This window comes from Ylistrum balloti, unplaced genomic scaffold (genome assembly GCF_031769215.1).
Source record: "Ylistrum balloti isolate Yb309-2 unplaced genomic scaffold, AGI_CSIRO_Ybal_v1 Utg371890, whole genome shotgun sequence".
NCBI classification, from domain to species: Eukaryota; Metazoa; Mollusca; class Bivalvia; order Pectinida; family Pectinidae; genus Ylistrum; species Ylistrum balloti.
The window spans coordinates 410-72,498 of NW_026782932.1; the positions used below are offsets into that span (position 1 = coordinate 410).

The following is a 72,089-nucleotide window of genomic DNA, read 5'->3' on the forward strand; positions in this document are numbered from 1 at the left end:
TGTTTGATTAATGATATAGGTGTTTGTGATGAATGATACAAGTGTGTGTGATTGATGATACTGGTGTGTGTGATTAATGATACAGGTGTGTGTGTGATTAATGATACAAGTGTATGTAATTAAAAATACTGGTGTGTGTGTGTGATCAATGATACTGGTGTATGTGATTAATGATACAGGTGTGTGTGATACATAATACTGGTGTGTGATTAATGATACAGGTGTGGGTGATTTATGATGCAAGTGTGTGTGATTAATGATACAGGTGTGTGTGATTCATGATACAGGTGTGTGTGATACATAATACTGGTGTGTGATTAATGATACAGGTGTGGGTGATTTATGATGCAAGTGTGTGTGATTAATGATACAGGTGTGTGTGATTCATGATACAGTTGTGTATGATTAATGATACAGGTGTGTTTGTTTGATGATTGAGTGTGTGTGATTAATGATACAGGTGTGTGATTAATGATACTGGTGTGTGTGATTAAAGATACTGGTGTGTGATTAATGATACAGGTGTGTGTGATTAATGATACAGGTGTGTTTGATGAGTAAGTGTGTGTGATTAATGATACTGGTGTGTGAATGATTAATGATACAGGTGTGTGTGTGATTAATGATACAGTTGTGTGTGTGATTAGTGATACAGGTGTGTGTGATTAATGATACAGGTGTGTGTGTGATTGATGATACAGGTGTGTGTATGATTAATGATACAGGTGTGTGTGATTAATGATACAGGTGTGTTTGATGATAGAGTCTGTGTGATTAATGATACTGGTGTGTGTATGATTAATGATACAGGTGTGTGTGATTAATGATACAGGTGTTTGTGATTAATGATACAGGTGTGTGATTAATGATACAGGTGTGTGTAATTAATGATACAGGTGTGTGATTAATGATACAGGTGTATGTGATTAATGATACAAGTGTGTGTGATACATAATACTGGTGTGTGTGATTAATGATACAGGTGTGGATGATTAATGATACAGGTGTCTGTGATTAATGATACAGGTGTGTTTGTTTGATGATTGTGTGTGTGTTATTAATGATACAAGTGTGTGATTAATGATACAGGTGTGTGTTATTAATTATACTTATGTGTGTGATTAATAATACAGGTGTGTGTGATTGATGATAAATGTGTGTGTGATTAATGATGATACAGGTGTGTGATCAATGATACAAGTGTGTGTGATTAATGATACAGGTGTGTGATTAATGATATAGGTGTGTGTGTGTGTGATTAATGATACAGGTGTGTGTGTGATTAATGATACAGATGTGTTTGTTTGATGATTGAGTGTGTGTAATTAATGATGCAGGTGTGTGTGATTAAAAACATCCTCATCTGGGAGATATTGAAAAGAAATTGTGGTAATATACATGATATACAAGAATTATTAGATAAAGCTGTTTTGGTTTTTTGATTCAATGTATGTTCTGATATAATCCACAAGCTGACTTCACTTATATTGACTTACCTACAGTTATCATAAATTTTGGATTGAACCTGTACAGCCAAATAAGTGGAAATCCTGTCAAACTGTTAGTGATAGAGGAGATGACCTCTAACCTTCTAAATCCTGAATCCAATGTAACCAGTATGGTGAGTATTGTTGTATTTACAGTGTCATTTTTGTACAGAGATATGTTGGATGTCAGTTTGTTCTTATGCTCGGTTTATGTCCTTGTAACTAGCAAGCAAAGCTGAGAAATGGACTGCCATGGTAGTCTGTGCTGGCCTTGTTGTGTCACTTTTGTCTAATTGCTTTGGACAGCATGCAATGGGCCTCCCGTATGTTGTTCAGTGAGGTAACCACCAGCTAAAGTGACCCTGATTGTTCATGGGTGATAATTCCAGCAAACAAACATTCAAACAACAAAATTGAACCTCAAAGTGACAAATTCCATGGTACAAATTATGACCTGAAAACAAGCAAAAACATCTTGTTTTCATACAGCTTCTGATTATAAATTTACTCTCATCTTTTTTTTTGCTTAATACATCTACTTGGATATTGTCTGAGTAATTAAGTTTATCTTTTTTGTGTTGACAGAAGTGTGTTGACAATGGCCAGACAGACAGTGCTTGGGAACAGAGAGAGGAAAAAGAGGTAGACATCATCATTAGGCAAAAGTTTTGTGGTTCTAAATGTTGTTTCAGTTAAAAGGTTATAAATTATTGGGTGTGTAAATTCATCTAACAGAGTCCTATAATTTATGTCTTGTTTACTGGGAACACCACAAATTGTCTTCATTTTTATGCTAATTATAAAATTATTCTGTTTACAAAATTTCAGTTTTTTTTATTGGTCTGTGGCAATGGTAGAATATGTACCCGGTATGCATTTAATGCAGTAATGTAATGCTTCAACTTGTCAATTAAATCGATCAACTCCACAAATATAATTTTATCTGTTTTGATGTTATCAGGTACATGGTGTTGACACTATAGTGGAAAAGTCAGGTGCTGTCGGCTCCGATTCTGTTGAAAGTATACGTCTGAGAGAGCTTAAAAAGCAACAACAACACTCGACTGATGGTGATAAATATTTGTGAAGTGTTTAATCCTGGTGTTCAGAATAAGTTCTTTAAAGAAAGTGACTAATAAAATAATTGAAAAGTTTAGAAGTAATTGCTGATCACTGACACTAATTTGTATAAGATCAGGAATATTTATATATTCAAGACATATGTAGTACTTCTTTTTATCTAACTGATTGGATACCATGGTAACAAAGCTTATTTGAGATTTTTTTTTTTACAGGGAGCTGTTTTAAATGTGACACTTCCTTTTTATCAATACTTAAAAGAAGGGTAAGTTAAACTGTATGATGACTAATTTTTAGCTCACCTGGCCCAAAGGGCCCAAAGGGCCATGTGAGCTTATGCCATAGCACAGTGTCCGTCGTCTCTCCGTCAGCCGTCGAGCCGTCCGTCTGTCCGGCGTCCGTCAACTTTTCATTTAAGCAACTTCTTCCAAAATACCAGAAGGCCTAGAATCATGATATTTGGCTAGAAGGTTCCTTTGATGAAGCCAAACAAAGTTTGCATAAAAAAATAACCTTGACCCATATTCAAGGTCACAGAGGTCAAATGTGTTAAAACATTTAAACAACTTCTTCCAAAACACCGAGAGGCCTAGAATCATTATATATAGCTGGAGAGTTCCTTTGATGAATCCCAACAAAGTTTGCCAAAAGAAATAATCTTGGCCCATATTCAAGGTCACAGGAGTCAAATGTGTTAAAACATTTAAACAATTAATTCTGAAATATTGAAAAGCCTAGAATCATTATCTTTGGCCAGTATGTTCCTTTTATGAAGTCCAAGAAAGTAAAAGAAATGACCTTGTCCCAGAGTCAAGGTCACAGGGGTCAAATGTGTTAAACGTGGAACATATGCACGCATATAGTAATGTTGGTCATAAAGATCCAGGTGAGCGATATAGGCCCTCTGGGCCTCGTGTTAATTAATTTTTTAACCTTTTATTGTTGTTATGAATAAAATTGATTATGAATATTTCTATTTCATATCATTTTGAATGGATGATTTTCCAATAAAAAGAGGTAATCAATGGTCATCTGATAAATCTAATAAATGTTTTTATCAACATATGTTTACAGTTCTACTGCCGTCACTGTGGTAACAACTTCTGTACCAAGTGCTGTAACCAGAAGGTTCCAAAGTCCATGTTTGGGGCAACATGTGAGCAACTTAGGTCCATGTTTGGGGCAACATATGAGCAACTTAGGTCCATGTTTGGGGCAACATATGAGTAAATGAAGTCCATCTGTAGGGTGATGTGAATGAGTGAAGCCCTTTTTTGGGGCAATATATCAGTAATTTAAGTCCATGTTTTAGGCAACATATGATTAACAAAGATCCAATTTTGGGGTGACATGTATGACAGACCTAACAGCCCAGACAGAACTAATACTGTATTTGTATTGCAGCCCCAACGGCCATGAAAGAGACAGTCCTGGTGTGTAATGTCTGCTATGACCTTCTCATAAAGAAAAATAAAGACAAGGAGAAGAAAAGCTGATTGGTTGATACCAATAAATCACCATGGAAACCAAGAAGCATACTGTCAGCCTGTCACCATGGAAACCAAGAAGTATCTTGTCTATCAGCATATCTCCATTTTAAACCAATTGGTGCCCTGTGTGATATTTTGGTAGAGAGATAAGGAGGATATAGCAGTGACTGTATACTACCAGGAACAGTTTGTGACACTGTCATAAGTTATCATGCACAATGACTTACTAGGGACAGATTCTCTTCTTACTTAGGGTATACAAAGGTATAGAAAGTGGGTTTGTGATTATCCTTTGGATACAATAGCTCCTGTTATAAATTGAAAGTCTACCTTATAAAGGGTGCTTTGGCGTGAGCAGGTGAAACTGCTGGACTGATTAAACTTTTAAGATAAATGCCAAGTATAAATTGGGACCAAGGCTGGACTGCAGAATATTTGGCACGTAAAGTTTGAGGGATCCAACATCTGGTAAAAGGGATTTCGTGTAGAGTGGAATAATTTCAGACCACCTGAACTGTTTCAACTGGGTTACATGAATGCGGCCTTAATCTGGTTCAGATAAATGGGTGTGATAATGTAAAGAAAAGGAAAACTTTCTATTTATGAAAACTTTCAGAATAACAAAATTTCAAAAAAAAAAAAGAAAAAAAATGAAGAAAGTTTCTGTTTATATTATTTTGTTAGAAAGAAATAGGAGCCATGTTATCTAAAAATAGGCCATTACAACTCACAAAGTACAACAGTACATAACACTTACTATACCAAATTATTACACACTTTATTCTAATATAGAACTTTTACGTTAGATGAAGAGAAGGAAACATAATTAATTATTGGTAGTCCTATTAAATACCATTGAATAGGGACGGTCAGGTTAGTGTTTTTTTAAATTTGACTTTATTTTAAAGAAATTTTTTTGTTAAATTGTGAAACATCAGTGTCAGACAAAAATGTCCTCAGTATATATAAGATATATATATAAGAGATTGCTGGTAATGGATTTATTGTTCTACATCTTATAAAACTATTTAACATTTTGGAAAGTAATTTGTCGCTTGATTTGTACAGAGGGCAGGGTATACTACTTTTAGTAGAAGATTCTGTTTCACAACGTAGAATTATAATTTCATTTAGAAGATACTTCGAGAGTTATTGTGGACTTGAAGTAGCAATAACATTATGGGAGACAGAATTCATTCTTGCCAAATTTACTTTCGTAGAGTTTTGTTATATGTTGCTGATAAGATGATGGTGCCTGTAATATTGTTGTGTTAATTCTGTGAGATTTGTTAATCTTTTATTCTGTTGCCAAGAATTCACGTTCATGTTATATCCAGAAACCAAAACATTGTATCACTGATGATTCTCCAGTTTGTTTTATTTATATAGGTAGAGCCTATAACTCTCTTTTTATCTGTATTTGTTTTTATTATGGACGCATCTGTATTTGTGTTCTGTAGGTTAATATTTTCTGTGTAGTTTCATTTCCTATATATGGATTTAGAATAATTTGGGCAAGTGCAAAGTATAAAGACAAGATGTGACATTTTATGTATACTTAATAAACTAAATAATAATTGTTGTAACTTCATTTTAATAATATGACAGGTTTAACCATTTTTATATAAATATCAGATCATTTAACTTTTTGTCATTTTTACTTTATTGACAAGAATATTTTTACTGAAACCTTAAACCATTGAAATTAACAACATTGTACTGTTATTAATATAAATGTAACATTGGACTTATTAACCTGAATATTCTAGTGCATGTATAACTAATTAAGTGAAATCATCTATGAGGAAACCTTGTGTGCTCACTGTAGCTTTTATAATTTAATCATAAGTACCGGTAGGGTTTTCAGTGTGTAATATATAAGTTTTGAACTACCTCAAGCCATGTGGTATGTTCCAGTATCTTTTTACACTATTTTTTGTTTAAATATGAGTAATATTTTTTAGGTTTTTGTTTTAAAATCTGTTCCATCTCATGAATTTCGAAGGCATGTTTTTGTCGACAGTGTATTGTTATAGACTGATTCTATGAACTAAACTGGTTCTGTTCAAGCTAATTTAGATATTTGGTTGGTATCTCCGGTTGTGAAATTAAAAGATACTGGATGTTAATCTGAATAATTTTAATTTTTTTTTTTTCAGTTTTTTTTTTCCAATTTTTAAATAAACTATATATATGAATAGTTGAGAACATTTAATTTTGAACTAATGGATGGATTAGGATTAGGTAAGAATATTGATGTGTTAATATATTGTGTATGTTATTGTTTTTAATCAATATTGGTTTTAATCCTTATATTTGTTAAGTTTATTATCTACACATGCATGCAGTGTTTTTTTTTATGTATATTGTCCCAGATTAGTCACTAAGAACAGTATTAGACATTTACACCTAACAACAGGAAACAGTGTCACACCAGGTAGGGAGCCTTTATGTGTCCATCTGATAATATATTACACCAATTTTTGAAAGAGTAGGTTTGCATATAACTGCCATTTCATCAAATAGTTACATTCTGGAAAAAACTTTATTTAACAACCCAATTTAATCATTATATATATTTTTTTGTAACCAGAATGCTAACTTGTGTAAAGCATTGATAGAAAAAACTGCCCAACACATCATGTTATCAATTTGTCAGACAGATGTAGTAATCACTATATGATCGAATGCTTCTTTTGAAGTTTAAAGTTTGTTTCACTGGTAACTGGCAATTCTTATGGTCGAAATTTTCATAATTTTCTTTTAAAGCAAACAGATTATATTTTGAAGAATTAAAATTTCACAATGTATGTTTTAAATGACATCTAATGCACACGCCTAATCATTTCATAGACTGAATTTTTGTGTCACGTTCATGTACTGCAAAACAGTGAAAATATCAGCCTTGTAAAGATAACTGGTTATATGGTAATTTTTGTGTCATGTTCATGTACTGCAAAACAGTGAAAATATCAGCCTTGTAAAGATAACTGGTTATATGGTAATTTTTGTGTCATGTTCATGTACTGCAAAACAGTGAAAATATCAGCCTTGTAAAGATAACTGGTTATATGGTAATTTTTGTGTCATGTTCATGTACTGCAAAACAGTGAAAATATCAGCCTTGTAAAGATAACTGGTTATATGGTAATTTTTGTGTCATGTTCATGTACTGCAAAACAGTGAAAATATCAGCCTTGTAAAGATAACTGGTTATATGGTAATTTTTGTGTCATGTTCATGTACTGCAAAACAGTGAAAATATCAGCCTTGTAAAGATAACTGGTTATATGGTAATTTTTGTGTCATGTTCATGTACTGCAAAACAGTGAAAATATCAGCCTTGTAAAAATAACTGGTTATATGGTAATTTTTGTGTCATGTTCATGTACTGCAAAACAGTGAAAATATCAGCCTTGTAAAGATAACTGGTTATATGGTAATTTTTGTGTCATGTTCATGTACTGCAAAACAGTGAAAATATCAGCCTTGTAAAGATAACTGGTTATATGGTAATTTTTGTGTCATGTTCATGTACTGCAAAACAGTGAAAATATCAGCCTTGTAAAGATAACTGGTTATATGGTAATTTTTGTGTCATGTTCATGTACTGCAAAACAGTGAAAATATCAGCCTTGTAAAGATAACTGGTTATATGGTAATTTTTAGTGTGTGTAAGTTTTTCCTGAAAGATTTTTATATTCAGTAATTTTCATGTAAACAACTATACACTATACTCTGTAAGATGTTTTTGTAATATCTGGATATATTTGTTTACTACTACAATTGATGTGAGGTAAACATGTGCTTTTTTTCTGGCTAAAGGTAACTTTTAATGAGATCATTAAAGTTCAAAGTTCATTAAGTGGGAGAGGATTAAATCTCGTGATATATCAATATGTAGCTAAAGTTTGTCTATCAAAAACACTGGCCTTATTTGAATCTCATTTTATTAGCTCAGCAGTATTGAGTAGCAGTATATGAAATAATTTTACAAGCTCAAAGGTTATGGGTAGCTTTGAGCAAAGCTGTTCCTCTTGTGCTGAAATTGAGTCAGTGTCAGTATCCCACTTAAAACACTTTTGGGGTTGAGTTTTTAGAATGACTTCTTATTCAATAAGTCTATATCCCATTTTTCATTTGAGTTTCACCATTTTACTGAAGCTGCTGCGGGTGGGCTATCATTGAATGATAGTTTTTATATATTATCATTATTATATGGAGATTGACAACTAGATCATGCTACATACTATAATTATGATTTGTTCATATTTTATACAAGATACTTGAGTGTCCTCAGACTTGTTAAGTTCTAGTGTATTGCAGGAGATTGTATTTAATAACATTATTATGTATCCTTATATAAAAACATCTACATGATTTGTGAGTAGATATCAAGATTTTAGTACAAATTATCTCCTTTTGGGAACAAAGATGAAAAGATGACTTAATATCTCTTTTTTATGATAAGTCTGTACATCAGCATAGCAACTTAATATACAACTAAAAGATATGTCAGAGATGCATCATATGTCTTAACAAGTAACTGGTAGCTAAATATATTTACCAGTAAAGGTTATCGTGATTATGTAGTAAGGGCATGATAGCAAACTATAAACATGTACAGTGTATTGTGTATACTCATTAAGGATGATATGAACCAAAAATATCTGTACTATTGATGTAAAACAGCAAGTACCTGTTATAGATGTGTATACTGGTTTTTATCTGACAGCTAAGTGTTCTGGGGAAAAATATGAAATATGATTTGACAACACTTGTATGATTTAGAAGTATGCAGGTGAACCTGCTGAATTATATCAAAACTAACTGAACTGTGACCCCCACCAAATCAGTCTAACATTTACTGTTACAGAGATTATATCCAATCAAATGTACATAATTAGAGAAAATTTGTTTTTATTTTTCTGGTAAAGGGGCTTTGCTTTGAATTATCTGAATTTTTGTTTGTTAGTTTTCAGAATCTGTTGATATTGTTTGAATTGTCGTTATTTATTCAGTCAAGTCACACAGACTGCTTATAGTGCATTTTTAGAAGGCTGACTTAGAGACCAATTTCTTATTTTTGTTGGTGTTAGTGCAATGTAGTGGTGAAAGTAGAAAGGCATTTGTTGATCCCACCAACTTGAGTCTGTGGATATCCAATTCACCGACAATCTGTGGTCATTCTGTCTATCTACCCAACAATTCCATACATAAATTACGATGTACGTATATGTATGGATATACACATTTTTGGTTATCAATATTTGTCTGATTTTGTCTCTGGAGATGTTTTTTCTCGTAACTGTAACTCTCGGGATTTTTTTTGTCCTAGTTGTAGAACAACACTTGCATTTGTGAGCATGACAGCAGAATGTCTGCCTGATACCAATTGTGATGCTTATGGTGACAGGTTAACATGGAGAGTACTGTATGGTGCATTTTAAGGTTAAGGTCTAATATTGAAAGGTCAAAGTGTCAACAGAAAAATTATATAAGAATAGGGAAGTATTATGATATGGGGACTTATGTCATGGGTCTATAAGGTCAAGGTTATTTGGTGAAAGTTTAAGGTCAACACAACATGATATCATGCTGTAATGATATGTGTTCTTGGTGAAAGGACAAGGTCATATGGTTATTTACATGCATATTGTGTCCTTAAATTGTAAGGCAACATTCAGGCAGAAGAGATTTACCTAGGTGTTGGCTCATATGATATCAATGTCCTTGGGAAAGATCTTCTATGACCTCAGATGGTGAGGGCTATCTCTGAGACTGGGTTGGTTGGTTACAGGTTTTCTGTCTTTGTGACTAGGTGTTGTCCCTCAACAAAGGCAGGTGTTCAGGCAACATTCTGGAGATTGTTATTGTTAGTGTACTAGTCGAGTGTGTGTGATGTCTAGTCAACATGTCCTAACAGGTAGTTACGGAGAGGATAAGTGGGATTGTGTACTTATTTTTACAATTTTTATAGTGAGCTCCTAATCTAATGGTAATTTCTGTTTTATTTTTTTCATTTTAGATAACCTTTATGTCGAATTTTTAACTTCATTTATTCTCAATTTCCTTATTCATGCATGATACATATTTTTGATCATTTATTTCATTGTTCATGTCATGTCTTTTTAGGAGAAAGCAGGTCTTCAATAAAATAAACCTTTTTCAATATCAATTATACTATTGATTAAGCCTTACAGTGTGTGGTTCTCTTCTGTGATTCGAAAAGAGATTAACATGGAGAAAAAATTACTTGGTTATGACTGTTTTTAAATCAATTGGTGACATTGGAGTTGAATTGAAATTAAAGGATACATGTTTATGTAACACCTAATTATTATGGTATCTTAAGTTAAACATGATGTTGATAAAAATCACATTCAAGATGTGTAAAAAAGCAGATATCCTAACAAATTGCAAGTACAGTGTACATGTACAACACGAATTGTAAGTACAGTGTACATGTACAACACGAATTGTAAGTACAGTGTACATGTACAACACGAATTGTAAGTACAGTGTACATGTACAACACGAATTGTAAGTACAGTGTACATGTACAACACGAATTGTAAGTACAGTGTACATGTACAACACGAATTGTAAGTACAGTGTACATGTAAAACATACATCAGGCAGTGTGTTACAACACAAATTCTGTTTATGGTTTGTAATTATAAGGAAGTGCATGTACATTGTATGTACTCTTAACAGTTAAAGAAATCATAAATGGAAGTAAGCTTTAATGTTTTGCAGGAATTATAAGGGAGGTAACTTTAAACAAGGAGGGAGGGGTGGGGGGGGGGGGTTGGGAAGGGGGGAGGGGATGAAAAGTTCAACTGATTTGGGTTTAGTCTTGATTGATTTATCATCTTTATGACTCACTTAAATAGGTCTTTGTGAATTATCAACTATTGGTACATGTATACACAAGGATGTTCTGTACATAATCAATCTCTACCAGAGATATCCTTCCTTAGCAGTCACAATATACCTCATCCTTGATACTCCAGGGGTTATTACACTCTCTGCACCCCTGGCACATGTCATGACAAAACTGAAGATTCCATGTGTGACACCTTGAGGATAATGTGAGAAGACAAGTTTGATCCTTTGATGTTCATCAGTCGAATCTCGGGGTCGCATAACGGTATATTGTTATGGCTTTCAATTTGGTAGTTGCTCTTTTATAATCTTCATAAGGAGCATATCAGACTTTTTCTCCTGGAACCAATTAAATTACTTGAATTACTGAAAAATGATAAAATAACTTTTTATTTGACACAAATGCTTTTTCCAAGAATTTTGAAATGGCACGAGTTGTTTTCAGGGGTATTTTGTTGGGCACCACATTGCACTCTGGGAGAGGTTTGGTATGTACCACTAGTGTGTAGAGGGCTAACATCAACATGGCTTTGGTAGAGTTCTAATAGTAGATACATAGTGTATGTGTTGGGTTTAATAATCACCATTAGAAAAAGATAAGGAATTTATCAACATACCACTTCGAAGCTAGAAAACATACATGTACAAACAAAAGTGTTCTAAAGGTTTATGTGTTCAATATTAACTACTATCTATTATGTTGTGACTGATGGGTGTGAAATTAGAAAACTGAAACAGAGCCTTCACTGTCATAGTGATTTCTTTATCATGTATGAAGTTTTAGGAAACATTGTAATAATTTATTCATTGATAATATTTTGAAGTGAGTTGATTAAGTATATGTTTTTAACACCATATTAATTAACAGTTTTATAACTATTTTGTGAGTATATGTACTTATAAATCAGATAGGCAATTTTTTTATACTGGAGACAAAAAACACTGGAAAAAGTACTGGAGACGAATATCCTTATTTTGTGTTGGTGTAGCTTGTCATGTCCACTTGTGGAGTAAATGTTTTTAAAACTGAATTTGTCTTGCTGTCTTTTGCATGATTTTGACTTTAAACTTTTCACCAAGAGAACCAAAAAGTGCCTCAAGTGATCAACGTGTCTAGATATACAACTTTCCTCCTCCCCCATTGGCTGTCATTATGCCATCATCTATTTGTCATTTCATCAGTCTATCATTTTCTCACAATTTAGATTCATCTTTTACTCTTTAGATAGACAGAGGTAAATTATAATGATGTTCTGAAGTTAGTTCAGATGCATGTCAAAGTCTTATTTGTTACCTGTGTGCTGTTTTTATACTGCCCTAAAATTTTCAGGGGAGCATATAGTTTTATGTCTGTCAGTATCCAGGGCATAATGTTGCCCTCACAGAAGCAAGAATTATGAAATTTGGTATACACATGAGTCATAATTAAAGCAGCGTATCAAATTCATGGCCTGCAACCCCTAATTTCAGAGTTAGTGCCCTTTCTTAAAACATTGTGTCCAGGGCATTACTTTAGATTACTTGCATTTAAACTAGGATAATGAAAGGTGGTATATACAATGACCACACTAAGACAATAGGCAATACATCAAAGTTAAGGCCCATAACCTCTTTATTATAGAGTTATTGCTTGCTTTCATTTGAGTTAGGATAATGAAAATTTGGAGTATACATTTGTCATACTAAGAGGATATGCAGTATATGAAAGTCGGAGCCTGCAACCTCCTTAGTTACAGATATTTTGCCTTTTGTTAAAAGTTTGTTTCGAGGGGATTCTATGTTTGGCTTTGTTTTGGTCACCTGATCAGTGTTCAATGACCTTTTCTCATGTCTTTATGCGCAGTGACTTTAATTCGATTTAATTTCACATAGGAGGCCGCACGTTGTTAGGGTGTGTCGTGACTTCCTCAACCAAAACAATGTCCCAGTACTCGATTGGCCACCCTACAGCCCTGGCCCCACTTGTATAAAATATCTCAATTTAAGATTTCCTCAAGCCCATATTTTCCTCAGCTAATATCTCCATGAAAATATCTTGTAGGAAAATTCCTCAAGGAATTTCAGGACATCCTAGCCGATGACTTCCTCCTGTTCCTTGATAAAATTTTATACAAGCTGTTTTCGAGGAGATATCAGCTGAGGAAAATCTCGACTTGAGGAAATCTCAAGTTGAGATGTTTTATACAAGTGGGGCCAGATCTGTTCCAGATCGAGCATTTGTGAGACAAGCTGGACAGGAGGCTCAGGAAGCGCGTCAACGTCCCAAACAACATCGCTCAGCTCACGCAGGCCCTTCTTCAGGAGTGGAATAACATCCCACAAAGGACCATAAACAATTTGATGGGGTCAATGGCAAGGAGAGTTAGAGCAGCGACTGCAGCTTGAGGTGGGCATACCCGCTATTGATTTTGATCAGGAAATGGCGTAGGGTATCTACGTTTAAACGCTATCCATGCCAACGCCGCCTGTGTTAAGACAACAGAACTTATCAAATTTTAATCAGTAATGAGGAATTAATATAAACATCTTAACAATGATATAATCATCCATTAAACATTTGAAATATTTACCACCGGACAAAAACTTGCATTTCTTTTTCCTGTTAGTATATATAAAAATAATACTTTTGGGTAAACATGTTTTTTATCATTGAGAGTTTTCTTGATTAATGATATTTGTCATCAGATAGCAGTTTGCAATAACTATGATTATATTAGGACTTGGGTGACCACTAAAAGTCCATGGGCTTCTTGATTATCCAAAGTTATTGGCATTTAAACTCATTGTCTGAAAAGTCAGGAGTACAACTTTTACAAATCCCATAACTCTATAGAGCTCCTTACTCTGCATAATGGCTGTCGATGGGGGTATTTGTGTTGCACCAACACATGTTTGTTCATACTGTCATTTCCAGCCTGTTTGACTACTGTATACACATTTGGAAGCTGTCACATCATCTTCCACTATTTTTGTTTGTATGATTAAATCTGAAGACACATCAATGTACAAAGATACACAACAACACCTTGTTATGTGGACCTCCTGAGGTTTTTGACTATAAGTTGCTAACACACAATGCAAACAGCTGAGGTGTAATCTGCTTTGTCATGACTTACTTCTTTAGATTACAATGTTTTCCTCCTCCAGTCCTCTTCCTACTGACTGACAATCAAATACTAATATAAAAGGTTGATGCTCCACAATTAAGTGATGGTCTTTGCATATTTATAGCTTGTTAATAACATTTGGTACTTAAAATTGATCAGAAAAAAAATTATGTTTCTCAATACAGGAACCACTGGTAAGGCATTTTACCTCTATAGAGAGGTAATTGATCACATTTGATGTCTTGATGTAAAAAGTAATTGATTAGACATATTCCTTTATACGGAGTTCACTGAAAGGATAGTTACCACTATATAGTGGCCTCTGAATGGAGAGGTCACTAGTCAGACAGTGACAGTTGATATTTCTATACAGAGGTCAGTGGCTGGACAATTGATACTTTTGTATAGCAGTCACTGATCTTGCATTTGATATAGTTGAAAGCTGGTTACACTGTTAATACCTCTATATAGAGGTCAGTGATGAGACATTCCATACCACTATAGGCCACTGATTACAGTTGATATTTCTACATGGTCTCTATTGTAACAGTTGAAACCTCTGTATAGAGGTCACTTATTAGACTTGATACCTCTGTATAGAGGTCACTGATCAGACAGTTAACTCTAAATTATAGTAATTTCATACCTTTATATTTGGGTCTCTAATCATGCAGTTGTTTCATATATATTGAGGTTACTATTTAGACATTTGATACCTCTGTATAGAGGTCACAAATATGTAATTAGAACAAAGATTTTAGTGGCCTGTGATCACAATAATGATTGATTTTCTTTCTTTTTATTTTGCCAACAATGCTGATCATCCGACTTACTATCTACTAGTTGCAATTCTGCTGACTATGCATCAAGCTTTAATACGTGTATATGACCTCTGATCTACATTCGGAAGTCCAGGTAAATTTTGTTATTAATACCTAGAAAGGTGTACCGAATATCGAAGTGATGATTGCAGAAGCGTCAACACGCACACGCTGTCACAATACAACATGACAGCTGATTGCATCTCTCACCTGTCAAAGGTATATAATCCGCACGTGGATGGTATCCACCAGACTCGGAAGGAAAGGCATAACGAAGGTAACTTAAAATTTGCTTACATGTGTTCTATTTGATTGTGAGTCTAGCGCGGCTACTAATCCGGCGTCCAAACTTGTCTATTCCGATAAAACAACATCGAACAATAGACACTGGGTATTACTGAATTATATACACGTGGGGTATAATACGTACGGGCCGTCAGAAATCTGGACAATGTAGAGGTCTCATTATCGTATCGGAATTCAGAAAACACAATATATATTGTATATAAGTAATAAATGTAATTGTCATAACCGTACATTACACCTGCAGATGCGTTGTTCAGGTAAATCAGAGACAGCTAGCTGTCATGACTAGAAAATATTTTTCTGGTACAATGTACATGTATGTAATATGTATAAAGATACATACCTGCATATATATTTCCAATTGCATTTGTCTTATAATTATAACTTAAGTGTATTTTTAACCTGGTGGATAAAATCGACTACTATTACAATGGTTTATTTTATATCGGTTGTAATGTTACAGGCTCTGTTGAATCTACATAATCCCAATGCTGCAGTAACAATTAGTTAAAAACAATGTAGAAAAAAATACTACATATGTATACAAACATAGTATATACATTTACAATACATTTTGTAGTATGCGTTGATCCAGGCCAATAGGGATTATTAAACAACAATTAAATGAAACAAGAAGCTACATAAATAACTTCAGTGAACAATTATTATATGTATTGGTTAAAAATCATGTTACTACATATTCTTATGTCAAGATAATTGATTTCCCGAAGGAAATTACTAATGGTAAATAATTGATATGTAAATGAATGGATAAGTTGTATATGTTTAAGCGAAAATCCATAGATTGTCTGATTCATAATAGATAAGAGTGTATTGTGTATATAACCTGGTGAAGTGGGTATGTAGGATGTGGCTCGCACAAGCCCTGTAGTGTGTGTATATCTGGTAAAAATTCTACGGTTATACAAATAATGAGAAGAAAAAAAAAAGATTTTTTTTTTTTTTTTATGAATCCTTAGAATTGTTTGACCTTTGTGCTTACTTGAACACTTTAGAGGTCTGCACATGTATTATGTATGTATGTGACTCAAAGCAGAGGGAATGAAATTATTACTGGACTATCATATGGAACTCCAATAGATGTGGGTGGTTTTATTACCAAACATGGGCTTTGTGTCTGATAAATATGGTATGTACTATTCTCGGCTCAGCTTGATTTGATTTTCACCTAGAGCCAGGAATGAGTAAATGCATACATACCTCATTATACCAGGTATTGTACATAGAAATATTGGATTTAGGTATATAATTAGCTCATTGTACATTTCATTGACCAGTGATTGTGTTAATATTGCAAATATTTGTTCCAGATGTTTCTGCATTTGACAAAATGTCAGTCAGATGTCATCATGTTACAAAATTCAACAGAGGTTATTAGAAAATGTATGTAGAAGTCACAGATTTCAGTTGATACATCTGTATAAAGGTCACTGATCAGGTTGTTGATACCTCTCTATAAAGGTCATTGATCAGGCTGTTGATACCTCTGTATAAAGGTCACTGATCAGACAGTTGATACCTCTGTATAAAGGTCATTGATCATACAGTTGATGTCTTTGTATAAAGGTCACTGATCAGGCTGTTGATACCTCTGTATAAAGGTCACTGATCAGGCACTTGATACCTCTGTATAAAGGTCACTGATCATACAGTTGATACCTCTGTATGAAGGTCACTTATAAAGCAGTTGCTACCTCTAGACAGAAGTCACTGATCTAGCAGACAGTTGATACCTCTACATAGAGGTCACTGATTAGTTGATACCTCTATATAGAGGTCACTGATCTCAAATGATACCTCTTATAGAGGTCACTGATCTCAAATGATACCTCTTATAGAGGTCACTTATCTCAAATGATACCTATATATAAAGGTCACTGATATCAAATGATACCTCGATATAGAGGTCACTTATCTCAAATGATACCTCTATATAAAGGTCACTTATCACAACTATAGATGATGTAAGTACAGTTTGATATGAAGATGAGTGATCAATGGTTACTACAGTGTATAAATCTTATGTTTGATAATATTTCAGGTAATTATCATGGCTTGTGTGGAGGATGCTGTATCCATGGATATTGTTGTGGATATTCTTAGGTGTATGTGGCACTGTCCTGAGGATCATGCCATTAAGAAACTTCGGCAGCATCCAAAAGTCCTACATGAACAGTTTGGATTTGGTATGTATGAAATACTATTATGATTAACAACATTAAGCTATCTGATTGTTACAGAAGTCATTTTTCATATTCTTTCCACTGCTAGGATTGAGGCCCATGACCTTTGGCTTAATAGTCCTACTCTCAATGGCATGGCTAAGTATTATCCAGAGGTCTCACATACATGTATGTACCAAGGTAATAGATGTTCCTGATAAAAGAGTTCTCTCTTGCCGAGCAGTATGTTGCGGTTTGTATTGACCTGGGTTACATGATCAAAGCTGCCATTCTTTAAGAAACAGATCATGCTGCTGTCACTGAGAATATGTATTTCATGTATTTGATAAAATGCAGAAGGTTAACAGTATAATATTGTACTGGCTGAACCAGACCTCTGTTATTTGCAGGTGGAAATGTTTTAAGAATTCCTATTTTTTTTTCAAAAATGTAATGAAAAATTGTTCTTTTTTCAGAATATCTGAAGGATGACAAATTATGTGTGTGTCATCACATCCTAGAGAGACTACAACACAATGGTCACATCTTCCATGTGGATAAACTATGTGATTCCATCCTAGCAGGATCCTGTCCTCATGTCAGTGACAGGTCTCCTGTAGATCGTATCGGAAGAGCAGGAGCATACTTCATCACAGCAGCAGCTGCCCTGGGTAAAGAGGATGTTGTACGGTATCTTATGATCAAGGGTAGTAGTCTTAACACTGCTACCCAGGTCCTAAAGCTCACTCCAATACACCATGCTCTGCTGAAGAATGATTTAAATATGTTGTATTTCCTGTTGGCCCGGGAGGTGGAAGTAAATGTGTACTGTGAGTTTTCTGAAGGTCGCTTCTCCCCACTGATGTTGGCTGCTCGTGATGGGACAGAGGAATCTGTCAACCTCCTGCTTGATGTCCCAGACATTCGACTGGATTTTCTTAATCAGAGTGAGACTGGAGCTCTAACATGTGCATTACAAAATAGAAATTCAAACATTCTGGACATTTTGATCAGAGCTGGCGTTCAGGCATCAAAAACCACTTTAGAAAGAGCAGTCCAGATGAACAATGAAAGTATACTGGAAAAAATTTTAAAGACGAAACCATTGACCTATTTTGAAGATGTTTGGCAGGTTCAGGCTATTCACCAGGCAGTCAAGCAGGGTAAGTGTCATTCTATCAAGTAAACATTAAATAATGTATATTATATTTATAACATGAAATTGATTTGGAATTATTTACCATATGTACAATTTTCAGATTCATGTTGCATTTTCTCATATGATACATCATAGTTTCTGTTTAAAAAATAAAAATTGTACATTTTGGAATACTCAGGAATCTCTTTAGAAATTTTGATTATAGCCATAAAATTGATAACAAATATGAAATGTTTGCTCTCTGATCTGTGAACAATGTTTTTCGTTGTAGGTAGCAGTAAACTGCTGAAGGTCTTATTTGACAAGGGTTTCTCACTGAATCTGTCGTCGGACGTGGACGGGGCAGCCGTTGTGGACACCATGAATCGACACTACAGTCCACTTCATGTTGCTACCTTAAACAATGATTCAGAAATGGTGGGTATTCTGATAGATGGAGGGGTAAGCATTGACTCTCACAGGATACAGGACTACACTGCCTATGACCTAGCAATTGCTATGGGTTTTGACAAAGTGAAATCTATGATAGAAGTGAAGGCAGACAAGCCATTACACTCGTGTGTAAGATATCAGTATGGACCATATAATGCCTTGTTTCACCTGAAAGGCATTGACCGCCCAGGAATGATCCGAAAGTTGGCTGCCAAGGGTTATGACCTTGATGAAACTTACCAAGGTCATACAAAACCAATTTATTTTGCAATTCGTTGTGGAGATCACAATTCTCTGAAGACTCTTATCAAACTAGGGGCCAACCCTGATCCACATCTACGTAATAGTTCATCAGGAGTTATGGATTCTCCGTTAGCATGTGCTGTACGAATAGGGAATTTGGAAGCTGTAAAAATCTTGTTATGTGAAAATGTAAGAATTAGTGACCAGTCATTATTCTGCTGTAAGGATGCCAACATCTTTAGACTTTTAGTGGATGCTGGTGCAGATATCAGAAAGCATACCAAACACTGGAAGCGACTGTGTGAGCTAGCACATCTGTGGAAAGTGCCATCCATTCAAAAGTTCCTTGATCAGGATTTTGATGAGCCACTTAGCTTGACCTTACTGTGTAGAGATACACTACGATATCATTTTCACGGACAGGCACTTAACACATTTCTTGATCACCAGCATCTACCTGGCAGGATCAGGAGGATGCTAACACTAGAGGATGTTCTCAGTACATTTTCGCCATACTACTAGCAAAGTGCTTTACAAACCATTAGAAGCAACCGTGATGTCAAAATTTGTATTTATAATGTGATTGTTTGATATATGTTTAAATATTTTTGGTCTAGTATTTATTTCTTATGATATCTTAACAGTTTTGGAAATAGCTTTTTTTATATTTTTTCACTAAGGAATACATCTGAACTTTTTCAATGAATTTTTGTAATTCGTAAGATTGTTGGATTTTAATGTTATACAAGTATATCATTGATACACTGTTATTGTCTTGAAAAGCATGTCTCCTTATCAATTGCTCAGCTGTACTGACATGTGTTATTCTGTTTGTTGGACAAAGTTAAATGTAGTATTTAAAGGTTTATGCTACCTCAAACAAAAGCTATGTAATTTTGATAGAATTATCTCCCTTTTCTTGTTCAAAATCATCTTCATAAGGAATCTTTGACAATTAAAAGCAGATTGCAGTGTGGTAACCACACAGTTGATGGTACATGATGTTTTACACTCCTCGGTCATTATGTAAGTGAACTCCCTTTTTTACAATGGTAGCATGTCATGTAGCATTGATTTACAAGGCAAGGTTCAGTAATTAGATAAAGTATTGATTATAGAACTCAGATTAGGACATGGATATTTATAACCAAGCTTAAAAAACATATAGCACATGTTTATTTCCCACTTCAATATGTTGTCTGAAGTTACTTAGTACATAATGTATATGTCTTTTTTTGTATACGGAGCATAATGGTTGGTATCATATTAAAAGCATAATACTATCTTATATTGATTAAAGAAAGAATTTAGCATACAATAAATCACTGATGTTTTCTTTTTATGGCTCAAAATGTTGACAATTGTTTCTTAGTAAATAAATATACAATTATATTAAAAATTGCTCAATTTCAAATCACAATAGAACATTTTTAATATTTAATGTACTGTTTTTTTTTTTTTTGTTTTTTATGTTTACTTAATCATAGGTAACATTGACTGTTCCTCAGACAAATGAATATTAAATTGTGTCTAAAATCTGTGTGCCTTAGAGGTCATGTTTGAACAGTCAATGCAATCCCAGGTTTAATATCAGTTCAGTTCAATGTTCTGTGCATGATAATAAAATCAACATATCATTTTGAATAAAACATATTTACTGATTATTGTATAATTTCTTATCAATATGATGTGTTAATTACATTTTTGAATTTTTCATGATGACAAAATTGATTCTCTTAATTGTCTTTTTGAAGTATAGATATATTTTAGATAAATTTCAAGTTTTTTTTTACAAAAACAAATTATTTCAGTGATCTAAGGAAGAGGGTGGAGTCAACATTAGATGGAAATTGGAGGGTTAACTTAGTGTGGAACCCTTCTTTGCATATGGATACCTCAGAAGTACGCAGGGCAATTATAGAAAATAAACTAACTATAGAGAGGGAATAATAAGCTTAACATGCTCTAGTGTTACCAATTGGTTGAAACTTTACTAGTCTACTAATTTCAATGCTATCACAGGGTCTTCATCAGAAAGGAAACTACAGGACTCCAAATGGAAATAGTCCTGATGAAGACTAGTAAAGTTTCAACCAATTGGTAATGCTTGAGTATGTTGTGGTTATTATTCCCTGTCTTTAATTATTTCAGTGATGTAGAGACATTTAAGTTGCCTTTTAACTCGGAGGATTTTGTCTGTTGAAATGTGGATGCTGTTTATGACTGTAATGTTATGATGTAGATGTGTTGGTGCAATTAAGTTTTGTTTTGTTGATGTTGATATTTGACATTGGTCCAGTTGATTCTATTATTTAACTACATGTTGCCTTGCATGACTAATGTCTGGTATAATATCATTTGTATTTTTACTTGAAATTTTTCAGTGTCAAAATAAAGATTTGTTTTCATTGAAAATTAACACAAGTCTAATTCATTTTTGATAATAATGGAATTGATAAAGTGAAAAATCTATCCATCAGATGATCACATAAAAAAGTTATAACCAGAAAAAGTCAGGGAAATTCACAAACGGAAACATTTGTGAAGCATAGAGAAGAGAAAATGAGAATGCTATGTGTACAAGGAAAGGAGAGTTTGTTTGTGTTTTTGGTCCCGCTCCTCATGCCCCTGGGGGTGGGAACCATGTGATTTATAATTTTGGTTTACCTTTTGCCATGGAAGGTTTCTGCAAAATTTCACTGAATTCTGTTCAGTTTTCTTACAGATGCTTGACAAAAAGGGGTCACAATAGGCCACCATGACCCTTTGTGTCAGGTGACCTAAGAAGTCTAAATTTAAATCAAAGCTAGCTGGGTTCTGATTTTTTGTGCATTTTTGTGTTTGTTCAAGCCATTCATTTGTCTCATTGAAACATTTTAAACATAACAGGTTAGTGTCATTGTGACTGCTTCGTGATAATCAAATCCTTTTCATTTTCAAACTGTTTGGAAGAAAAGAGGCAAAATTGTGTTTAGAAAAATGGCACAACTGGAGAATTGTCAGTCCGATAATTGTGTGGTTTGGTATTATAGCTTTATAATATATCTATATACATGTAACATTGTACATATTTACATTTTGATGCCAAGATGCAACACTGTACAATGTGCCACACCTTGACAAATTAAATATAGAGCCAATAAATGAAGGGAAATAACTCAGTATATTCTACCTAGTCCTGTGTTTGGTAATCCTGTATACAGTGGGACCTGTACTTTCTTCCTAGTGCTATACTTGGTAACCATGTATACAGTTACCTGTATACAGCGGGACTTGTAAACACTTTCAGTCTCTTGCTTGGTAACCCTATATACAGTGGGACCTGTAAACACTTTCAGTCTCTTGCTTGGTAACCCTGTATACAGTTGGACCTGTATACACTTTCAGTCTCTTGCTTGGTAACCCTGTATACAGTGGGACCTGTATACACTTTCAGTGCTATGTTTGGTAACCCTGTATAAAGTGGGACCTGTATACACTTTCAGTCCCATGCTTAGTAACCCTGTATACAGTGGGACCTGTATACACTTTCAGTCCCATGCTTGGTAACCCTGTATACAGTGGGAACTGTAAACACTTTCAGTCTCTTGCTTGGTAACCCTGTATACAGTGGGACCTGTATACACTTTCAGTGCTATGTTTGGTAACCCTGTATACAGTGGGACCTGTAAACACTTTCAGTCCTTGGTAACCCTGTATACAGAGGTACCTTTATACACTTTCAGTCCTTGGTAACCCTGTATACAGAGGTACCTTTATACACTTTCAGTCCTTGGTAACCCTGTATACAGAGGTACCTTTATACACTTTCAGTCCTTGGTAACCCTGTATACAGAGGTATCTTTATACTCTTTCAGTCCCTCATTTGGTAACCCTGTATACAGTGGGACCTGTATACTCTTTCAGTGCTATGTTTGGTAACCCTGTATACAGTGGGAACTGTATACTGTTTCAGTCCCAAGCTTGGTAACCCTGTATACAGTGGGAACTGTATACACTTTCAGTCCCATGCTTGGTAACCCTGTATACATTGGGAACTGTATACACTTTCAGTCCCATGCTTGGTAACCCTGTATACAGTGGGAACAGTAAACACTTTCAGTCCCATGCTTAATAACTCTGTATACAGTGGGAACTGTATACTGTTTCAGTGCTATGTTTGGTAACCCTGTATAAAGTGGGACCTGTATACACTTTCAGTCCCATGCTTAGTAACCCTGTATACAGTGGGACCCGTATACACTTTCAGTCCCATGCTTGGTAACCCTGTATACAGTGGGAACTGTATACTGTTTCAGTGCTATGTTTGGTAACCCTGTATACAGTGGGACCTGTATACACTTTCAGTGCTATGTTTGGTAACCCTGTATACAGTGGGACCTGTATACACTTTCAGTGCTATGTTTGGTAACCCTGTATAAAGTGGGACCTGTATACACTTTCAGTCCCATGCTTAGTAACCCTGTATACAGTGGGAACTGTATACACTTTCAGTGCTATGTTTTGTAACCCTGTATACAGTGGGACCTGTAAACACTTTCAGTCCTTGGTAACCCTGTATACAGAGGGAACTGTAAACACTTTCAGTCCTTGGTAACCCTGTATACAGAGGTACCTTTATACACTTTCAGTCCTTGGTAACCCTGTATACAGAGGTACCTTTATACACTTTCAGTCCTTGGTAACCCTGTATACAGAGGTACCTTTATACACTTTCAGTCCTTGGTAACCCTGTATACAGAGGTACCTTTATACTCTTTCAGTCCCTCATTTGGTAACCCTGTATACAGTGGGACCTGTATACTCTTTCCGTGCTATGTTTGGTAACCCTGTATACAGTGGGAACTGTATACACTTTCAGTCCCATGCTTGGTAACCCTGTATACAGTGGGAACTGTATAATGTTTCAGTCCCATCCTTGGTAACCTTGTATACAGTGGGAACTGTATACTGTTTCAGTGCTATGTTTGGTAACCCTGTATAAAGTGGGACCTGTATACACTTTCAGTCCCATGCTTAGTAACCCTGTATACAGTGGGAACAGTAAACACTTTCAGTCCCATGCTTAGTAACCCTGTATACAGTGGGACCCGTATACACTTTCAGTCCCATGCTTGGTAACACTGTATACAGTGGGAACTGTATACTGTTTCAGTGCTATGTTTGGTAACCCTGTATACAGTGGGACCTGTATACACTTTCAGTGCTATGTTTGGTAACCCTGTATACAGTGGGACCTGTATACACTTTCAGTGCTATGTTTGGTAACCCTGTATAAAGTGGGACCTGTATACACTTTCAGTCCCATGCTTAATAACTCTGTATACAGTGGGATCTGTATACTGTTTCAGTGCTATGTTTGGTAGCCCTGTATACAGTGGGACCTGTATACTCTTTCAGTGCTATGTTTGGCAACCCTGTATACAGTGGTATCTGTACACTCTAAATAATCCTGTGCTAGGATGTTGACATTGTTGATGACACGTAGAAGATATATCCAAACGAATGTGATTAATTGTTAATGAAAGGTCATTACTTTACTTGGGCACATATGCAATATATGGAAGCAGTATACAACATTATAGGTGTAATACAATGAGATGTGTCTGATAAATGGACGCCTGGAGTACAGCCAGCGAAAGAATCAAATGTCCAACATATATATATGTGGGTATTTGTAGCATAGAATGTTTATTTCCCACAAAAATTACCACAGTTTATATGAAATGTTTGTTTCTCACATCAAGGAACCTAACTAGGCTTCAGGGAATGTTGATTTCTAGCTTGTCAGGAGAGAATGTTTATTTTCATGTTGGTCTGACCCGAGGTTGTCCATGGAAAATGTAAATTTCCAGAATCTATGGCCCAAAATTGTTCATGGGGAATGTTAATTTCCAGCATTTGTGACCCTAGATTGTCCATGGGGAATGTTAATTTCCAGCATCTATGACCCTAGATTGTCCATGGGGAATGTTAATTTCCAACATCTATGACCCTAGATTGTCCATGGGGAATGTTAATTTCCAACATCTATGACCCTAGATTGTCCATGGGGAGTGTTAATTTCCAGCATCTATGACCCTAGATTGTCCATGGGGAATGTTAATTTCCAGCATCTATGACCCTAGATTGTCCATGGGGAATGTTAATTTCCAACATCTATGACCCTAGATTGTCCATGGGGAATGTTAATTTCCAACATCTATGACCCTAGATTGTCCATGGGGAGTGTTAATTTCCAGAATCTATGGCCCAAAATTGTTCATGGGGAATGTTAATTTCCAGCATCTATGACCCTAGATTGTCCATGGGGAATGTTAATTTCCAGCATCTATGACCCTAGATTGTCCATGGGGAATGTTAATTTCCAGAATCTATGACCCTAGATTGTCCATGGGGAATGTTAATTTCCAACATCTATGACCCTAGATTGTCCATGGGGAATGTTAATTTCCAACATCTATGACCCTAGATTGTCCATGGGGAGTGTTAATTTCCAGAATCTATGGCCCAAAATTGTTCATGGGGAATGTTAATTTCCAGCATCTATGACCCTAGACTGTCCTTTGGGAATGTTAATTTCCAGCATTTGTGACCCTAGATTGTCCATGGGGAATGTTAATTTCCAACATCTATGACCCTAGATTGTCCATGGGGAGTGTTAATTTCCAGCATCTATGACCCTAGATTGTCCATGGGGAGTGTTAATTTCCAGCATCTATGACCCTAGATTGTCCATGGGGAATGTTAATTTCCAGCATCTATGACCCTAGATTGTCCATGGGAAATGTTAATTTCCAGAATCTATGACCCTAGATTGTCCATGGGGAATGTTAATTTCCAGCATCTATGACCCTAGATTGTCCATGGGGAATGTTAATTTCCAGCATCTATGACCCTAGATTGTCCATGGGGAGTGTTAATTTCCAGCATCTATGACCCTAGATTGTCCATGGGGAATGTTAATTTCCAGAATCTATGACCCTAGATTGTCCATGGGGAATGTTAATTTCCAGCATCTATGACCCTAGATTGTCCATGGGGAATGTTAATTTCCAGCATCTATGACCCTAGATTGTCTGCAGGGGATGTTTATTTGTTGTATTGAACCCATGAGCATGTCTTTGAAGAACATTTACCTCCCACAATGGTTAGCCCTTTACTGCTTCAGTGTGAGGATCCCTAAATCCAGAAAATTAATAATAAACAATAAATAGCATTATTATCATTGTTATTGTCATGTTCACATTCACAATCAATTATGCTTAATATGTATACAACTTAATAATAACTTTCAGACTAAGTTCTTACATATTTCAGATAGAATAACAGTATTTCAGATGTTTCTGGTTGTAATCTGTATCCTACAAAGAGTAAATTGTTACAACAGTTGTAATTCCCAAAGTTTAAAAAAAAAAGTTAAAAATAACTCCTTACACCTGGTAAGGTACATGGTAGTCTTTATACACAGTATATCAGTACATATTCATTCTAATGGAAGACAATTTTAGAAGCAGAATGTAGGTTACACATTTGAGGCCACTGTTCGCTGACCAGTTTATGGCTGGACATTATTGTGGAAGCTATGTTACAAGGGATCTGTCATCAGTATCTCCACATGTGAACCTATTACATCATTGGGTTTCATGAAGGTCTAAAATTTCTACTTAATACCAAATCTTTTTCTTGATGAATTTATATCAGTTAAGTTTTGATTACAGGTAAATAGTTTGTGTTAGTTTGGCTCTAACTGAATTTGAATTTTCACAGTAGATTGTAATTAAAAGTCTTTATAATCAGTTAGAGAAAAAGGTGAAAGTACATACCCCTGGTATGTACCTGAGACATTACAGAAGTCCTAAATTGCAAATTATCTGGTAATACACATTTGGCAAAGTAGAGGATTACATTACAACTATCAGTAAAATTTTCAAAGTCTTCAGACACGGTCAATTAAAGAGACACTGATAACCATATACGTGAGACACAAATAACTGACAGAAATTACAGATTACACAGGTTATTATTCCTACAGTGGACTGATGATCATCCAAGTAATAGACTCCCAGACAAACAGTTTGATGTAAACAGAATGGGACACTAGTAAAATCACTATTACTGTTATGATACCATTGAAAGAACCTACTTTCAGCATTTTATCTTAAGTATGGAACTGGAAATGTCAATCAATACTCACCCCTTGGTATAACAGATTGTTTACACCAGACAGACCTTTACTACATACAACATAGACCCATAATAATTTCCACCAAGTCTATTTTTGGATTGTTTACATTTTCTGTTACTAAGTGATTAAAACAGTAAATACAAATTTGATTAACTTTGTATATTTCAAATGAAGAAATACAAAATATGTGGTTTAACTAAGAAAGACAACAAATTGTAACTATTTGACTAATCATTTGTTATATAAACAACACAGAGAAACTTTAGCTAGCACAATCATATTTTAGTGTAATTCTTTCAGCACAGAAAGCTGTGAAATGAGATTATCGGCACAATATGTATGTTTCCAGTATAAAGCTTCAAAATGTTTGTTTAATTCTTTAAGATACACTTCACATACTGACCATACCCTGCTAGTTATTCAATGCCCATTGTTCACTTCATATCTTGATTTATAAATTCCTTAGTTACAGGAAATGAAAGTTATCATAGATTAAAGGAACATTATACAATTGTGAAAGAATAAACAGAAAGCAGGATGACATCAAAATAACTTTCAAAACAATGAAACATCATTTGTGTTATGATAAGAGGACTTGTTGAACATTCAGGGTATCAACAAAAGGTTTTTTCTATCTAGAATAACAGATCAGCATATCATGATCCAAAGTTTAATCCCCATATATTACCAATTCACATAAAAACCATGCTAACATAATCCAAGGTTTAACCGTGTCAAATGCTACTCAATTCCTTATGGTGATATTTTTCCATACACAGAGATTGCTAGCACACATCAAATGTTCATATAAAATTCATGTACATTTTTTTTTCAAAGACAAGAATCCTTAGCATGGCTTCTGTTGTTCTTTAGAACAAAAAAGCAAAGAACCGTATACCAGGAATTATATCTGTAATAGTACAACCAATCGCTTCCTATCATTTTTATACAAGTAGAATACATATTTTTGCTAGAAATGTTACTTTTCAGATTATTCCATAAACTTTTCTGAGAGACAGTTACAGCCAGATGATCTTTTTACATGTGACCAGTTTAATACCATACCTTGAATGATGACTATACGTGTTGGTTTCCTCTGTCAAATGTTTTTATTGTCATTTTCAAATAATTTCAACTTATTTTAACTAAATCTCTTATGTTCTGAAATTCTTAAAACAAAATCAGAAAAATAATTATGTACCAAATACAAATATCTAAAAAGCGAATATTCCACATCATGGTCTGTGTCCTGACTTAAGCCATAGTCTGTCATGTTAACACCATACATTTATGATCCAATAAATCAAAAGACAGCAGTTTTGAGTAAAAGTAATGTTAAAGATATTTTCCACTTAGTGTAGTTTCATTCCATTCAAAATGAAATTCAACATAAAAGTCAAGTAAATCTGAAACTGTTATTTGTCCTGTTTTATCAGAGTAGGAAAAAGTCCTCCTTCATCGATAGATAAAAATCACAGCTCCAATAACTGAAGTATGGTGATTTTCTCTGATCCTCACAATTCACCAATCTTTAGCAGAACAACAATTCATAATACAGTTGTTAAACTGTAGACTATTGAAATCCCATTGTCTATCTGTACCATCTGTCACACATGGGCCCGGACACAATCCAACATAATTCTCACAACCGGTATTGGCCAGATAGTCCCTCTCAGTCTCACACTCATGCCTCAGTAGTCGGTCACTCATTCCCTTGTTGCACCAATCAGTTATCACCTCTCTAGAAAATGGAAATAAATCACATAACACATTTTACTGGTCTCTACATGGGAGATGACACTCTGAAGCAGATAAGTCAACAGATGAAAGTGTAGAAGATTAAAACGTATTTTTTTCACAGAATTGATTAAACTTTCATACCTTTCTTTTCAAAAAGGTAAAGATTCCATTGACCATATCTTAGATTTTTTAACTGACTTACAAAATTACACATGTTGAAAATTTTGTAAAAGGCTTAATGTTATTGAGTAGAGTGTTCTGTTGATGTTATTTCTACTAAGAATGATGAAAATTTTCAGATTTTTACTGACATAACTTACCACAGTCATATCACAAGTGCTTTTCATCCTTACTCCATACTATTTGGTAAATCTACCATCATCATCATTTGTACGTTTCTTCCGTGTAGGACAGCTAAAAACGTAAAATTAGGAGAACGTTACAGAACTGATAATATAAGTATTGTTCAGTACTTTTACTAAATTCCTTTACTTCGATAAACAAAGTTGTCTTAATTTCAATTTGTATCTTCCTCATCTTTTTTCTTTTTTGAAAAGATCAATATGTCAGCATAAAAGCATTTAGTTCAAAATACAGAAAGTGACATAGTTTAGCTATATTAATTTAAACGCTGTACATGTTAACCTAAATCCTAACTAAAAAATTAAATGTTTTGTTTCCTTAAACTAATATGCTCACCTTGCATTTATCACCATACCTATAGGTAATTTATTTGAAAATTAAGCCTTCACTAAAGACTACAAAAAGACATATGAATCATGTGACATGGCTTTTTATCATATCAAAACAAATGTGGTAGTCCTCTCTTACAACGGTCTTCATTTTCTGGATTTTATGTCTCCTGGTTCATGCTGGCTTAAGAATTAAAATATCAAGCACCTGTGTAGGATATTGCATTGATATGGGAAAAAAATGGGTCACATGAAAATTTGTCATCAGTACACAGCACTATGTACTATGGTGTCAGTAAAAGGTTATCAGTACACAACAATACGTACTGTGATGTCAGTTATAGGTCATCAGTACACAACAATATGTACTTGATGTCAGTAATAGGTCATCAGTACACAGCACTATGTACTGTGATGTCAGTAATAGGTCATCAGTACACAACAATATGTACTGTGGTGTCAGTAAAGGTCATCAGTACACAGCACTATGTACTGTGATGTCAGTAAAAGGTCATCAGTACACAACAATATGTACTGTGATGTCAGTAATAGGTCATCAGTACACAGCACTATGTACTGTGATGTCAGTAAAGGTCATCAGTACACAGCACTATGTACTGTGATGTCAGTATAGGTCATCAGTACACAACAATATGTACTGTGATGTCAGTGAAAGGTCATCAGTACACAGCACTATGTACTGTGATGTCAGTAAAGGTCATCAGATCTTTATCAACAGTGTATAACAGAGAAGCGAAAGATTTGATTGTAATCACATCAGTTATAGATACCTATCAAAATCTGGAAGGACTTTTAATTCTCTCTGTATTTGTTGGGCCTCCTCAATGTAGCGGTCCAAATCAGTCACAGAAGTCTGGGGAAGTATACTTGGAATGAATTTTGCAAACAACTCAGGTTTCATCTTGGCATATTCTGATAAAAGAAAATGGAGCAAAAACATTTTATTGTAATGCAGAGAGATCATGTGAAGGATTTAAAAAGAAAGAATTTGTTTGACAATATTCTGTACATTGTGACATTAAATGTTCCATTTCAGATGTTTACATGAATCTTTTGGAATAGTTTGATCAAATATTTGTTGAAGAAAGAAAACAGATAGAATTAGTACATTGATAAAGAATCAGACGGAATCAGCTCTGACAAAAATTGATGTAATACAATTACTTTATCAGATCTATTTGTCACAATAGGATTTTTTCTTTATAAAATTGGGTATAACAGAGTCCTATTAGTTTCTTCTAATAATCATCCTGATGAAATAGCTGGCTTCACAATTTTCATCAATCCTACAGGAGCTTATAGAAGTGCATGTACTAGTGAGGATATCAGGAGGAATAATTTACTGTATTGATCTTTAATTACACAGAACTAAAACTTTGCATTACCTTGGGTTGGTGCTAAATCATACTGATTTAATTTTGCACTACTCTTTCTATTGATATCCATGTATACAAAGAATAGACATTTTCTGAGGTTTTTCACAGTATAAATATTTCCTGTGTATTTCAGTCTATCTATACAGACCCCAGTAAATAACAAGTCACAAATAGCCCAGTGTATTTCCGATCCTGTATCACTGTACACATATAATAAAGTCCTACCTGGGTTAATGGAGTGAATATTTTTGATAGTGTTGGCCATCACAGGAGGTGAAATTGTGAAAGGCTTTGCATTTGCTTCTTCTAATAATGCTGTAAAAGAAAAAAAAATATTGTAAGTATCAATCATAATTGAAACATTTCACTGAATGAATGAAAACCAATCCACCTCAAAGTCTTTAAGGTCAGAATGAGAAAATGGATTTTCAGAACACAGGGGACAAATTGAAGTTCAATTTTCATTTCAATGAATATGTGAAGCAAGGTGATTGCTGTATTATCTTTTACAGTATTGTTAGAGTGTGACATTTCACATTAAACTGTGATACAATGGTTCTGAAAAAAGTTGTATTACAAGCAGAAATATTAAACGATGTTACAAACAAAAGCACTGTTCTAACTATACATTGAAAATACAAAACTATGAAATATCCAATAATCTAATTCAGCTGAGTGAACGATCAAATCTATTGATCACTAATACAAACATCACACTAACAAATGCAGAATCAGCATGTCGTGTACAAATACATGGTGTGTTAAAGATACAATTCTATAGGTTTATTATAAAAAGGCAATGATATTTTATTACAGGCTTGTGTTTAGAATCCAATAACTTACTCAACAAAACACTAATATGATGGTCTAATATATGTAGTTTAAACAGTTTCTTCAGCTCTTCATTAAGATCAGTCTTCAATTTAGTTTCTACGTAAAAACGATTCTGAAAAAAAATAGACATGAAATATGAAGAATTTTTGTATACACCTTAAGCAAATGTAAACTTTCAATCTCATCTAAACTTAACAATAAAAGTCATCATTTTCTGTTTAATTTGAAAGAATTCAATCTTAACATGACTGAAACTTGAAGTCTGCAATGCAATGAAGTATCACAAAAAAGACATCTCCTGCCAATCACAGTTCTGGTGTCATTAATTGTAAACTCAAAAACATCTGACAGGTATTGTGACTGACAAAAGGGTTGCTACTGGAATTTTTTAAATATCACATACAATAAGGCTTCCAAACTTACCATATAGTTAAAGATTGGTACAATACCACCCAGAGCTAAGATATACTGATTAACCAAAAAGGAAAACTTCTCCAAGAAAGATTTCGAATTTTCCACATGCATCTGTAACAAAAAGTAAAAAAAATCAAAATTATTTATGCTATACCAACATCAATGATTACTCTAATACTGTTTCTTACTAGAAGTTTTTGTAACCATTATTCTAGTATCCAAAGTATATTTAATGCTGTACTCACACTAGACTGCAGTTGCTGGTTGAGATTTTTAAGGTGCTGTATCATATGGTTCATCAGGTCAGTGTAGAGGCGATCAGAAAACTGCTTACATACACATTTGTACACACAGCTGTAAATAGTAATTAAAACAGAAGCAAAAAATTTATCTGTATCTCATCAAAGATGTTTAAACTGGTGATAAGAGATTTTGATGTAACTTAAAATGTAGGATGTCTATGGAATTATGTACTGTTTATTTATCATCATCATGTATATTGATTCATGACTATTGAATCTAATTTGGATATTATTTGAAGCATATCTGTTCATAGGATTTCTATGCATATTTTTTTACAGCTAGATCTGAATAAATGTAGAATAAGTAAATGTCTTACAACCTTGTTAATCTATATGTATCTTTATCCAAATCTCTGACAACAGATATTCAAAAAAACATATATGTATATAATTATAGACTTAAAAGCCTTCCAAAAACTTATCCCAAAGACATTTAAGTGAGTTCTGATGTGAAATACTAGATCTAAAACATAAGACTTTTGCAAAAAAAAAAAAAAAAAACAGAAAAGAAAAAAGAATGGTATTGAATTGCTGTAAAATCACTCTTTGATATCTAATGATGATTGTATATACAAATAAGGGGGGGGGGGGGGGGGGGGGGATATGTGTTTTTGGACTTAGAAACCTTTCATTTAAAAACTTTAGTCCCATTTTCTATTCACACCTAATCTTTTCATCCTAATATCTAGCACACTGTGAACCTGTTTGCCCCACAATCTAGTTCACATTAATCTGTTTGTCCTGCTCGTAAGTCACTACTGATCTATCTGTTTGTCCCAATATGGAGCCTCCTCTAATATGTTTGCAGTTTGTACTTAGAGAGAGTGTAAAAGTTACCTGTACATCTGCTCATAGGAGATAGCCATGTATTGGCCGGGAGACATGGTCAGTAGCTGGTTGATTGCGCCTTCCAGCTTTGGCCAGTAAAGTGATTCATAATCTTCAGTTGTAATAGTCATCATCACTGTAATAATGTATGATATTTAACATCTAATCACACAAAAAGCAAAAGGCAAAAAAAAAAAAAAACAAAGTCTGCTGTTTCACTTTAATATTTAGAGTGATTTCACAGGTATTTCATGCTAAATACAATGCCAAAAACGTAACACTTTAAAGATCTTTGAGACTTCTGTTTTCATATAACATATATATATATAAATGAGTAAGCAGATGACAACAGGGATGAAACATCTTTAGAGTTATCTCCCCTGATTATGTATTTAATGAATATTTTTTCTACAATAACAGAAGTTTTACTAATATAATTCATCTGTATATATAGGTGTAGTAGACCATTTATATATTGTATTTATGTTTGATTTTTTCCGATGTATCAACTAGTAATGATATGTGGACATCAGAAAAAGTACACAATTCAATGTGTTACAACATAAAAAACACCATCCTCCATTATTCATTTAAAAAATATGTAGATAATTTTTTCTGAATCAATTACACTTAACAGTATTGTTATTTTCAGATCAGGTCATATAACATTCAAAGCAGTTTTTTTTATCTGTGGTTATCTTGATATCTGGATATTTGTCAGATGCCAAAACATTGAAAGTTTGAGGATATATAAAACAATTATGTTGTTTGGTATTTCGTACGAAGTATACTTATGTCATTCAAAAACAAGTGTTTAATCCATATCAGGTCATGTTACCATTAAGATCACTAAATGAGTGAAAAAAAATCTATGACCAAACAAAAAATATTTTCTGCTTCCAGTATAACTCTACCCTCGACTTTTTCAGTCAATTCTCATAGATGTTCTGTCAAAGTCAAGATCTTTTTCATATATGAACGATATAAAATTACTTTTCAAAATAAAAACAAAAATGCCTACCTATAACAACCCGAAATTCTCCCAATATGATATTGGAAACAAATATATATATTTTTTTGCTTGTATTTGGCCTTATTTAAAATTACAAACAATATTGACAAAATGTACACCTAGAAAATCATTACAATACACACAATTGAAAACTTGAAAAGTACAAATTTAACGCTGTTGTTCAGTGATTCAGTAATTTTATATTATATTGATCTAAAACTTGGCAACAGCTGAGCGTGATTCAGGAGGCCAATATACAACTCTTTCAGTGTTGTGATTGTTTCTTTGTTCATGCTAAAATTGTAAACTGGGAAAGTTTAATTTCTCTTTCACTATTAACACAACTTTCCACGTTTAAACTGGAATGGCACGATGCTATCTTTTGAATCCGCCCGAAAGCTTATACGTCGTTTTCAGCATGCTCTCTTGAAACGTTTTACAGTTTTATATCTTTATAATAGTGAATTTAATTTGGAAAAAAAATCTTTCAGATGAAGCGATCAAATTAAATAAGAGTAAGACAGTACAATATGTAGATTTTCTTATTGAAATTCTTAGCAATGGAACTCTGAAAGTATAAACTGAAAGCGTGAACGTTCATGCGATCGTTTCCTATCACTCTGGCTGATCTGACAGACTGTTTACCGTACCCATGTTTCCAGGGCGTAAAAGTGGGGTTTTGTTCGATTGGTCGTCTTTCTCGTCTGGATTCAAATCTGGCTGTGTTGAATCCGCCTCAGCCTCCATTGGTTCGTCCATCACGAAAGATCAGAACAGTAGACTAACACACTTTCTCCACAGGTCCACTCCAGTACTCTTCAGATCTTACACGAACGGCCATATTGATTTAACGAGGTTTGTCTATTTCCGGCACAGGACACGAATAATAAACACGTAGCGACAACAGCCGAGACAAATCAGCGGGTCCAACGCACCAGATTTTTGATAGGCACCAAGTGTAATTTGGGTGGCCAATACAAATAGACGATTTCTCAAGGCATTTAGAATACATGTACATTATTCCGTTTCGGATTTAGAATGTCTGTTTCCCAATTAATATTTTTTCAACACTGATGTTTTTTTAAAACTATTGATGGACGTTAAGAGACACACGCATTTTTGACACGTAACATTGCATCTCCGATAATGTATCATCTAGTAAGTCAGTTTAAGTCAGTATTACAAACAGTTCGTTGTAACATTATACATAAACATATTATACTACTTCTGCATCAATATACATTCATGTGTATCGAATTATTTTTCATTCTCTCTCGACTATTTTCGTATACGCCAGATTGGTATACAATACAACTGTAAGAATAGAATTGGTATCCGCTGTTTGATGTTATCGTTCACAAATTATTTGAAATACTTCATGAAGGATCGGTCAAATACGTCTAAATAAATATATCTCAAAGTTCAGACTGGATGCCACGGATAATATATAATGATCGTTAATGTTCCAATACCTGACACTGATGATCAATATGTGACATTTGCTTTGTTAAACGTAGCCTGTACAACGATAAATCGTTTTAGCGATAAGGCCGCCATTAATGTATTTTAAAGGACAACAAGCAACTTTTTGTGATCGTAGAAAAGTTTACGAATGGGCATGATTCTGAAAAAAATGAAAAGTACCAGAGAAATCATTTATATAAGGCAAGCAAATCTTCAGGAGTTGTAATACTGAGCGGCAAGACGCTACCTTAGAATATTCAAAGAAAACTAGTACTAAATAGTTCTGGATATACATTGTACATTTAGTTTTGTACACTAAACTAAAAAAAAAAACCCCAAAACATTCATGAACTTACAGAGATATAGCCTGAAAGCGCGACAGGTACCATCGTGTCTGTGTATGATATATCATTGGTAATACTGACTACAACTGTATTACTGGATATATGCTATTTCTCTGTGTCAAATGTTTGTGTATTTTTGTAAAGAGCTAAAATGAATGCAATGCTATAAAAATTGGAACTCCTCTTCAGTGCCAACGAGCCTCCAAACCAATTGCAAGGTTGATGACAAATTAACGCATTGTTAATGACTAATTGCCGCTTTACCATATGCTTCAGCTGGCACTGGCGACCCATTTCGTTAATTGTTCTTCGCAATTCGCACAGAAAAAAAACCAATTCCATTGTGTCCATTACAGCAAAATGTTTATAGAGATCCTCGTGTTTCACCAAGGTGAGGTTAACAGGTAGAATAACACAGTTATTAATTACTATGGTCAGTTCTCAAATTGTCTAATTGCCTGGTGTTTAAAAGACAGTCTAGCCACGGCCTTTACGGTATCCTACGTCACCCTGGAAAATGTTTGTGGTCTTCTATCCCTAATATTGCACTTTTTCATATTATAGAAATATTGGATAATGATATTAGCTAGTGACACATTTCTGTAAAAGCCTAGCGTAGTAAAATAGGTGTTTACTTGTTTGATGTAGAGTCTATACAGACTGATAAATTATATTTTTTATCACATTATTGGCATGTTGTGTTATGCAATACACTTTGTCTTAATCATAAAAAGACACGTGCAATAACGTCACGCAATTGTCTCGGTAGTGAAAACGTACCGCTCGCATAGAAATTTGTGAAATTTTCGCTTATTTTTCAGAAATACGGGTAATGCAATGAATAGAATCTTACATTCGCGCAAATGTTTTCATCAGACTCGTGAAATCATTTATATGTTAATCGTCTAAAGGCTCGTGCATTATTCAAATTATTGAATTCGTTTAATAAATACCTTATTAAGTCTACATCGACATTCATATATGATCCTCTTTATCGAACAATGATAAAATAAAAATATAACACATAAATATTTGAAGTATTAATATACGGCGTACTTATGCTTGTTTTAGATAAACGGAGTTAGAACACTATGTCACAAAGTAGCCTGTGTAGTATTTGATGTACCCGTCTGATCTTGTACGATAACACTCATATCGTTCTGCTCAACTAAAATCTCTTTTCAGTATTGTCAGCTTCCAATAGTGAATAGTTCCTTACAGGAACTCTTAAACACCAGAGTTTCATTCCATATAAACCAAATGTTTATTTGTTTATATGCCACCAACATCACTGATTAAGTTTTGTTCATATCAATGAGTTATGCTACAATATCAATAATTTTGAAAGGTCTACAGAAGAGTGCTGATACTTTAAGTGCTGTGCTTAGTCACTGATAAACGCTGGGTACAGTACATCACAGTCCTAATGGCGGATACCCACGCGGAGATGAGGATGAAGTATGTCTCTCTGGCATTCTACCTTGTGCTGAGTATGTATAATTTTGATATAGACTGTTTTCATGCATATTTACAGTCCAAAGCTAATTTTCTTAAGCGTCGACCTGGACAGAGTGGGCGAGATTAGTTTCCATTCGTTAACCGTATTCAATTAATCTGTTTCATTTCCGGCTTTAGTGAAATCTGAGAATTGCGATGTTGTCTTCCCTATTGTATCGGTGTCTTCCTATGCTGTTATTTCGATGTTCTGGCAATCCTGCATGCTTCTTAAGCTTTTGTCATTTCGTATGACTGATGTGCTAAACTTTGGCCGATACTGTCCTCGATTAACATTAGAATATATTCTTTCAAACTGCATTTTATATTTAAGGGTTTGTTTCAACTATAGATATTTCCTAATATATGTCGACAGCTAGCGACATAATTTTATAAAACAACATTAGTTGTGACTGGGGGCGCAGATTGATGGAGATTTACGTAATATTTGTGGTCACCATTATTGTCTCATTGAGTAATGGTTGGATGTGCTCGATGGTTTTGAGAGATGACAGGTTCATGGAGATTAATGTACCCTTTTTTGGTGACCATTATTGTCTCATTGGGAAATGATTACATATCTTCAATGTTATTTTTCATTTCTTTGATTGATCAATACGTTATTTAGATGAAGCAGAAGCTGTAAATATTTCCTCTCTTTTTGACATTGGGTTTTTATTACAATGCCATCGATCTTCCGTTTCTGTCCTTCATCATTTGAATAAAAAGGAACAGCTTTGTTTCGTACATTTTAACTTTCTAATGTCAGGTGCCACCAATGGATACAAATGCCCGGTGGGGAATTGGATTCAAATTCAAGGTAACTGTTACCTCTTCAGTTCGGATGGACTCACGTGGGACCAGGCAACAACGGACTGTCGCCAATTTGGCGCCACTCTGCTTCAGTTTAACGGAGCAGCCGACAGGGTAACGATCATGTCAAGTACATTTCTATCTGTCATTGTACTGGCAATCGGTGTTGGTAATCTGTCTATTTTGAGACGATAGTTTGGTATTGAAATTGCTTGGTATATTTTAAGGTCTTGAAAAGTAATCAAAATGTTTGTTTCTAATCGAATAACTTGTTAGAATATATGATAACAGTTGGTAGAGATATTTGAAGACAAAATTTTAACATAGAACACATGTATGATAATGGTAAGTTGAGTCTAGATTATAGAAATGTGATTTACCAAAGGAACATAATAATAATAGTTATATTGTCATCTTCTGTCATTCATTTACTTTTAAAACATGTCGTTTGTGATGATGAGATCCAATAGGAAAGCATGATTAAATCTAGAACTTATTTCTACCAACTGACGTACAGGTTACACGATATAAGTCTTTACGTATTTACAATTGTATGACATTGCTACGACGTAACCTTACCAAAGTCAGTTATGTATTGCCAGCTCTTGAACTGCCAAGAGCGTAGAGATATTGCAGTATTTCAAGTAATGGAAGCAAAATGAGATTGTCTTCCCTCATGATATGATGAAACTTGAAGCAATAACGTAAGCTTTGAACTGCTTTTAGTTTACATTGCCAGCAGGATAAGGGGAAATTCAAAGAGTCGTTCCATACGGATACGCATTTATCCAGTCGAAATTCATAGCGTATGAATGTCAGCTGAAAGCAGTTCAATGTTTAAATATCTCACAATTCTATCGCAATGTAAAAAGAAGAATGTACATTTGCTGTTTAAAAATGTAAAAAAAAATTAAATTAGATTCAAGCAAAGCGAAAATCTTGAGCTACAACAAACATAATAACTATTTTGACATTGAATATATTGTTGTTATTCACGGTCATATACTAGAAGTTAGGTACACGCCTGCATGCTCCACCTATCACTGGTGCTGCGTGACTTCTTCAAAGAAAGAACTGGCATTGAACATTTGATTATATTTCAATAGAGAAGACCTTACGTTGAGCAGAAAAGATAGATTAGCGTTTTACCTGTTTCTGTCAATAGCATAGATCCAGGTAATCGACAGGTGTGGAATGGTCTATATAGACGAACGCTATGGTTAATACCTTCTACACTGTCTAGAGATGTTCTACACTGACTGATTTAAAAAAAGGTCTCTGCCATACCGGTTATAATAAGGTCTTGTTAAAACTCCACCAATTAATCACTATTGGAAATAAAAACCAATCAACCGAGAGCAGGATTAGTTAGTTGTCATTAATGTATTAATTGTTGGTTAAAAATCGTTCCACTGACATGAACGCGTGTATCTACATAAAGATAATTCCACCTTATTCCATCCTGAACACATTTGTTTTTGCCCGAAAACTATCCACAAATATACATGTATGTTTGGAAAAGAAGGTCCTCATTACAGACATCTACAGAAACAAGTTACCAGAGTAGAAATGACCGGTAATATGAAAGATTTTTGTTTCCTTAAAATATCTGCTCAGGATTCATTATAAAAATTCCCTTTTTGGTGTTTTAGAAAGTCACAGCACTTGTACTACTTTAGATCTGTGAGGGGAAATACTACGGTTTAGCACATAGTAAACTTTACATTACAATCTGTAGACATTTCGGAATGAAATAAGAACAGAGAAGTCCAAGTTAACCTGAATTCAGAATTACTTCAATGATACAAAAACTACTTTTAAATTAGAAGGACAGGAAGGCACATATCCTGTATCGAATATCATTTTATATTTTATTTAGTCTGTATATTTTCTATATATTAGAAATTGTTCACGCTGTCTATTGCAAACATGACGTCAGAGAGATGGTGGACTAATCTGAATGATTATAATCACCCGGGAGGTTGGTCCTGGGGAAAAGACGACTCGGAAACATTGGCCGATCCTACTGCTGTGTGAGTTAGCTTTGTTAAGTACCCAGTGGTATCTCTGTCGCTCCTCTCAATTCATTCCAATGTGTTGACCTCTTTAACTTCAATATCTCTAAACTTGATGTCAGCCATTTCTTTACTATGGTGATATTTATATTTGTCGTCAGGGTTTGGAACGTTGAACCGGACGACCGTCACCATATCGAAAATTGTGGCGCCCTTAACATACAAGGCACACTCAGTGATCAAAAGTGTTCCGAAAGGCACGGCTATATATGTGAATATAACCCGAGAGGTGAGTTAATAGTGACGAGTGTCACTCATTAACACCAAATGATATGTTTTTATTAAGATACTACTTTGAGAAAATGTCGAGCTTACATCACAATAGCTAGTGTGACGATTATATATTTAAACTATGTTTTTCTAGATGGTCTACCAATTGGTTGATTACAGTATGTTGTGTAAAACGAAGAATTTGGGTACAATATTGTTTTTTTTCTCTCCAGGCAGTGGTTGTCCACTTCACTGGATTGTGACGACAACAAATTGTTACTACGTCAGTGATTTAACAGACGAGTATAACATCGTTACCTGGAGCGACGCCTCAAACATTTGTAAAACTCAACACCCGGGCAGTAACGCTAACCTACTGCGCCTGGAAACTGCCAATGAGCAGGTTTTGGAAATTTATTCATACTTTTTAAAAATCGTTTTTATTTTTAATGACCTCTGACAATTAATAAGTAAATTTGAATATAAATAATAATAATAAAAAAAAAAACAAAGAATGATAAATGACATTACGATGTCTGTTTCGTGTGATCGGATGTTTTAGTTTCATAACTTATGAGTTTGAACATTGCTATGGATTGAGGACAAAACTAAGATGCATGTATATATTTTAAATCGTTGCATTCGATCTAGGCCTACATCCGAGCACAGTTAGCCGAGATCCAGATGACGGACCAGTTGTACTGGGTTGGGATGACTGATCAGGCAAAGGAGGGCACCTGGACCTGGGACGACGGTTCACCAGTCAATCAGAGCAACATGTACATACGTAGACATACATGTTCTTCTATTAATTGATCACAAACATAGATCTGTCACCGTATAGGTTTTATTTACATGGAGTATTAATTGTTTTGTTTGAAATTTCGTGCTCCTTATAAGTATTTTGACAAATTAACGCAATAACAAATTTGCATATCGGAAATAATTACATAATTTAACAACAGAACCTGTAATAAGCGCATAGTGCTAAACTACGGTACTGCGAAAACATGTCTGTTTTTGTGTATATGTGTTGTCGAGGCAACAAATGATCTTTGATATAATTTATTTATCAGTGAATGGACAGTGGAACCAAATAATCTTGGAGGAACAGAACAGTGCGCATTGATTTATGACAATGGCAGATTCGCTGACGCTGATTGCTCAAGACTTGAGAAATATATATGTCAAACACCCAGAATAGGTGTGTATCATCCAAACCCAATATTACTTTCGTGAAATTGGTTCAATACTTTTGGTTTTATATTGGAAACGCCCTATCAACAGCTATGGTCTTCTAGGGTCGGCTTCCTTATGAATGCGTGGTGAATGTGTTTATGGAAGCTGCTGTACATGTAAGTCATATTGTGATAATGCTACATCATCGACGTTTATGATACATTGTATTTTGTGTGTTAAATCTAGTTTTGATAATGCCAGCAGTTGTGTTAAATGGGTATGATTATTTATTTCTATAAACAGTTTTTAACCATTTTTTCCTATTTCATCAATCATTACCCCGGTTCTATATTCTATCATTCAGACGACTCCAAATACACAAACAAAATGGGATGTCCGAACGGCTGGGTGAGGGCAGGACACAAGTGTTACTACTTCCACATCCAGCGACCACAGAATCACATGACAGCTGCCTCCACCTGTGTAGAGATGGGAGGTCGCCTCATCCAGATCGAGACCAAAGATGAGGAGGTATAAAGAAACTCTCAAGCGTCATTTCCTAACCATATAATTAATATCGATGGCTTCCTCGCAACGAACTAAAAGGCGGTATTACTTTCGTGATTTTTTGGACAACCCTTCCAAAAATCCAGACCCTTAAACACCACTAAATACTCAAGGAAGGGCCTGCTGTATAATGAAGTTCAATCCTTTGGCGGTGCTGTATCTAATTTTCAGTGCATATGTACGATCGCGATGAAAGGATTTGATAAATCATCATTGCGTTAATCATTTCCATTACATTTTTATCCTACAGGAAATATCACGATTTATCAGTGGTCTTATCGTTAACACGTAACTTGGAATGCAACTTAATACTAATATGTAACTTTTAGTTAGTGTCATTAAATGATAATATCAATTCGATTTTCGATGATGTCTGAGATCATTTCACGTCAACGACGTTCTGTAAACCTCCTTTTAAGGTGGACTTAATTTTCTACAGTAATATACATTCTCATGCCTATATAATTACAAGTCTGTCCTTCTGTAGGATTGGCTCCGTGTACAGACTCTTCGTTATGATTCCTACGCATTCTGGACCGGTTTGATGTACCAACCGAGTTCAGGGACCTGGATCTGGAACATGGATACCAAGGCTAATATGAGTCTAGTGTAAGTTTGTTATATAAGAGGTGTGCTGTAATTACTCCTGCAGATGACATGTTGTTTCTGTTGAAAGCCACGTATGATTTAAAGAGCTTTTTGTTTGTCTTTTGCGGATTTCTGAACGGGTTTAAAAATCTCCATTTGTTCATATGAAATCAGAAGTAAACAGTTTAAAGATAAATGATTACCATCTGCTAGTTAAAGCATGGGTCAAGGACATCCATGGTTGCGATTGATTATGTTAAACTATGCTATTTCAGCAGGAATGTGACTTAATCAGAAAATATCTTCCCATATCTGTTACAGCATCTGGAACCAGGAGCCAAATAATATGGGTAACGAAGACTGTGGTATGATCGCCAATGATGGAATCTTCAATGATTTATCATGTTATGCCAATCAAGGATTTATTTGTGAAGCTCAGACTGAAGGTACAACTGTTTGTTATACAATATGATAACCTGGAATACAAAGCAGTTTTACAAAAGACACAAATATTGCACTTTATCAGTAGATAATAACAGGACATTATACACTCGCTGATTAAATTGTAACATTACAGTGTTAATGGAGACCGTCGATGTGAGGTTCAAATGTTTGCAAACTTAATCATATGATAAAAAGAATAACAAATTCGTTTTCTTTTCACAGACAATTTATGTAACGTGTCACATCAAGATAATTATTTTATTTATCTCGTATGATCTCAAACGAGTCTGGTCCTGGTAGGTAGATATCTATATCCTGTATGTCTCAGACGAGTCTGGTCCTGGTAGGTAGATATCTATATCCTGTATGTCTCAGACGAGTCTGGTCCTGGTAGGTAGATATCTATATCCTGTATGTCTCAGACGAGTCTGGTCCTGGTAGGTAGATAACTATATCCTGTATGTCTCAGACGAGTCTGGTCCTGGTAGGAAGATGACTATATCCTGTATGTCTCAGACGAGTCTGGTCCTGGTAGGTAGATAACTATAATATGTATGTCTCAGACGAGTCTGGTCCTGGTAGGAAGATGACTATATCCTGTATGTCTCAGACGAGTCTGGTCCTGGTAGGAAGATGACTATATCCTGTATGTCTCAGACGAGTCTGGTCCTGGTAGGTAGATAACTATAATATGTATGTCTCGGATGATCGATGCAGTTACATCTGTTTTGTATGTCTCAACCTTGCCTTGCTATAACTGCAGGGTGAATGTACTTGGTATTCCTCATTGTTTTACCCTTGTGGGGAAATAAGTATGCTTTTGCATGTCTTGTCCTTTACTAAATGATCCATGCATTTGTATGTGTTAGACCAGCCTTGCCCGAATGGATGGATTACACGGACAGCCGGCGATATGCTGACGTGTTATTTAATAAGTAATATCACTGACGCTGACATGACCACGTGGCAGGGAGCACGTGACAAGTGTGCGCAAATAAGCGAGCCATTGGATGGTTATCTCCTGGCTATCAATACTAAAGATGAAGCGGTTAGTATGATTTAGATACATAATAATCAAATCCTATAGTTTTTTGTAAGTTACTTTTACTATTACCACTGCTGAAAATACACTTCAATAAAAATGAATATTGCAATTATTTAAACGTTTAAGTTATGTGACATGCATGAACTTACTTTTTACGTATATACGCTAATTAATAACTTCTTTCAGTTTGATCACGATAAACATTGTATATCAAAGATTGGACCACAGAAAGAGACGACTACTTCAATCGATTTCAGTAGTTTCATTTTTTCATTTAATTTTGCAGTTTTCAACTTTGTACACTTATTGCTTAACTGGTGCTATTGGTTCTCTTCAATGTCACCATTTACCAATCTATCCTCTTATGTGGCACGAAAAATAATGTCTCTAAATGTCTCAACAGGCATTTATTGCAAATGCACTGAAGAACACGTCCGTGACTCTCACCGGGTGGTGGACTGGTCTGAACGACAGAAAGGTGGAGGGATACTGGGAATATGATACGGCTTTCAACAACCCTGTAAAGAAAAATGTCATGTACGTATCACTGTAACGGGAGTGAAGGTCATTCTTTTGCTGCCTTTACGCCAGGCAGTTGTGGTAGGAAAATCCCCTCCTTATGGTATGCCAAGGACATTTCACTCTCGTCAAAATGTGGCTGGCAAGATAAGAAATGTTGATTTTGATATTAGTTGTTAGAGGCATCACAGTGATTCGTGTTCCTTTGTTTGATTTCAATTACCATTATTTCCCATTCGAAATGCTAATACTCATTAATACCTGTACTACAGTCCATGGGGCGGAGAACCTGATAATTCCGGCGGTACAGACTACTGCACGGTGCTATACAGTGGTAGATACAACGACGTCAACTGTAACAACGTTGCATTCTATCTATGTGAGAAAATGGCGGCAGGACTCCAATATACGTCTGCAGGTAAATTAGAACATTTACGTAGTATCCGGAACTGCACGATTATCTTTCTCCCAAGTATTTGATAACATGTATTCATGACTGCTGCTTCATTTGTCTAATAAAGAGTTAAAATAGCTGTAATTGTGGTTATCATGTCGTTGAAAACTATCTACATATAGCTGAATACAATATACATAAAGCAGATTACTAGATCCCTATAACAGAATACTAGATGTATGCAAATGAAAGCTAGATACCTATAGTCAAATATTAGCTACATATGGCTGAATTCTAGCTACATATGACTGAATACTAGATACATGTAGCTGAATACTAGATACATGTAGCTGAATACTAGCTGCATATAGATAAATACTCGCTACCTATAGCTGAATAGTAGCTACATGTAGCTGAATGGTAGGTATATGTAGCTGAATACTAGATACATGTAGCTGAATACTAGATATATGTAGCTAAATACTAGCTACCTATAGCTGAATTCTAGCTACATGTAGCTGAATATTAGATATATGTAGCCGAATACTAGATACATGTAGCTGAATACTACTAGGAACCGATTATAGATGATGATGATGATGATGATGATGATGATGATGATGAATAAAGCAAGATGATCAGCTAATGTGCGTACCCATTTTCGTCCATATGGAGATCTCTTATTCCATTTGATAAACATAATAGGCTGATGTTTAATCTCACATATTGACCACCTCCATTATGAAAAAGGAATTGATCAGCGAACATATAGGTACCCTTATAACCCAATAAGGAAAATGAGGAGGGGGAATGTTGAGTAAATTAAGTGGCCGGAAGACAAAGAAACATCGAGATACACAAAACAAAGTTTGTTGAGTTGTTTGTTTGGGGTTTCACAACCTAATATACACACCATAAATCTCAGATCATTCGGTTTATACTTGTAAGTTAAGACAAACTTCAGTATGGTACACTTGGTGTGGGTAAAAACATATCTCTTTGTGGCCTTGTTCTATTAACCTTTGTCTCCGAAATATTCTGAAACCTTCTTTTCTCTATTTTGAATTGATTTTCACAGACTTCCGTGTTACGTTTTTTTTTTTTTTTTATTTTATAACACTTCTTGTTTAGATTTTTTATGGTTGGTATATTACGATTATTCGTTGTGGAAAAATATTGACACACTGTATGTATGATCTATTTTACGCATCTTTTTATCCACATTTATTTACTTTATCGTTGTGGCCTTCCTTATCAACTGTCTACCGGTTTAAAGGTAGGATATTCATCTGTGAGTATTTTTATCTGTTGTGAGAAATGTAGTACTTGTTCTGTGTCATGTGTTATGCGGATGTCTTCGATAATTTTAGAGATATTTTATCTATCTAGAGAGAATCATTATCGATTCGTCTCTATCAAGTAATTATAACCAACATAGAAAATGAAATATTATTTCTGTTACAGGTTCATCGCTACACAGTGGAGTCTTTATGATGCTGCCGTTTCTTTATTCCCTTTTAAATAACTTTGGATTTATATGAAATATACTACAGTAGTGAAGTATAAACTTCTGTACAATTCGTTATATTTTTCATATCTGATCTGATACTGACTTGAAAAGAAACACAAAATGTTCGTCAGTAATGCGTATTATTTTGATATGTAATAAGATTTTAAAGGAAAATATTGTCAATCGCTGGGATACATTACATTGTAATTTTGTATATAACCATGTTATGGTTTGTTTTACGCGCATGTGTCAAGGGCAATATTTTTGCTTTGAGAACATGTTTAGATTTTGCGATATACAGTACTGTGTAATATTTGTAAAAGAAATAAATGCTTGACATGTTTTTCTGTTGTGGTATAACTCTACATTATATGTAGTATTTAACACGAAACATTGTTAAATCAATTTGCTTATTTACGTTAGAATGCCAAGATAATTATTTAAATTATGGAGAAAATAGTATACACGTCTTGTTTTGGAATAACAAGAAATGTGGTTTTCATAACATATGACGTGGATTTTCTACGCTTTTAAAAAATACCAACGTGTCAACATTATCATAATCTGAATTCGAGTTCAACTAATCTAGGGCAAAATATGAACAACAACAAAAATTACAAGGAGACATCTGAAAATGTACAAGGAGAGTAAGACCATGTGTTCCGAAAGAATAAGCATCTTTTGTTTTTTTGTCTGTCCAAGTAAATAATGTCACGTTCTCAAATGAGAATAAGGTATGCAACAACGGAACAAACAGGCAAACTAACGAGGATCAAACACGTCCAGCTTCAGATCACACACATGAATAGAAAATTTCTCAATGAAATCACAATGGCGACTAGAAATCTTCCCTGTAATTGTCATCAACCTGTATCTCTTGGATTGCCGTGTTACGGGTTTGTCCGGCAGTGGACGACTTCTTGCATAATGGGGACATGCTCTTGAATATCAAATCATCTGTTACAAGTTAGCACTATGGGTTGTGGATGTAGGGATGTTGCTATCCAGAAATGAAAAAAATACGTTAGGAAACTTGGATTCATCACGCTTATCATACAGCTTGTTGAAAAGGTTTCCGTGTTGGTTTCGATGTGGGAAATGATCGAGATAAGCGGCTGATGTAGAAAGAGTCTGTCGTGTTTTTTTTTTTTTTTTCATTTCCAATTCTGGTGAGTATATACGATGAACGAGGTCAATAATTTTCTAGATATTGGAAGGACAAGCTCTTCGATAAATTCAGCTTTGTATGGAAACAAATCGCCGAACTGAGGGACACCGTTTGTTCCCAAAGGTATGTCAATAATCTGCTGGAAGAGCTTACCACCGAACTCGATGAAGATGTTGTCAACCAGAAACGTGATCATTTTTATGATTTCGTTCTCCGTATATTTCATGTTTGATTTGGACATATTTTTCATGAAATACGCTTCAGTATAGTTCACAATAATACATACGTAATGCCGTTCCCTTTTATTGGAAAGAAAAGCTCTCAAGATGGTATCTGAAGAACCAAGATGGCTTTTCAGCAGTACTGCATTAGTTACCTGAGATGATGGTCCAAGATTGCTGTGCAGACATTTCTTTTTTCGTTGTTGTTGTAGATGGTGGTACATCTGACAGGATGTTGATTCTGAGAGAGTTGCACAAACGATTGGAACCAAATTGTTAGAGTTTTGGTACAAAATAGACAAGACCCCGCATCGAATGGTCTTAATTTTCCCTCATTTTCATCTACTTTTAATTATTTCAAAGACAGATAATTTTTTATTACAGTGAAAGATGACGCCTTCAATATGTGTTTAACATTTTTTATGAATTATGTATAGTCGTTACAAAGTCTCATCGTGGGATTAAATAATTGCTGGCTAATCACATTTCATTTGATGAAAGATATACAAGTTGATTAAAACATTTTACTGCAATGATAAAAACTTAAATAGAAAATGAAAAGATAATAAGTAAATCAACATTTCTCGATGTTCCAATTACCTGTAAATTAAAACTAAACTTTCCAGTCCCTTTTCATTACTTTTATAATACGTAGTTCCCGACCAAGCCTAGACCGGAAATATCGGATGAAATGCAGTTTCATATTTAATTAGTTTGTCAAGTTTTGACATAGTAACGGTTGAAGGCTTGACTTCATCCTCCCTTCGGTGTATTTATGATAGGTGTTTCATGAAGTCGCCTGTGTGTGTACACTCATTTGCATACATGGTGCTGTTTCACTTTAAATTCAGATAAACTTATAAAACCATCCTAACGAGGGGTGTTCATGTTTAAAATAACAAACAACGTAGCGATATTTGAAAATATGGTGAGATTTTTAAGCTATTTGGCTCTGGTGTAGCGGATCTGTTTAACATACGTCCAATATCCGCTGCCTATCTAGTGATACACAATGATATCATGTAAAAATAATTAAGTGATATTAGTTTCACGGAAGTGGGACAGAAATTTAATTCCACAATTTACAATATGTAATACCTACGAAAGCCTATTAGTGTCACTTTGAAAAACAAAAAAAAAACTTCTTTTCTCGTTAAAACGCGTTAATTATCTCGTTATAACGCGTTAGTTATCTCGTTAAAACGCGTTAGTTATCTCGTTAAAACAAGATAAAATGCGTTATTTATACAGTTATCTATCTGAGAGATGTGACGTTTACGGTCAGGCTTCGGAATGAATTCGCTTATTTCTTTCGTGAAGAAGCTATCGGATGAAGGGAGTCAGAAGATGGAGAAATTAACTTGTTAACTGATATGTTTGCTTCTCAAATGTAATAGCTAGTTTCTAGCCTAAAGACAGGACCAAAAAATAATTATCGCGTTTTAACGAGATAACTAACGCGTTTGAACGAGATAACCATCGCGTTTTAACGAGAAAACTAACGCGTTTTAACGAGATAATTAACGCGTTTTAACGAGATAATTAACGCGTTTTAACGAGATAACTAACTCGTTATAACCAGATAATTAACGTTTTTTAATGAGAAAAAAAGGTTTTTTTTCGCTTTTCAAAGTGACACTAATAGGCCTTCGTAAATACCCGACATTTGTTCACTATCTGATTTCGCTGGCATTCTTGAATAAGTGCATTTCGAAATGATTGAGTTTGAAAAAAAAATAAATAAACAAAAAGCCCCTCTTTGAATATATTCACCTTGTTCACCTCTCTTTACATCACATCAGTATATATTTGTGATGGCAGAGATTACCAAAAGAAGAAAAAGAATACATAAAAGTATTTTCTCTTCACTTATTAGTGAACTCATCAATTTATTATACGTCATTATAAGTTATTATGTCTTCTGTCCAGCATGGCGAAATATTTCTGACGTCAAAAGCAAAAATCAACACCCATAACTGCCAACTTTCTTAATGTGTAAAATAAGAGAGAAAGATTGTGATTGTCGTCAATAATACGTCTTTATTGAAAAGTACATATTCTCAGAAAGATGAAGAAAAATCTCCGGAAAATCAGATGATAGTCAAGTTACTTGTTTAAACTAAGCGACGGTCCGCCGTTCAGACTGATTCATCGGTTTTATTGAGGTTATTTAAGAAGAATTATGCAGATTTCTAATTGACACTTTCGGGTGAAAATTACAGGCAACGTACGCGTCATCTATTGAAATTAGTGTTCACTCAATCTGCCGGGCAAGCCAAGTTGTCATTTAAGATATTTAATTTATTCAATCTAATTTAGTATATCTAATACAGTTTACTTCAATATACAACTAATTTTTAAAATGTTTACTAAGCTGGATATCTTATAACAGGGGTTAAGCAAATGATCGACATTGCTTTATGACCAACATCAAACGTTCCGGATTTTTTTTCCTCTTCCTTCTACCATCTTCAGATTTTACCATACCACATCCGGGTGACTTCCCCAAGATGGCCGCGAAAATGGATATCAGCGTACCAAGGGCACCGAGTCCATTGATACGGGTTTGTTTTCTTCTTTTTGCCAATATAAACAACTATTTTGGAGAAATTGTGTTTTCTGAAATACTCCACTTTGTTTCAAGCTGGAAAGAATAGGTGCATACTAGTTTCGGTCGCTCAAAACAGAGTCGGCAAGAGTGTATTGCCGTGTGTTTGTCCTTGAAACACGAGGCCGATAACAACTGTCTTATAGGTTGAGTACACTCTCGAAATGTCGAGTCTGTCAATCTGACCTTTGCCAGAATTCTTTGTATCTTGCAGTTGAGTGATATTATAAAATGACAGTTTTTATTATAAGAAGTCATGTTTTATTGAATGTCACGCCTTTTTTCGTTATGACAAACATCTACCATATGATTGTCCCTACCTAGAAATACTATTATGTTAATATTCTGTAATGTAGAACTGTTTTTCATGGAAACTATAAGAGATAATTATAGTTTTAGGATAAAGATGAAAGCAATAATTTATATCATGAAAATGAATATAAACCAACATGGCAACATAGTCACAATTCAAACTCGAATTCTATAAAACTAGGGCAAAATATGAACAAATGAAAGATTTACATAGAGACTCCTGAAAAAGTACAAGGAGAATAAGACCAGGTGTTGCAGAAGAGTAAGCATCTTCTGCTACGTCCACAACACAAAATCTTTGATCAATCCAATTAAGTAATGTCACATTCTCAAGTGAGAACAAGATATGCAACAACGGAACCAATTTGCAAACTTACAAGCATCAAATACATCCAGCTTCATGTCACACAATTGAATAGAACATTTTTCAATGAAATCACTATGGCACCATAAAACTGTCTTATAATTTTCATCAACCTGCAACTTTTGAACCCTTGTGTTATGAGTTTGTCGGTCAGTTGACGACTTCTTACATGAAAATCATGGTAGGAAAAGAAGATAAGCAGCTGATGTAGAAGAGTCTGTTGTATCTAGGATTTTAAGTTCTTGTGGATCTATGCGATAGATGCAGTCAATTAATTTCCTGTTATTCAAATACGTCATCAATATATCTGAAGGTGAAATTAAATGAGTTTGCAAGGTCATTGTGACCTGTTTTGATAAGTTCTTCAATAATTTCAGCCTTGTATGAAAACAAAGTATGAAGTAAGCAGATCTGTTTGGACTTATTTTTCCAGTCATGATGCAAGTCTAGGGAAGTAGGATTTCGAGAGTCGGTTTTACAGGTTTTGTAGTTTGTAAGGGAGGTGATGCAAGCGTCTTTTCTGTCATGATAATGGTGTCAAACAGAGATCTATATTAGTGCATACGTTGTTGTGATATTTAACATCCTGACCAGACTTGCATCCTTTAGTCTGTCAGCGATGGACGTCAAAATGAGATCAAACATCATATCATGAACGCTTTAACTTTTACGATTAGGACTGCAACAGTTATCAAGACAATTGCTAGCATGTGTAGGTCATTGTTTTAAATTGTTTTTCATTGATTAAAGATTTCAGTAATTGTTAATTTTAAACCTGAAAATCATGTTGAGTGTAGGTCTGATCCATCAGTTACTGATGGCAACTTTTGTTACTTTATTAATTTGAAATAGACTTTAAAATCCAATGAAGTGAAACTGCTGTGGTGTATCCATCGTAAATATGTTCATGTAACATAATGCTTCTGAAATCGGTCATGTTGTGAACATAGAAATAAGCCTGACTGATGTTAACTTACCAGAAGACTGTGAAAGTAGGCCTTGTCAAAAAGAAGGGTAAATCTTTCATGGGTGTTCACTATCTTATTGAATTGCTATACAGAAATGATGAGGAGTCCTTGAGACTATTTTCATTATTTTAATATTTATTTTCCTGTATATTAATTACAATTTTTTATGGATTGTTGATAGCTTGTGACAGTGATTGATGTTGGGAATTGAACAATTGCAAAGAAAGTAAAGTTACAAATCAATTACAAAGTTGATCTTCAGATATGAAAATCACTAATCATTGCAGCCCACAATATGACACCTTGTCACCTGTTTGATACAAGCATGGCTGCCCAACACTGGACTATATCTTACTTATTCGTGTTTCCTTCTTGGTAGAGGTCCCACATATTCTACGGTTGGACACACCAATACTTTATAAGCATGTTCTTTCACAGGGTTTTGGTTACACTCTGACTTTGTCAGTATGTTCAAGGCAGTGACTGTGGAGCAAGTAGTTGTAATTAACAGGGATTTTTATCTTTAGTGATCAAAAGGATGCTACAGGATGTCACAGTGTGACATTCCATCTTCTACATCTTCCTAGTCTGTTTAAGATCTTTTTGCAAGATAGTATCATCATATTTAGTACAAAAAAGTGATAGTAAATAGTGGTGTTGTCAAAAATCTTTTGATGAAACTCTCGGAGACATGTCATTTAAGTAGTATGAAAATTATGTTGGTCTGAGGACCAATTCCTTGGGGACTCTTGATTCAACTGGTACATGTGAAGGTCAATATGAATCCTGTTCAATTTTTCTATTATCTTTCTGATAACATGAATAATACAATGCTGTGCCACACCTTGTATTGTTGTATACTTTCATGTATTTGATTTCCTTATTACAGGTATAATTACCTTTAAATAAACATGATTTGTTTGTTTGCAGGCTTCTAGATGGACAGCCTTCCTTATAGGTGTTGTTGCAGGTGGATACCAGTTAAGTGAGTATCAGGCATATATAAAAAGACATATCCATAGTAAAATATTTCATCTTTGTTCACTAGTCCAGAGTACTGATTATCTTAGGCTAGGTTGTGACATTATCCTCCAACATTTTCTTGGAAGTCCCAAGATTTTTAGGTCATGATAACCTATTGTCATTGTGCTTCGTCAGTTGCCATGCACCATGTGTAAACTTTGAACATTTCAAACTTCTTCTTATGTAACACCTGTAGGATTTAGCGTATACTTGCATTAAATGATCTTGAGATGGTCCTGACCAAACTTCTTTCCACTTCAGCAGGTGCTATTGAGTTAAATATTGGTGAGAATATTAAGGAAAGGTAGCCAACAAAGTGTTGATATTTTTCTACCTTCTCAAAACTTCAATAAGGCAGCCAGGGAGGCCATTTTGTAAAGTAATTGTGCAAACATGGCTTTCTTGTGCAGCTCCTATTTTAAACTTCTTCTCAAGTTTCACAGGTGGGATTGAGCTCCAACTTGTCTGAAATGATCATGAGATGGTCCTGATGTAGTGTTGTTATTTTTTGGGCATTTCTGAAATCCAAAATGGTTGACATCTTGTAAAAAAATCATTTAAACTTTTTCTCCAGTTCCACTGGTGTCATTAAGCTAAAAATTGGTGAGGATGTTAAGGAAAGGTAGTCAACGAAGTGTTGTTATTTTTTTACCTTGTCAAAACTTCGTTACTGCAGCTGGGGAGGCTTTTTTGTAACATGATTGCGCAATCAAGTCTTTCCTGTTTCAAACTACTTCTCAAGCTGTACCAATTGGATTGATCTCCAACTGTTGAAAATTAGGTTACACTTGTTAAAGTTACCTTCTTCTCACCAAAACTACCATTTGCATCATGGAAAACAGCTTCTTAGAAAGATTTCAAAGTATTCAAGATAACCCTTCTCCCTACTGTCAGTATTTGTATTCAGATGACCATTAAGATCTGTTGGCCTCTTGTATTAATAATATATCATATTTTGAAGCAAATTGATTTCAATTTTAGTGGAGTTACATGACTGACAGCTAAAGTTTAATTTCTTGTTTTAAATCTATAAGTTTACGACATGCAGACTTTGAATAAACAATGTATAATGTAATTTGAAAAATAATCTTTAATCTCTGTGGTTTCAAAACAAAATTAATGATGTTCTTACAGAAAAATACAAAAAGATTGAGGAAGAATTTGTGATACAACAAGCACCATTGAAAGTGAAATTAGCAGAGAAGAAGAAACGTGAAGGTTTCCTGCAATATAAAGGTAATTTTGGCTTTATAACATCTATATAAAAGGACTACTGTCTCCTGGGGTGTATAACACCTTAATTAAGACTTAAGAGCTGCCCTTCTTGAATACTACTGGGACTTTAGATATGTAGTTTACATGAACAATGCCAGTTTGCTTTGTTAAATTTTTTTCCATCAAATTTCTGTCTTTTATTTAAATTCATCTTAACCAAGTTAAATATTTTCAGTAAACCATGAAATTTCTCCAGTCTACTCCACTTAGGACTGAGTTCCAGTTTTTAGTCTTCCCTATATACTGTTATAGTACCTTAATTGAAAAACAGAAACAACAGTAGAAATTGATTCTTTTACAAATTACTTCTGACAAAATGAAACTGCTCGCATCCCATTGACATTGGGTTAAGATGTGTGCATAATATTTTTGTAGTAGCAATGCACAGGAATCACACACTGGTAACTTTGGTTTTCTTCACTGAATGCACATGCTTCATACATTCATCTGGAAGACAGTGTTATTTAGTCTAGGTCTCTGATCTCAGGTAGAAGTGAGCAGTTCATTTTGTTGTATGGATCATATTCCTAACTAAAAAAACATAAAAAACATGTTGGTGTAATGAAATTTTATATGTAATGTGAGACAAGGAACAAAAGCAATTTCATAAAAAGTACCCTAACTTTTGTGTCATCAAATACCATAGCATCAAAACTAAATAAACCAGGTTTGCTATTGATAGTCATCTTTCATTGAAATGTTTGTTTTGCATTTGATGGATTATATGTGTATCACACATTTAAAGTTACCGATATATATATCATCAACATGTTTAGCCATTCAGTAATTTCAATATTTAAATTGGTCCAAACACACTGATAACGATATCTACAAAGTATCCATACCATAATGGCATAAAAGTCAGGTGTCAGAAATTCATCTTGGTATTGAAAGTGAGATCCTATCTACCAAAGTTCACTTTCAGGTTTGGATTGGATTTAGGACAACATAATACATATATGTGCAGTGTTCCCCTTAATATTTCAATCCTGACAATGTATTTATATAGGAGAATGCTTAGAATAGAGGTCTTGAATTTCACCAATTTCGAGGGTTTTTTTTTACCCTCATTCAGAGGTAATGGGGGATGCAATAATGGACTCCGGAGAAGGTTCTAACCTTAATCATTACCCTTTCTTTTTCAGACGATATGAAGAATCTTTACAAGGAAGCATATGGAAAAGAAGCCTCTGCAGAACTTATGGCTACAATTCAGCCTGAATGAATGTTTGTTAGAAATGTGGTTGCTTGACTTTGTTTGTGAATGAACATAAAAAGTGAAAAAGTAGATTGATATTCACATATACCTTTCATTTTTATATACCTGCTCTGACTAAGTCAGCACTTGTACTGAAGTCAGAGGTATATAAAGATGAAGAAATTGCCTTGTGCGTTGATGGTGTATCCTGAGTAGGTTTCTGGAGAATATATCAGTCACATTTTGATGTACAGGCATAAAAACTGAATATAACATTAAAAAAAAGAAGAAATGTGTTGTTTACTGTTGTAAGGTTACTCAGACCTGTAATGTGCCATTGACACGGGCCATGAATACTGAAACACAGCAAAATACATGTTTCTAGATCTTGTCATCCCATATATTTCAATTCTATTATCAGCTTACCCTTTAGTTCTATATAAACCAGATGTTAGTATATCAAGCTATACACACCCATCTGATCATATGTATGATTACACATTTGATGATAAAAGTGGTCCACGAAACATAATCCTAGTAGATGTGATATTTACTTTGTGTTGCATTTTCCTGTATATCATAAGCATGCCAAATTGTAGTAGGACCATAGGTGACTGTATAAGTACAATTTAAAGTGATTCGTTGGTGTAGGAATGAATCTCTGTAAACAAAACTGGCCGCCTATCAGGCAACATTCTATCTATTGGTCACCCAAATTGCGTTCATATCAACTGTATATCATCCGGTAACAGTTCATTGTTAAAATTTTAGTCACGTCATACATCAAACAATAGATACAACACAGGGCCAAGTAAAGGTAATGTATAAGTGTGTCTAGTAAGGGAAAGCTCCACTAGTTTTTCTGTGACTAATACGTATTTCTCTTGAAAATCATAAAAAAAATCAGACTTCCATTATCAGGACATAAAATTCACAGCATCTTCTTGCTATTCATGAACAACAAATATGTCCCAGCTGTCACAAATACAGAGAGAAAGGGCTGTAGGCATAATCCAGACTGGAGACTTGCAGTGCATTCTGATCTCCCAGAATTACTTCCCTTTATTCCACTCTGTCAGTACTTCCGATGTATCCTGCCACTTTTTCTGGACCGAGTCGGACTGAGGCTCAATCGGGTGACCCCTCTTTGCAAATCGGTGCTTTACGTTACAACATGACAAATTTTCTCAGTTTAGAAGTAGGGATTGTTGAGATTTGACCAATCAGAGTTTACCTAAATTGCACTATTTGTTTTCAGATAAGGGCTAGGAACATTAAGTATAGTCTCTCCATTAACAATCTCCAGTTATATTGACAAGTATGTGTTTTCTAACCTCATCGGTTTCTGTATTATATCGATATTGGAAATATATCATTAATCATTCAAATACTTTCAAATATCAGCAGACAGCTGTTATGGAATACTATGACCTGATCAGGAAAGCAATTGGTTGATTTTATAATGATGTGATATATCAAGAAATAGTCCATCTATTAAGTCACTAAGAGTGTTTTTCGTTATTTTCATGTGCTTGCGCAGACTAAGATATGAATATATATCTATGTCTGGGATGCTTTTAATTAAGAAAATGCAAAAGGGCAAGCTTCTGTTTAGGATCTGTATTTGCACCGTAATACAGGTGACATCTGACTATCTAGCTGTCTTATCCAGGTAAATTCACAGTCCAGTTAACTAATAGTGTGGTAAAGTGATAAGCTCGACAGCCAATGGGGGCCGAGAATGGTCACTGCATCAAGTGGCACAAGTTTGGTTGCATTGTCATGACAGCTTACCAGCTGTTTAGTTGTTTAATAGAGTTATGAATGGTCTGCATCTGATTGGATAAGTACATTGGTTTAGCATCTAGTCCACAAATGGGTGAAAACCTATCAAATGAAAGCAAGGAATCTTTATACTGGACCTCTATTGTATCAATGTCAACGTAATAATAATTGTAACTTTACATGAATTCACAGTTTTCTGATGAGTCCCAATTTTGTATACATGTTGACAGAAGGTTCAGACTGTAGACAGCAAGGAGATAGTATAATGTTTTGCGGACTGATTTGCACAGTACGGTACTTGGGTGTAATGGTTTCAGGATGTATTTCGGAGGGGTAGGGTGTAACCTGGACGAGCGCGACTCGCATAGAATGGCACAAACCCATAATATACAATATATACAAGTTTAATACACTATATACACATTATAAATTGTACACACAAATGTAAATATGTACAACTCACTCACTCATTCAAAACACACACACTTTAATAATTACATATGAAACAGTATAGTCTGTCCTCAACGAATCTGGAAAAGAGGTCTGGAAACGTCTCTGGACCGACTAACAACCAGCAATATTCACAGCATCGAACAGTTGCCCATAGGAACGTCTGATGACAAATGTCCAACGGAATTCATAATTAGAGCACAACTGTCCACACAGCATAGCACCTGCCCACACAGGATATCAGAACATCTGTCCACACAGGACATCATAGCATCTGACCACACAGGATATTAGAACATCTGCACGACCATATAGGACATCATAGCATCTGCTCACACAGGACATCATAGCATCTGTCCACACAGGACATCATAGCATCTGTCCACACAGGACTGTAACTGGCGGCTGTCCTGGCCCACATATGACTGTATTCTATATATGTATGTATTCTGACTGTGTCACATTCGTTCCCGCCATCAACATGGGTAGAACGCAAACTGTATTTTGCGTTGGCTAACCCCATATAAGCAATAACTGACTGCCAAAATTTACACCGCTGTTCTCGCTTACATGTATATTTTCCTTCCGGCGAGACTAATTTCAAATATTCGAACTCGGATCCGGAGAATCCGCATTTATAGAATTTACAGCAAATAATTAAGAAAATAAAAGTACAATATTTAGACCAGATAATACCTGATTTCTTTCATCGAATACATGTACAAATAGTTCAGACATTGTTTGATATATACAAAAATGTAAAATATACAAAAGTATGGTTGGGACTGTGACATAGGGACAGAGTGGCACCAGACTTGTGGTAAATGACAATTTAACCATGATTAGATATCAACACTTAATTGTTAAGACAAGTGATTCTACCATCTTAAGATGCCATGGTGTGGGTACCTGAAAGTCTGCGGGTGACCTTTAACAATCCCCTTTTGTCCGGCGTGGTGCTTGTAAACTTTTAACATGTTAGACTTCTAGAAAACTCCTGAACTGATTTTTAATGAAATTTTACAAAAACCTTCCATGGCTAAATTAAAATCTTTTGGTCCCCAATCCCCAGGGGCCTGAAGGGCAGGGCCAAAAAGGGTCAAATTGATTGAAACTGCTAGAATCTTCTTCTCTAATCCTAGGTATGGTAGAATCAAATACTCTTCATGGATGGAAAGGCCTTCAGGCTTAACCAAAGTTGTAAATCTTATGACTACAGGTCTCACATTTCCCCTTGGGATAAGGGCTGTTTGACAATTGTCAATTTATCTTCTTAATATACATAAAGTCGAACCAAATACTCTTCATGGATAGATGTGTCTTACAGTGTTTTACCAAAACTGTATTTTCATGACCTCTTGGTCTCGCATTTCCCCTTGGGAAGGGGGTAAAATTTACTATAGTGTATATTGGAAAATTACATTTTTTTGTTTACTTTCTTTAAGAAATAGTTTAAACTTGGTTAGAAATATCAGTACAAGCTGACAGTTGAATGAGATGCACATATTGACCTCGGCAGACCCCAAGGAATCAAAATTGGGTCAAATTGTCTTATATTTCAAAGATGTTCTACTCTTTTCATTGATTGAAGGCTGTATAACGGAAAATTTAATTTTTGAGTTGAATTTCTTCTAATTCAAACTCGGTGAGAAGCCTTAGCCTGAAACAGCAGTCTAATCCTAGGTATGGTGGAATCAAATACTCTTCATGGATGGAAAGGCCTTCAGGCTTTGCTATGATGTGTACAGTGTAGTTAAAATTATCTTTTTTTCATAACAAAATTATTTCTAGGAAATATTACAATAAGCGTTGTAACTCTTGTAACCGTTTTGTTCAATAGGAAGAGATTCCATTCAACCAATCGCTTCGTAGAACTCTCATGTAGCTGATTAGCTAGGTGTAAGATTTGCAATTGAAATGTTTCGAACATTTGTTTTGTTCTGATCAGTCTTAAAATTGAACAAGCATAACTACACATGAACGAACGATTGCGTATATTGACTTTGTAGTTAAGGCGTTATACAATGGATTTCATTTGGAGCACTGCAACCCAGTGTGGAACCCACATTTCGTCCAACGGTGAAACCATGGAAAACACTAAAAGAAGGACGATAAAAATGCTACTAGGAATGTTCTCCAGAGAGACCAGATAGGAATTTTTAAAATCAGTAACATGTCGGGAAATATAAAATTGTATGAATCTTTTAAAAATAATGACAGAAAAAAAACGGGATCTTGAAGTCACATAATTTATTTCGCCTGAACATCGAAGGAAAAAAAAATATCATTAACATGATCTTTTAAACAGCCAACCAGAAAAAATAGTCATGGAAACAGTAGTTAGGTTTTAGATGTTTGATTATCGACATCATACATGAATAATAAAGCGAATTAAAACAAACATTTAATCACCGAAACGTGATATTCATCAGAATCTTGCTTTCTACAAACATGAGATATCTAGGTTTCGGTCCTCGCTGTTGGCTCCCCGAGCGCCGTTCTGCTGCCATATTTGCTTACCATTAAAGCGTTCATCTTGTATTTGTATAAAAGCAAGATACAATACTTATATTTCAGTTAAGTCGGGTGTTTTTAATATTTCAAACAAATACAAGTCGACAGTTACTAGAATTTGTGCAAGGCTAACAGATTGCATTCAAAATTATCGTCCGACATTTTAAATTGATGTATAATCAAACAGTATGTTCAGGCAAAAGACGATTATACAACACATTAAGATATATAAAACAACATGATTGAAATGTAATAATTGATTTTGTCAATTATCTTTGAATTCTTAATTTAAATTTTCCGACACCTCCGCGGAGGAATAATGTCCATATTCGCTTCGGTCTGGGCTGCAGGCATTTTGAAACTGTGATGGAGTGTGTTTTGTGACCTCTGTCGGTAATCAAGAAGCAATTCTATATCAAAATCGCTCTCAGGACGCTTGGTCTTGTGGAGATTTTAATGCGGTGGAATGTTAATACATTTTGTAGCAGACGACAACATTTCCAAGGTCTAAAGCAGCTATGGAAAACAAAATTGTTCTGAAAGGGATCAAATTGACTCAGATTTCAAAAATCTTCTTCTCAGAACCCAAATTTTATGGCCCCAGGCTCTCACATTTCCCCGTGGAGAGGGGGTAAAGTTTACTATAGGTTATAAAGGAAAAATAGATTTTTCAGCATAATTTGTTTAATTTCCAATGGAAATATTTCAAACTTAGTTAGAATTATGAGTGAAGGATGACGGCATATTGGTATGGCCATATTGATCCTAGCTGACTCCCAAGGGCTGATGGGCGGGTCCAAAAGGGGTCAAATTGATTTAAATTTCACTTTTCACTCAACACCCCGGTATGGTGGATTCAAATGCTCTATATGAATGGAAGCATCTTAAGGTGCTTTAATTACCAAATTAAGTCTCATATTTTTCCCTAGGGAAGAAGTTTACTATAATTTTTATAGAAAAAATTACATTTTTGAGCAGTACATTGGAAAATACTTTGGAAATAACTTTGTAAGAATGATAAATATAGGATGACAGTTTTGATGATATGCATGTATTGACATTGACTTACTATAGTCACAAATTCTTTTTCATGACACTTGAAAGTTACCCTCGAACCTTTATATTCAATATCGTTTATCTCAGGTGACCGTCAAGATCGCTTGGCCCTATGTTAATTCATATTCTGCAAATCTGGGATAAATTTGATTACTTTTATTTACAGTTATGCCGCAACATATATGTGTTTGTCTCAGGTGACCGTCAAGATCGCTTGGCCTAATGTTAATTCATATTCTGCAAATCTGGGATAAATTTGATAACTTTTATTTACAGCTATGCCGCAACATGCATGCGTTTATCTCAGGTGACCGTCAAGATCGCTTGGCCTAATGTTAATTCATATACTGCAAATCTGGGATAAATTTGATTACTTTTATTTACAGCTATGTCGCAACATACATGTGTTTGTCTCAGGTGACCGTCAAGATCGCTTGGCCTAATGTTAATTCATATTCTGCAAATCTGGGATAAATTTGATTACTTTTATTTACAGCTATGCCGCAACATACATGTGTTTGTCTCAGGTGACCGTCAAGATCGCTTGGCCTAATGTTAATTCATATTCTGCAAATCTGGGATTTGACAACTTTTAAACAACATAATGATCCTTAACAACATTAACAAGATCATCAAGATGTAAACTTTTGTTGAAACATCTATTCGATAAATATAATGTTTGATTAGAATTCAGATTTCCTTATCAACTGAACTGGCATGTGTTGATATGATTCCAAATAGAAATGATTCTTTATTGGAAGAGAATACAATAAATAGAATATAAAGAAGATTTTCAAATTCCTGAAATAACCCTTGCGCATTCTAGATTACCATAAGCAGTGAATTAATGTTTCTGGTTCATTATTACAAAAGCTACATAGTGAATTAGAAGAGATTTTCCTCTTAAAAAGAAAGGCATTTGATATGATGTATAATTCTCACCTGAAACCACTGCAACCTTGAACGTTATGAGGTTTTTGAGACTGTAAAGGGAATTTCAAAAATCTTTTCCCATTTAACTTAATCAAAGAATATAAAGATTTTCTCAATTTTTGACTTAAATAATCTTCGAACTCATTCAAGTTTCAGAGATTCCATGAAAGTTTGAAAATCAATAATTTTAAAACCCCCATCCAAATCATGTTGAATAACATCTCTTTTTATCTTATATGGTCCTTAATTCTAAAGAAAATAAAAAATGAGATAACTCAATTTTCTTATACATCACTCTGTAGGGTTTGGTAGAGTAATAAACAGGTAGTTGAGCTGAAATATCAACAAAGATCTTATGACACGTGTAAGACTCTCCACTGACCGCTACTCCTCTTGTTTACATATTGGTTAACAGCTTTGAGAGCCAGTGGTGAAAGGTCAAAATCTAGAACGTGGGCAAAGAGGTCATCGGTCAATGTTGGCGGGGCGCTGTACATTATGCCACGTTGTACTGAAAGAGGATCATCCCGATATACCTGGTGAGTAATTCGTTATTCCTATTCTGAAATGACCACTTCTTGGTAGTATACCGATACCAATGCTACTGTAAATATATATACACAAACCCTTTCGTTTATAACAATGTAATTAATATCGATGTAGGTGAAACAATCGAGCAACTGGTAAGAATGGATGACAAAACGATGCAAGGCTGGCTTAACTGTTGGGAGAAAAAAACTATTCCCTGGCACCACACTGACGTCCACGAAACTATAGAGAAGTATTATGAAATATTGGCAGCGTCACCAACAGCCAAGAACAAAATCTTCATACCACTGTGTGGGAAGACTGTAGATATCAAATATCTGGTAGACCGCGGGAACGAGGTTGTGGGACTGGAAGCTTCCGAAATAGCAGTGAGAGATTTCTTTACAGAACAAAATATCGAATACACCTCGGAGGACGTCCCTGCCGTGAAAGGAAAATTATACCGGTCAAGTGACAAAATGATAAAGATATACTGCTGTGACCTGTTTTTATTTTCTGCTGAAGTAGAATCTGGATTCAGTGGTATCTGGGATCGAGGCTCTATGGTTGCTCTATCACCTGAAGCCCGGAAAAGATATTTCGAGATAATGAAAACACTAACATATCCAGGGATAGGTTACTTGCTCGAAATGCCAGATCGGGATCCCAAAAATGGACCTCCATTTTTTGTTCCGTTTGACGACCTCGAACGAGGATTTGAGCAAAAGTGTAGGGTAACAAAGCTCTTTGCCACGGAAAAATTGCCACCGGGACTGGATGGTGAAAAAATGCCGGACCTGAAAGGCATGGTTGTTTTCCGTCTTGCTTTTCAATAAGAATAACATGTATTTTTACCAGAACATTTATATTCATTTGAGTCGTCTGATGTTTTAAATTCATTTCAATGTTATTTATTTCCATAGCGTATGTTATGTACAATATATGGTAACACAACGCAGTGTTGATAACATTTCATCAACAAAGTCTCGCAGATTTGATTCAAAGAAAATAAAATGAAGAGTCAATCTTTTTTTTAAGTATTGTATAGTGGAGCGGGTTGAAAAATGTGTTCTATTTCTCTGGCATGTCTTACAAACTTTTCGTCGTTGACACCAGTACATAAAAGAAAGTGAATAGTACACTTTAATGCAAATTTATCACCATCATATAAGTAATTCGTCCTGCTACAACTCGTCAGTGATGCTGAGGACCGAAATTGTTTGGCCTATGAAGCGACGGAGAAAAATCCAAATTGATCGAAACATACGTAACAAATTAAATGAAGAGATGGGCTAGTCCCGATACGCAACCTATTTAGTAATTTTCTGTATTGAATGATATCAAAGAACGTTGAGCACATCATGGACCGTGCCGCTATTCGAACGAATTAAATCGTGTAATGCAGGCTACGGACACGATGAGGACAAAAAAATCCACCAGCATTGTCTCTCCTCATCTGTAATATAGAAGACTGTATATAAGAAACACACGTGAATAGAATTTGTAGGGGATAGAAATTAAGAATTAGAATTGGATGTTACGCCACCGACATACTTGCAGGTAAACACAGAGAAGCATTGGTCATGAAAAAGGTGAACGACAACCAAAGGAACTGGATCTTTACATAATATTGATTGCTAACGTGTATTATTGACATTGCATTGTCGTAGGAAGTTGTCAAAATCTTGCGGAGTGAGGTTTGGGTTTGGTTTCTTCGAGAATCCTTAAAAAGTAGAGAATCCTGTAATATTTACGCGAAATTAGTCAGTTACACGCACCAGTCTTCATTTCAATGTATCCATTGTATGCATGGTGTACCATTACAGAATTTGCCAGGTACCATGTAGTACGAAAGTCTGAACGAACCTGACAATGAATGACGCGAATTTCCAAGAAGTTTTGAACATTTGTAATTTGGCCTAATTCGCTGGATGATTGTAATACAGATAACGTTCACTGGAACTACACGGAAATTTCTGTTGGATTTATTTAGATTCTTATTTATTTCTATTCTATACTTGTGTTGTTGGTAGTCACGTCTGCTAAAACGATTCAATGTGTAAATCTAGTTTCTAAACAGAGTGACGTGCTTATTCACCAGACAAATGTGTTGTTCTTTTTACTCAAAGTGCCAGACTCGCTCCGTTATAAATATTTTTTTTCATATTTTATTGACTGGAAATGTTGTTGTATGCTAATAGATAATATATAAATAAAGACTTGTATAAAGTTTCGAACTTGAAATTGAAAGGGTACCGGAGATATCGGTGCCGGAATTAATCTCATTAATCAACACCAGGATATGAATATTGATGAGGAAAAGTCATGCGATACGTTCAGACGCGATCAGAACCAAAACAAAAATGGAGGAAGAGGTGAGTAGTACGTCCATGTGGTATCGCTTGTAAAGAGATTTTACCGATAAATGCAATCAATACTCTATATATCCTGTATGGAAATCATCTAACGTATGTATTGATCACATCTTTCAATGCTTAGATATGATTACGAGATTACGAGAAAAACTACGTCAAAACACGTTTTCTTTCCCGCTTCCCTCGCACGCTTTCTGCCATGGTGGAAGACGGCGGATTTATTTACAGTTCTTTGCGCATGCGTCAGAGGGCAGGACTTCCCGTTTAATTATGAATTAGCACCGAGTCGTTTCGAATTATTTTTTAAAACTATTTATTACGTTAGATTGGTAGCGATTTACTTTAAAATTGCGGTATTACAGGGTTAGTCAGAACTTTTGCTACCCGAGAAAAATAGAAAATCATGATTTTTTTAAAATATAAACTAATATCGGTTGAGGCAGGTCTGGCTCTTTAAATAATTCCAGACAACAAAACAGCCCCATTCCTTGCTATGCAACTTTTGTTTAGAATAAAAGAGGAGTTCAAAATCTGGAACGTGATTTGTTGCGTTATATAGGTCAGACAGGACTCCGTTCACAGGTTCGATTTGTTTGGACTCAGTAACAGCGATTACTCTGACAGCTTAATCAACTCAAGGTACGTAATTTCGAATGACCCATCGTTAAGTTGTTTTGTTTTTCACTTTTATCTCTATACTTCAATATAGTTCATCAAATAATATCGCACCGGCAGAAACCGCGTAATACATTAGAAGTCCCTACCACAGGATAAGTTAACTGCATGTATACGTTTCGTAGTGTTAAACTACTGAGAAAAGTATTTCGTAGCATAGACATTTGTGAATAACCAAACTCTTTCAGTTATTGACAAATATATTAATTGGTTCTGGCAGCCGACTTGAAGCCTTCATAATTCTTCTCCAAATTCAAGCGGTTAATTTACAAAACATTGTAGAATGGAGACAACTCTTGTTTCTCATATAAATCATATAAATATAAATGTAGAACAGATGAAGTGAGTATTCACCAAAATACAACATATACAGTAGATATTATCAAATATACAACATATACAGTAGATATCACCAAAATACAACATATACAGTAGATATTATCAAATATACAACATATACAGTAGATATCACCAAAATACAACATATACAGTAGATATTATCAAATATACAACATATACAGTAGTATTCACCAAAATACAACATATACAGTAGATATTATCAAATATACAACATATACAGTAGATATCACCAAAATACAACATATACAGTAGATATCATCAAATATACAACATATACAGTAGATATTATCAAATATACAACATATACAGTAGATATCACCAAAATACAACATATACAGTAGATATCACCAAAATACAACATATACAGTAGATATTATCAAATATACAACATATACAGTAGATATCACCAAAATACAACATATACAGTAGATATTATCAAATATACAACATATACAGTAGTATTCACCAAAATATAACATATACAGTAGATATCACCAAAATACAACATATACAGTAGATATCACCAAAATACAACATATACAGTAGATATTATCAAATATACAACATATACAGTAGATATCACCAAAATACAACATATACAGTAGATATTATCAAATATACAACATATACAGTAGATATCACCAAAATACAACATATACAGTAGATATTATCAAATATACAACATATACAGTAGATATCATCAAATATACAACATATACAGTAGATATCACCAAAATACAACATATACAGTAGATATTATCAAATATACAACATATACAGTAGATATCACCAAAATACAACATATACAGTAGATATTATCAAATATACAACATATACAGTAGATATTATCAAATATACAACATATACAGTAGATATCATCAAATATACAACATATACAGTAGATATTATCAAATATACAACATATACAGTAGATATCACCAAAATACAACATATACAGTAGATATTATCAAATATACAACATATACAGTAGATATCACCAAAATACAACATATACAGTAGATATTATCAAACATACAACATATACAGTAGATATCATCAAATATACAACATATACAGTAGATATCATCAAATATACAACATATACAGTAGATATCATCAAATATACAACATATACAGTAGATATTATCAAATATACAACATATACAGTAGATATCATCAAATATACAACATATACAGTAGATATTATCAAATATACAACATATACAGTAGATATCACCAAAATACAACATATACAGTAGATATCATCAAATATACAACATATACAGTAGATATCATCAAATATACAACATATACAGTAGATATTATCAAATATACAACATATACAGTAGATATCACCAAAATACAACATATACAGTAGATATTATCAAATATACAACATATACAGTAGATATCACCAAAATACAACATATACAGTAGATATCATCAAATATACAACATATACAGTAGATATCATCAAATATACAACATATACAGTAGATATTATCAAATATACAACATATACAGTAGATATCACCAAAATACAACATATACAGTAGATATCATCAAATATAACACAAACACGGTGACTATCATCAAATATAACACTAGTACAGTGAATATCATTCAATATAACACTTATACAGTGAATATCATCCAATATAACACTTATACAGTGAATATCATCAATTAAGCAACAGATACGGTGAATATCATTCAATATAACACAAATACAGTGAATATCATCCAATATAACACAAATACAGTGAATATCAACAGAAGTACAACATATATATGTATGTTAAAGAGAGACTAGCTGTTTGATGATGTACGAGATTCACGAATTATCATATCATTGAATGAAATCATTTTGTCAAAAAAAATTGATTTTAACCATGTCATACTTTCTCGATATATATATGTGTGTGTGTATTTAAGTACCTGGCCTTATTTGCCATGTACTTTCTCAAGTAAAATAGTTCTTTTGTTCATATTTTGCTCTGGTTTCATTGAATTTAAGTTGGCGGACAATTATGTTGACATGTCGATATTTTTTTAGTTTTCGAAAAAGAGCATTAATTCATTAAGCCTTTCAACCTGATCAATTTTACATCTTGGCGCTCTATCGGCGTTAGAACTAGTATTAATGAAAACCAATGCTACTGTAAATATACATACACAAACCCTTTCGTTTATAACAATGTAATTAATATCGATGTAGGTGAAACAATCGAGCAACTGGTAAAAATGGATGACAAAACGATGCAAGGCTGGCTTAACTGTTGGGAGAGAAAAACTATTCCCTGGCACCACACTGACGTCCACGAAGCTATAGAGAAGTATTATGAAATATTGGCAGCGTCACCAACAGCCAAGAACAAAATATTCATACCTCTGTGTGGGAAGACTGTAGATATCAAATATCTGGTAGACCGCGGGAGCGAGGTCGTGGGACTGGAAGCTTCCGAAATAGCAGTGAGAGATTTCTTTACAGAACAAAATATCGAATACACCTCGGAGGACGTCCCTGCCGTGAAAGGAAAATTATACCGGTCAAGTGACAAAATGATCAAGATATACTGCTGTGACCTGTTTTTATTTTCTGCTGAAGTAGAATCTGGATTTAGTGGTATCTGGGATCGAGGTGCTTTGGGTGCCTTTTCATCTGAAGATCGCAGAAGATATATTGAGATAATGAAAACACTAACACATCCAGGGATAGGTTACTTGCTCGAAGTGGCGGATAGGGATCCAGAGAAAGGACCTCCATTTTTTGTTTCGTTTGACGAACTCGAACAAGGATTTGGGCAAGGGTGTGGAGTAAGTAACCTCTGTACTGTGGAAAAAACACCACCTGGGATGATGGATTTGCCCGTAAATTACGCGGACCTGAAAGGCATGAAAGTTTATCGTCTTACTTTTCAATAAGTTTATCAACAAATACAAAAACTGTAACTTGTTCAAATATATTTATGTTTACCTAAAACTGCATTTAACAAGATTAGAACTTAGTGATAATATAACTAAACGCCATTTACAGATGATAAAATTTCAAAATGTGATCTTTGTTTCAAATATTGTACACGTCATTTGTTATTCCCCACGTTAACCTTATTTTGACAAGGTACCCAAGTAAAACTGTACACGAAATCATAGTGTGACCAAGATGTATGATAAACGAGTTTTAATTCTTGATAGCAGTCACTGCATCGCCAATCTATGGTGTAAATATGTCGTAGTTGATTCAAGTGCCTATTCCCTTTATCTGGATTTTCGTGCAAGAAGTCGATGACTGACTGACAAACTCGCAACACATTATTTCAGAAGATAAAAGTTGATTGAAGTTATCGAAAGGGAAGTTATACTGTCGTTAAAGTGCTCTCATTGAGAAACTTTGTATTTCAATGTGCGATGTGAGCTGGACATGTTTGATACTGTTTGACTGTTGGTTCCGTTGTTGTATACCTTTTTCTCATATGAGAACCTTTCGTTGCTCAATCGGATTGACTATGATTTACATGGCAGATGTCGTCGATGAAGCAGCAGACGCCTATTCTTCCGGAACACCTGGTAATATTCTCTTTGTATTTTAGTAGTCTTCTTGTACATGTTTCTTTTGTTGAATTTGAGTTTGGATTAAAATTATGTTGACATGTTGGATTTTTCTCCTTGTTTCTTGTCTAGCTTGTTGACTTTGAGGTCCTGGATAACTCAGTCGGTGGGGTTATGGCAAACATAACCTCAAATGAAGACAGCAGGTACGATCACAACCCGTAATTGGTTGTGTTTCTCAGGAAGCCGAGACATAGTTGTGTCCTTCACATGCTGCTCTAACTGCCAAGGAATGCATCCGACGAGCATAGCGTATGTTTTTCACTGAAGTAGTCACTGGTAGCTACTACAAACATACCCCTGTCGAAGTGTCAATTAGGAATGAGTGTTTTTGTGGTTGATTAACAACGATACAATATATTACAAACTTAATTAAGACACAAACAAGGCGTTCAAATGCTTTTTCATGTTTCGTACGCAAGTGATGCCATTGGATGAAAGGATATAGCAAATGCTGTCTTGAAGAAAAATATGTATGTTACATTTCTGTTTTATTATTTGTTATTATATCATGAAAATCATCTCTCATTGAATGAGAAGAAGGTATATTTCTTACCTATATCGATATGGTTTGTAAAAGTGAATTAACATTCTTCAGTAGCACAGACACTGAAATCTTAGAGCTAAAACAAGAATTAGACTGCCCTAAACAGCTTTTACTCGTTAGTGATGCCAGAGACATATATAACACATGTGATATATACGTCTCTGGTGATGCTACGTGCCTAAATTGTCAAAACATATGATACGATTAAGGAGGATCCAAATTAGTCGAAACAAATGCCATTAACCAATATGGCGGTGCACTATCCCACAAATTATATAAATTTTGTAACTTTAAATGTTTCATTGTTGACAACCTGATGGTTGTTGTCGGTTCACGCGGGTTTGTGTGTTATTTAGTATACCTATAGTTTGGGTCACTAATCATACAGGTGGTATTCCGGGGTGATCAGCTCGTTCTGCACTATTGTATCTTTACAGCAAGACTAGACTAGGTGGGTATCGTGTAAGCACCTATTTCGAGCAAGTAAGATATAAATATAACTGCGAGACAGAATGAGCTTTCACTGTTCTAGATTAATCACTCCTACATCATGTTAAAGTCAACATGAGGTTGTGTGTTGGTGAGTGTGTAGGGAAGAATTATAATGGTGGTTTTGGCAATCTCGCCCTCTCCCCCAACTTTCCAAGTCAAACGTCGTGTGTTCGTAGTCTATCCTTAATCGTGAAATTATTACAGCGTGCATGCATATTTTACTATTAGGTTAACGTCATACATATTCTGAATAATACAAACTAGTACCATAACTAAAATTTCGTTTTGCAAGGCTGTGTTGAAATGTTTGGAAAATCTTTATTTATGACTAAATCTACTACTGGTGTTAAAAATGTGTGTCTCGCTGCAGTTTTTATGC

General features: G+C 34.6%; 6 protein-coding genes and 1 pseudogene across 7 annotated transcripts in view; 6 read left to right on the top strand and 1 right to left on the bottom strand.

The window, feature by feature from the left end:
- Window positions 1-1,517: 1,517 nt before the first annotated feature.
- On the top strand, window positions 1,518-5,920 carry LOC132563872 (protrudin-like). Its single transcript, XM_060228633.1, has 6 exons — window positions 1,518-1,621; window positions 2,073-2,129; window positions 2,449-2,557; window positions 2,783-2,832; window positions 3,642-3,723; window positions 3,972-5,920. The coding sequence occupies exons 1-6, from the start codon at window positions 1,577-1,579 to the stop codon at window positions 4,061-4,063; spliced, it is 435 nt and encodes a 144-aa protein (XP_060084616.1). The 5' UTR covers window positions 1,518-1,576; the 3' UTR covers window positions 4,064-5,920.
- Window positions 5,921-13,119: 7,199 nt separating this feature from the next.
- On the top strand, window positions 13,120-18,481 carry LOC132563875 (uncharacterized; annotated as a pseudogene).
- A 7,929-nt stretch (window positions 18,482-26,410) lies between these two features.
- Window positions 26,411-35,430, bottom strand: LOC132563862 (CDK2-associated and cullin domain-containing protein 1-like). The gene is made up of 9 exons (XM_060228617.1): window positions 35,254-35,430; window positions 33,601-33,727; window positions 32,707-32,815; window positions 32,471-32,572; window positions 32,057-32,159; window positions 31,439-31,528; window positions 30,608-30,749; window positions 29,445-29,538; window positions 26,411-29,125 (listed from the first exon to the last, which is right to left on the bottom strand). Exons 1-8 carry the CDS (start codon window positions 35,360-35,362, stop codon window positions 29,484-29,486), a joined length of 837 nt encoding a protein of 278 aa, XP_060084600.1. The 5' UTR covers window positions 35,363-35,430; the 3' UTR covers window positions 26,411-29,125; window positions 29,445-29,483.
- A 2,407-nt stretch (window positions 35,431-37,837) lies between these two features.
- LOC132563877 (C-type mannose receptor 2-like) lies at window positions 37,838-47,280 on the top strand. Its single transcript, XM_060228639.1, has 14 exons — window positions 37,838-37,901; window positions 38,675-38,832; window positions 40,621-40,751; window positions 40,895-41,022; window positions 41,237-41,406; window positions 41,655-41,782; window positions 42,080-42,207; window positions 42,547-42,713; window positions 43,237-43,358; window positions 43,659-43,783; window positions 44,651-44,829; window positions 45,230-45,363; window positions 45,618-45,763; window positions 47,204-47,280. The coding sequence occupies exons 1-14, from the start codon at window positions 37,838-37,840 to the stop codon at window positions 47,278-47,280; spliced, it is 1,857 nt and encodes a 618-aa protein (XP_060084622.1).
- Window positions 47,281-63,813: 16,533 nt separating this feature from the next.
- Window positions 63,814-64,488, top strand: LOC132563878 (thiopurine S-methyltransferase-like). Its single transcript, XM_060228640.1, has one exon. It carries the CDS (start codon window positions 63,814-63,816, stop codon window positions 64,486-64,488), a length of 675 nt encoding a protein of 224 aa, XP_060084623.1.
- A 4,818-nt stretch (window positions 64,489-69,306) lies between these two features.
- Window positions 69,307-69,987, top strand: LOC132563853 (thiopurine S-methyltransferase-like). The gene has a single exon (XM_060228608.1). The coding sequence runs from the start codon at window positions 69,307-69,309 to the stop codon at window positions 69,985-69,987; it is 681 nt and encodes a 226-aa protein (XP_060084591.1).
- Window positions 69,988-71,607: 1,620 nt separating this feature from the next.
- The window catches only part of LOC132563871 (probable thiopurine S-methyltransferase), a 4,371-nt gene continuing 3,889 nt past the window's right edge, over window positions 71,608-72,089 (top strand). The window contains exon 1 of one of the 2 annotated variants that reach the window (XM_060228632.1): window positions 71,608-71,669. The gene's annotated coding sequence lies outside the window, so the exon portion shown is untranslated. The remainder of the gene's footprint in view (window positions 71,670-72,089) is intronic. The other variant, XM_060228631.1, reaches the window with a different exon arrangement.

What these genes read in the sequence shown, in the direction of transcription:
- LOC132563872 (XM_060228633.1), top strand. Translation starts at nt 1,577, where the DNA reads ATGACCTCTAACCTTCTAAATCCTGAATCCAATGTAACCAGTATG. An exon ending in AATCCAATGTAACCAGTATG is followed by an intron (nt 1,622 to 2,072) that starts GTGAGTATTGTT and finishes TTGTGTTGACAG; the next exon opens with AAGTGTGTTGACAATGGCCA. An exon ending in GTCCATGTTTGGGGCAACAT is followed by an intron (nt 3,724 to 3,971) that starts GTGAGCAACTTA and finishes TTTGTATTGCAG; the next exon opens with CCCCAACGGCCATGAAAGAG.
- LOC132563862 (XM_060228617.1), bottom strand. Translation starts at nt 35,362, where the DNA reads ATGGACGAACCAATGGAGGCTGAGGCGGATTCAACACAGCCAGATTTG. An exon ending in TACCAATCTTTAACTATATG is followed by an intron (nt 32,160 to 32,470) that starts GTAAGTTTGGAA and finishes ATTTTTTTTCAG; the next exon opens with AATCGTTTTTACGTAGAAAC. An exon ending in GTCCTTCCAGATTTTGATAG is followed by an intron (nt 29,539 to 30,607) that starts GTATCTATAACT and finishes TTACGTTTTTAG; the next exon opens with CTGTCCTACACGGAAGAAAC.
- LOC132563877 (XM_060228639.1), top strand. Translation starts at nt 37,838, where the DNA reads ATGGCGGATACCCACGCGGAGATGAGGATGAAGTATGTCTCTCTGGCA. An exon ending in TTGGCCGATCCTACTGCTGT is followed by an intron (nt 40,752 to 40,894) that starts GTGAGTTAGCTT and finishes ATTTGTCGTCAG; the next exon opens with GGTTTGGAACGTTGAACCGG. An exon ending in ATGTGAATATAACCCGAGAG is followed by an intron (nt 41,023 to 41,236) that starts GTGAGTTAATAG and finishes TTTTCTCTCCAG; the next exon opens with GCAGTGGTTGTCCACTTCAC.
- LOC132563878 (XM_060228640.1), top strand. Translation starts at nt 63,814, where the DNA reads ATGGATGACAAAACGATGCAAGGCTGGCTTAACTGTTGGGAGAAAAAA.
- LOC132563853 (XM_060228608.1), top strand. Translation starts at nt 69,307, where the DNA reads ATGGATGACAAAACGATGCAAGGCTGGCTTAACTGTTGGGAGAGAAAA.